The 71,093-nt window shown below is 47.7% G+C and overlaps 3 protein-coding genes across 3 annotated transcripts in view; 1 reads left to right on the top strand and 2 right to left on the bottom strand.

Moving 5' to 3' along the window:
- grnb (granulin b) overlaps window positions 1-4,995 on the bottom strand; it is a 10,774-nt gene extending 5,779 nt beyond the window's left edge. The window contains exons 1-9 of the mRNA XM_070991173.1: window positions 4,859-4,995; window positions 4,478-4,550; window positions 3,237-3,383; window positions 2,738-2,878; window positions 1,583-1,696; window positions 1,077-1,218; window positions 871-971; window positions 227-356; window positions 44-135 (exon numbers count right to left, since the gene is read on the bottom strand). Coding sequence (XP_070847274.1) covers window positions 44-135; window positions 227-356; window positions 871-971; window positions 1,077-1,218; window positions 1,583-1,696; window positions 2,738-2,878; window positions 3,237-3,383; window positions 4,478-4,480 — 870 coding nt within the window. The 5' untranslated portion in view covers window positions 4,481-4,550; window positions 4,859-4,995. The remainder of the gene's footprint in view (window positions 1-43; window positions 136-226; window positions 357-870; window positions 972-1,076; window positions 1,219-1,582; window positions 1,697-2,737; window positions 2,879-3,236; window positions 3,384-4,477; window positions 4,551-4,858) is intronic.
- A 747-nt stretch (window positions 4,996-5,742) lies between these two features.
- LOC139349568 (protein FAM171A2) lies at window positions 5,743-15,673 on the bottom strand. Its single transcript, XM_070990488.1, has 8 exons — window positions 15,436-15,673; window positions 12,156-12,383; window positions 11,705-11,797; window positions 11,062-11,220; window positions 10,378-10,557; window positions 10,166-10,279; window positions 9,776-9,902; window positions 5,743-9,556 (listed from the first exon to the last, which is right to left on the bottom strand). Exons 1-8 carry the CDS (start codon window positions 15,533-15,535, stop codon window positions 8,062-8,064), a joined length of 2,496 nt encoding a protein of 831 aa, XP_070846589.1. The 5' UTR covers window positions 15,536-15,673; the 3' UTR covers window positions 5,743-8,061.
- A 16,954-nt stretch (window positions 15,674-32,627) lies between these two features.
- On the top strand, window positions 32,628-70,157 carry LOC139349502 (corticotropin-releasing factor receptor 1-like). Its single transcript, XM_070990373.1, has 14 exons — window positions 32,628-32,814; window positions 35,909-35,996; window positions 37,508-37,567; window positions 37,915-38,040; window positions 52,505-52,590; window positions 56,788-56,894; window positions 60,278-60,398; window positions 61,261-61,414; window positions 62,778-62,838; window positions 63,950-64,022; window positions 66,645-66,730; window positions 67,127-67,262; window positions 67,504-67,545; window positions 69,898-70,157. The coding sequence occupies exons 1-14, from the start codon at window positions 32,746-32,748 to the stop codon at window positions 70,036-70,038; spliced, it is 1,350 nt and encodes a 449-aa protein (XP_070846474.1). The 5' UTR covers window positions 32,628-32,745; the 3' UTR covers window positions 70,039-70,157.
- Window positions 70,158-71,093: the final 936 nt, after the last annotated feature.

Here is a 71,093-nt window from a genome sequence, read left to right as displayed (position 1 = left end):
AAGCTTTAACAAGCCTTTTGAAAGGTCGGTTTATGGGACTCACATCGGGCATCGGGCAGCAGCCGTACGAGCCGTTGGTCATCTGGCAGCATGTGGTCTGGTCGGGACACGACGACTTCCTGTCTGGACACTCGACTGTCAGAGAGAAGGGACACATGAGCGAAACGTGTTTCTACAAACGGACTTTTCTTTGCGCTGATGCTTCGTACAAGCGTTTTCTGCTTACTGTCGTTGGGTACAGCAGAGATCTTCTTCAGCAGCGGCACACGCGTCTCACCGGACTTGCAGACGCCATGTTCCAGGTCACATATGGTGTTTCTGGGGCAGCAGTGGAGACGGTCGCTGCAGCACATGGCCTGACAGGATCACAGCATCAAACAGAGGACGTTAGACGCTGAGCGTGTGCTGCTGCGGGCTCACGCAACACCGGAGCGTTTGCTGCTTGTCAGCTGTAAACTCTTAAATCTCACACCATGAAACTTTATTTCAGTCCAATAAAGCCCTCAAACCACGACGTGTCACAGCTTCCTCTGCGCAGCTGTGAACAGAAAACAGCTGTGCAGCCAGTTAATGATGCAGAACATCTCACTGCAGCTGAGTCTCACTGGATCTGCTGAGATCTGATAAAACGCCATGTGCAGAAACAATGACGGCCTGGACTGTACTGTGACGCTCTTCATCTGTAAATGCTGTGAATCTAACAGTCAGATTACTACTTGTGTAACATTGCAGCTCTTCTTTAATCTTGTTTTGGAAGGAATATATAAAAGATGCTCTAAGACATCAAACATAACAGAAAGCCATGTTACAAACAGCCGAACATCACAAAACAACCAATGCTCAACATGTCTGCAGCAGCGTCACGGGTACCTCGGGGTAAGGGCAGCAGCCGTAGCCTCCACTGGTCAGCAGGCAGCACGTGAAACTATCTGGGCAGCTGCTTCTTCCATCAGGACACGTCACTGAACGGACTGCAGAAACGTGGAGAGAGGAACGCGCTCGTTGGTCATTAGGACAGGATCGTCAGCGTACAGGCGGATTTCAGACCTTTGGCCTGACGTGTCTGAGCTCCCCACCTGCATCGCTCTGTCTCCTTCTGGCAGGAAGTTTCTCCATCATGGGGAAGGACTCCAGAGAGGCTGACAAACATCTTGAATGAGGAATATCACACTTTGTTCCCTCGGGGCAGCAGTGGAGTTTATCCTCGCAGCACACCGCCTGCAGAGAGATGAAGACGATTCAGACGGCGAGGAACAGTCGAGGACAAAGATAATGAAAAGTACTGAAGCTCGATTGTCGAGGGGAGAGGGTTACAAACGTACCACAAGCAAACTTCATTCTCAAGTATTAAACTTCACTACAAATATTGACTGTTTTGCTGCTGAACGGCTGTCGAATTTGGACCAAAACCTGTTTTACATTCCCCACATGAAAGCGTCTCTCTTCACCAAGAACAGACATGATTTCATGGTTAACAGATATGAACCAGACTGAGCTGCTAATCTCACATTTCATCTTAAAGTGAAGTGCTCGGGGTTTGTGTTTTTAGATGTTTCGCTGTGTGTGAGCTCATGCACATCACCTTGGCTAACGGACAGCAGCCCCAGGAGCCGTCCACGAGCTGGCAGCAAGTGGTGTCATCCGGACACTCGGACTGCTGGTCCGGACACATGACCGCCTTCGCCGTCTCCTTGAGCTGCAACGTCACACATCACCAATGTCAACGACAGCAGCAGCGACGAGCCGATGCGTCAGAGGAAAGACTGATTGTGTTCACTCGTGGAAACAGTTCATATGGAATAAAGAGAAAAAACATGAATCTCATCTCTGTTTCAGATGGAAGCGGATTCAGTGATCCTGGACTTTAGATTAGTAATCTGCAGCTGAATCAGTAATGAAAATCACTGTTAGCGGTAGCCCTACAAAACAAACAACATGCTGATGATTTGCTGCTTTACGATGGGGCCAGATATGAAGTATGCGAAGTATGTGAAGTATGTGAAGTATGTGAAGTATGCGAAGTATGTGAAGTATGTGAAGTATATGAAGTATGCGAAGTATGTGAAGTATGTGAAGTATGTGAAGTATGTGAAGTATGTGAAGTATGCGTACTGAAGGTGGCTCTGAAGAAAAGCACATGACACATTAAAGTCACTGTGAAGAGCAACTGCAGACTGGACTGCAGCAGATTTCAAGGCCGTTAGCTTCACAGGACATGAGCCGCTGCTAGAAGGTCAAAAACATCATTCAGCTGATGTATTTCTGAAATAACACAAGAAGTTCTTCACCGTCTTTTATGTGTTAAAGGTGCCAAAAGTCATCCTGGACAAACAAAGCTGACTATCATTGCCAGGTCGTCAAGTACGAACTTCCTGGTTGGCCAAAGCATCAATAATCAGCTGGCTCTGATTGGTTGGATCTTCAAGGTCTAAAAGTACACTTTGATAATGGATCTCATTCTGTGTGATCCTTTTATTGACCACAGTAAAGACAGATTAGACTAAACAAAGAGCCAAAGCAGCAGCTCTGACAGTGTCAGATGTGCTCATTGACCTACATTCTTCAATTTCAACATCTAAAGGACGAAGTCATGGAAAGAATCAGCGGCTGTCAGACGTTTATGCTCCATTGATTCTGGTGCAAAGGTCGACAAACAGGCCAAACTTCCTGCAAAGGTCTCATGATCTGAAGGGATGCTGAACTAAAGATTAACATAAAACCTGAAACAACAACACACCTGAGGGACGAGCAGGGCCTGTTTGGAGGGAACTCGTCTCATCCAGGGCAGTGAAACGGTCTTATTGACACATTTGGCGTGGACGAGATCACAAAGCGTCCCCTCGTAGCAGCAGTGGAGGTGGTCTGAACAACACTCGGCCTGCAGATAAGATGTGACGAGGTGAGACAGTCGGACTGAAACACAACGCAAACACAGAGCAGCAGAGGAGGAGGTGCAGACAGAATCTAAAATCATCACGTTCTGAAACAGGAAGAGGCAAAAAACGGCCGTCCTGTCTGAAACAGACACTTTAAAGTCGACACGTTGGTTTCTGAGAGGCGTCAACTGAGCAGAAGAACCATTAAAAGCAGATGTTCATTCAGTTAAATCCTTTGATGACATGTAAAAGATCTCAACACTTCCTCCATCGTTGTTTGAAATCACTGAAGTGTCTAAAAGCTGCGGCGTGTTCGTGCTCGTCCCCGCTTCGCCAACACGTCACGGGCAGCGAACTCACGTGCGGCAGCGGGCAGCAACCGTATCCTCCCTCCGTGTTCCTGCAGCAGGTGTTCTTGTCCTCGCACATGCCTCCATCGGGACAGACCAGCGCCGCGCTCAGGCCCAGCAGAGCCACAACCAGGACCAGGACCCCCATCTGCAGAGTCTGAAGACAGGCAGAGCAGAGGACGGCGGTCAGCGCAGAGACCCTCGCCTACGCTCGACAGGAACTAATCTGCTTGGTTTCTGTGTTTCTTTCGGGCGTCGAGAGAAACTAAATCAGCGTGGAGAAGAATAACAAAGGTGACAAAGAGCTCAGCAAGCATTCCAGCTGATAAACCCGATTTCAACAGCAAACAACCCACATCCTGCAGAGTTCATGTCCTCTGTGAACGTACAGCACTCGGCTTTCAGTCACTTCATGTCCGAAACAACAGCTGCAAAAACAAACAATTGACTGTTAAATATTAAAAACTGTCAGATTCAGGGGCTGCAACTGACCATTACTGTCATTATCACTGATCAGCACAGCAAATCCTCAAATCTGAGAAGCTAGAACAGGAGCGATATTCACATTTTTACTCGATAATGAATGAAACAACTACTCGATTGTCAAAATAGTTATTGATTAGTTGATTAATCATCACAGGTCAGAGTCAGTGTGCTGCCAGATAACGAAGTCGACTGAGTAACATGAAAACCAAAAAAAAAAAAAAAAAAAGATGTCCACCAGTGTCAAAGGTGATGTCTTCAAGTGTCCTGCTTTGTCTCACCAACAGTCAAAAACCACCAAAGTTCAGTGTACATGATATTAAACAGGTAAAAACTGCAAACCAACAAACTGAAGAAATGTTTGAAGCAGCTGCAGAATCTGTTGGTGGATCAGTTGATTAATTACCAAATGACTCTAGCAACAAACAAACACACACACACACACACACACACACACACACACACACACACACACACACACACACACACACACACACCTGTATCAGCTCCTGGCTGGCAGTGTGAAATAGGTCACTTAACGTGTGTCAGGGTGTGACAGCCGGGCTGTTAACAAACTTGTTCCACTTTCACTCAGCGGATCATTGACAGAAGCATAAAGCTGACGTTCAGACAGTGTTTACAGCAGCAGGCTGGCTCTGCTGCAAGAGTCCTCTCTGAATGAGCTCCGTATGACACAAAGTCAACCCTGACATTCAGCTGGACTATGACAACGTGAGGGTATTTGAGTAGTAGTGAGTGTACTTTTACCATGATCAGCAGATGACTTGAATGATTCAGCTGTTCTGAACAAAGGAACAGCGCTGCATGCTCCTCTCACAACCTGAGGAACGACAGAAAAGCCATTAGTCACCATGATACTGTGGAAGAAAACACTGAGCTAACAAACATTTTCCGTGTAAAAGCAGAAGAAAACTTCACGGCACACTTCATTAACTTTTCCCCGACGGCTCCTGGAATCAGTGAGCTCGCTAACGACAAGCCAGAAGCTTTCTCAGACGAGCTAATCCATAGAAAAACAAGGCAAGTTAGCTTAGCAGGCTAGGTGGCTAACAATAAAGCTAGCCCGTTTGAATGACTTTTAGCGGAAGCGCTTTTTTTCTGTGCGGAAAACAGACGCGTTCTTCTCACCTGGCAGGTTTGATCCAATGAGCGCAGCCTGTCACTTCAATGTCGTGTTTAATAATGCTTCAAAACATCCAGAGCACACAGCACAACTGTCACAGGTTAGTTTTCCACTCAGTCCAATAATCACATGACACGCTCACACGTGACCCCGCAGTGTGCACTTAAAGGGACAGTACACCTCAGCTGCCTGTTACTGTCAGTCAGTGTTAACGCGGGAGAAACTTTACCTTTAAGGCTGAGTCCAGGCGTTTATTTCTTCATGACATTAATGTTAATGACCCAATAAGGAACAAAGATAAAGGCAGTGCTGGAATTTAACTAAAGTACTGCACTTAACTAAGTATAATTTAGAGGTATTCTTACTTCAGTACTTCCATTGTCTGAAACTTTACAACACTGCACTTCAGAGGCAAACATTATACTTTAAACAAAACTACATTTATTTGCTAACTTTAAAACAAAGACGTCTTTCGTAAAGCTCTTTGATCAGCTGTTGTATTCGTTTATCAAATGTTTCTTCAGTCTTTTTGTCATTCTTTCATTGAATACTGCTTATTTTTTTACATGTATTTATCATCCGAAACTGCACATTTTTTTCATGTAAATATGTGTTTATGTTCTTAGTTATATTGTATTTTTATTATATAATAATACACATTATATAACTACGTATCTTGTTGAGTTAAATTCATTGCTGTTATTCCTGTCTATATTTTTTGCTACTCTTTTGTTACTTTTTAAACAGTTCTTGTGTACATTCTGTGTTTGTCTGTATGTTTAATTGCTACTGCAACAAAATAATTTCCCAAATTGGGATCAATAAAGAAGCAGTCTAAAGTCTTCAGCTGTGTCGTGCTCCTCTTCAAAATCAGACGGCAGACGCTGACTGACCGTGGGAACAAATTTATTTCTATTTCCATGTACAGAAAGAATCAATTTACAGTTTACAAACAACTGACCAGGGTTGTGAAGCAAATGGTTTACAGCACAGGATGAAGGCCTACAGTTCAATCCTCCTCATCTTCACACGGAGCGTACTACCAAAAATCCAAAGAAGCGCTTCACCAGCTTCAGTGTGTCCTCAGTGGTGATTGAATGCTCTCTGTCCAAACACAAGTTCACAAAATCTACAGAGAAAACAGAATCTCTCAAGAAAAACGAAAACAAGCAAGGAAAGCCACAATTGCACAACTCATAATAGATCCACATCTGCTCCAGAAAAGGTACGTTTACAGCAGAGGACACGGCAGCTCAGCAGGAATCGTTTGTTATTCTTCAGACTTTGAATCACATCACATTTCAGTTTGTACTGTAGGCGACTCACACAGGCTCATGAACAGCAAGCAAACGGTGAGAAGGAGCAACAAGTCAGCACGAATCTGTACAGCCTCCGAGAGGTCCACCTCATAATCAGCCATCACTCCCCGAACCACAACATTAACCTCTCCAAGTCGTCAAACGGGTGAGCTCGTACGAGTCTGCAAGATGTCGTACTGAAGTTCACAGTTGTTGATGCGTCACAGGCAGTGGTGATGCTAGTTACAGCGGAGCGTGTTGGTCAGTATGTTATTGTTGTAAACATTTACGACCGGAAGTGAATTTTGTTAGAAGTGGACTAAGGGAAAAGTCAGTGTATCGTCATATAACCAAGTACTTTTGGCAACACAGCTCGATGCGTCAGTGCGTCACATTTTGTGCCAAATATCCTGGATCATGTCAAAAAAGGTTTCGTTAAAAACACCCTATTCTACATGTTACATGCACATCGTATACACATAAAATCTCATATAGTTCATAATACCATTTACAGGTTTGGTGAAAAAGAGGATAGATACAAGAAATTAAGATATTCAAGGACACAAAGCAAGAAAAGTAGTCAGTTTTGGCAGGCATGCTCCCCAGAGTGACGTGTTACCACAACGCAGTGTGCTTATCAGAGCCGGCCGACCTCGACAGCCGAGTTCAGGTGACGACTGACTGCATCTCCAAAGGGACCTGCATGCCTATCACTCGATCCTCTGTGAAAGAAGGCACTTACAGGAGAGAAGTGGTACAGGCCCTGTCTGCAAACAACCCGGCAGATCTCAGCAGAATATTAAACAGGTAAGTCTTCAAGTACACTGATGTTTTTGCTCAGCCGTTCTCCGTTGTTTGGACTTACCCAACTTTCTTGGCGATTAAGGGTTGTCTACGCAGGAGCTCAGAGAACTGTGGGGGCTTTGGGTGCCTTCGGTTTATTTCATACATTCACATTGTATGCATGCAACCTTTCTAAACCACGTGGTCTTTCAAATGTCTGGGACTCTATTTACACAACAAGAAGGTCTTTGTCGGCCACAAAACTCTCAACGACAGGAGAAAGGCAGAAATGCAAAATTTTGGCAGAATTGTTGATCAATGCGATAAATCAATGAGAGAAACGATGGCAGAAAGATTTAAAGGTGATGCTCAACATTTCAAATCATCACTATCTGAAGAACACATGGACACAGAACAGGAGGAAACGGAAATCAAGTACATCCCTGAAGGAGCAAAATGCAAGTTGGACTTTATCGATTGCATTATCCGTTCACAGGGGCTCAAGAGTCAATCTGTAGAACATCGGTTCAAGTTTGGGAAGCTGTTTCCTCGAAAAGAAAACTTATCCTAGTTACAGTTTCAGGGAGCAGTCAAGGAAACGCGGCGCACATCTTCTACCGTCAATACGAGCATTTGTGTAGTACAAGTACACAGAAGGAAATCTAAATCACCTAAACACCCATCAGTTCCACAAAAATGTCATCTGCTTCCACATACTGGGCAAGCATCAATCAATCAATTATCAAATTATTAGTAAGTGCTTTATTCTCATATTTTGCTCTATAAAATGGCTATTTCCACAATCAGTGTACGCGATGGCTCAGACGATGGTTCAGTGATGTGATGGGTGGCAGAATTCACAATAAGCTGGATAGTATTCAGTATACAACAGATCATCTCAGTGGAAACCAGCAACACTAACTGACAGTGAGACGACAAGAGTAATCAGAAAGTGCAAAAGCACTTCAGCAGGAGCACAAAGGTCAAAGGACAGCCTGAAAACGGACCAGTGAAGCATGGTTGTGCTTATTGTGATCTCTCTCGGTGAAAACATCATTCTTCCTTCGTTAATGTGGAAAGATTCCCCTTTGAAAAGATTGTTAAAAGGTTCAGTAAGTTCAAAAAGCTCACTTCCTGGGGTGGAAGACCATCAGAGGCCTGTCTTCAATCTTCTGCCAGGGGCTCTTCTTGTTCTCCTCTTTGTCTTCGGGATCATCCTCAGGGCTGGTCATGGAGTCGCGGCGGTTCTCGCTGTTGCTGCTGCGGCTGCTGTTCACTCGGCTGCGTCCTCTTCTGGGGATGGTGGATCCTCTGGAGGACGGACCTTCGTCAAGAAGAGGGGTGAGGGAGTTTTCCTCGGGTGAGACCGGGCGTCCCTCGCTGCTGCTGGGCTCGCTGTGGTCAGGGTAGGCCAGCTTGGAGTAACTCTTCCCACCACTGCCGACACCGTGGCCCTTCCGTCCTCCCGTCCCCCAGCGCTCATCTTTCCCCTTCCGGTTGACTGCTGACTTGCGTTCTTGGGCCTCCAGAGGTGGTTCAAGGTTGACGTCTCGGGCAGTGCTGCTGGGACCACCTAAGAATCCACAACCGCCGCCGCCGCTGAGGTCATTCCCAACATCTATGTAGGAGTGGCGTACATGAGCGTTAGCACGTCCATCCAGGGAGATGAACCACGCCCTTGGATGCTGTTTGACACCCAGCTCCAGCAGCTTCTTCTCAGTCAAAGCCTGTAGTTCCCCATTCATCTGAGCCATGGTGGAGTCATTGAAGAGCACCGGGATGGTCACAGGTCCACCAGAAGAGTCGGATGCCCAGCTTGGCTCCTCCGAGTCATCACCTTGGGATCCACCTTGCTGCTGTTGCTGCTGTTGGCCTTGTTTCAGGGAGTGGTGGTGATGATGCAGTTGGCCTCCTCCCATCTGGGCACCGTCTTTGTCTTGATCCTTCGGGTCTTTGCCATCTTTGCCAGAAAACTCAGAGGGCAGGCGCATGTAGTGGGCTGGGATGACAAGGGTCGGCACCATGCTCCGGTACATGTTCTCCTTCATCTGGTCAATGGAGCTGCAGAAGATAATCTGTCCTGGTTGCGTGTTGAGGGAAGTGGGCCTGGCGAGACTGTCTGCAGCTGCTGCTGAATATTCAGGAGGTTTATCAGACTGGCTTGGCACGTAGCCCTGGAAGCGAGGCGGGGATGGGGGATCAGAGGAGTATCCTCGATTGTCGTTAGCGTTGTGGTGTCGGTGATATTCAGACTCCTTGCCCTCCATGGGGCTGTAGCTCCGGTTGTAATCTTCATGCAGCAAAGGGTTGTCCAGGTTGTTGGTCTCTGTGGCACGTGTGACCTTCATGGGGAAGCTTTCACCTCGCTGCGGACCTGAAGCATTTTTGCCCTTTGCGTGTCGCAGCATGTGAGCTGGAACATGCTTGGTTAAGTCCTCCCTTGAACTCTGGTAATCTCGAGATGGCGACATTTCAGATTTGTCGTTAGAGGGGTCAGACTCAACGTGGCCTCCACAGATCAGATTTAGGCGTGAAGTGGATGTACCCTGGTCTCTCTTGGCACCGTTTAGATTGGACGAGTGGGGTTTCCCTTGCTGTCGACGGGGTTTTAAACACTTCCGCCTGAAAGGTAAACAGATGCTGAAGGTCAGAAATGAAACAAACAGCTGTGATCTGCCTGGGGACTACAAGGAGAGTCTAATCTAATGAGAACCTAAAATTAAACCCACATTCCCGTAGAGTCATTTGCAATTATCACCACCAAAATCACTGTCGCAATTCTGTCCTTTCTGCTCTGGACAGAAGCGTAAAGCTGAGACCTGCGTCTACGCCCCCCCACACCTGCAGTAGTAGAGCAGCACACAGAGCAGGATGAGGACCAGCAGGGCCAGCGAGCCCAGGATGGACAGCAGGAACAGGGTGTGGTAGGTGGTGATGTCCCGCAAGCCTGGATGAGACAGACCCAGTCCTACAAGACAGATCATGGTAGAAAGACGTCTGAGAATCACTGTGACACTTCGCTGCTCCACGTAGTTCAGAACATCTGACAGAAGCAGATGGTCCTGTGAGAAGAATACAGTCTTTGCTTGTACCAGCTGGCCTTCAGCACTGAAGACAGCATCACACTGTTTCTCCAAGAGGACATACGGGAATATCAGCTGGTACGGCAGCAACTCTGAAGATGAGCATCAGCATAAACAGCAGAGCAGAGGCTGAGATGAGTTACGGTACCTGAAGACGAAGGGAAGGCAGCCAACCAGTATCCCATCTGAGGAACCACCACGTTCCAGACAAACTGTGGGCCGTCCTTTTTGATGTAGCCCGTCCCGTTCCTCACCCACAGTCCTGGAGAAATGAATGACACTGTCAATACATGTGCTGCATACATGATACATTCACAAGGAAACCTAAAGACAAGAAAACCGCCACCATGCCTCCCTTACCCGTCTTAGGCTGATACAGCCAAGCAGGCACGCTCGTGGCCATCCTGTTGCGGGTGTCGGATGGCAGCGGCACAGAGATGTGGATTGGATCTGACACCTGGATCGCACTGCCGTCTTTGTCAAAGAGCTGAATGCTGACCACGGCCAAAGCTGTCAAGTCCGTCCACCCTGTTTCTGCACCTGAGGCAGAAAAAGTCATCAGCTGACATCAGCTTCAACACGTCTGTGACGTGTCCTGTTATATTCTTCAGATGTAAACCTAAAAACTAAACTAAGGTTAACATTAAAAACATACACAGAATGCCAATCATTACCAATATGTGGTGCTGTTGAATTGTGCTGCATTATACTGACAGGTGTTTCTATTATTTTGTCCACTAGGTTACATGAATTAAACAGCTCTCTTTCGAACTCAGTACAGTTCAACATCAATGCAAACTGCAGCCAGCACCTCTAAAACAGCTGACCTGTACACTGCACCTGAGCATCACCCCCTCCTGACGGCTGAATAAGCTGAAAATGGGCGTTAATGTGGGCCAGTTCAGCTCCTTCACACCAAACTGGGAAAGCATTTGTTTATGGAGCTGGCCTCAGCAGAAACAGAAACCAAAGCAGGAGAAACAGCCCCAACAAAGTCCACAAAGTGCTCAGCAGTGGATCGCTCTCAACAAGGCAAACACCCACCTGAGCTGTTGGTCTCCTGGCCCAGCAAGAACGGGAAACCTCCGACCTCGTACTGAGTCCTGGCCGTGGTCAGCGCGGCGGACAGCGCCGTGTAGTTGGAGTTGGACGGCAGCTGGAGGGACTTCCTCTGGAGCTGCACCAGCGGCTGATTACGAGCTCCTGCTCAGAGACAATCACACCTTCAGCCACCTCGTGTGTTTTCTCCTAAAGCCTCTGAGAAGCGTACACATGCTGGTATTTTAGCGTACTTCGGAGACGAGGAGGGGGCTGCGAGCTGTACCCTGCTGAGCTGTTGCTATGGTGACAGCAGCAGCAAATAACAGGTTCAGCTAAATGTTGAGCAGTGAAATCTACGGAGGCCTGGAGGGACTGGTGGGAGGAGACGGGCGTGAACGCATCTTCACTCTGCTGGAGACTGACTTAAACTGAGTGTCCCAGGTGAACAGCATGCAGCTGGTGTTACCTGAAAGGGGCTCTTTACATTTAGTTTGATGCTGTGATTTCTAATTTTGACCTGAATGATAAACTGTGGCTCAGGTCCTTGACTAAGATAATAATCCTTCATAAATTCACTGTATGACAGTGTGAGCACGCACGACTTATCGTCAAACATCACGTTCAGACGCAGCGTTGCTTCCTTTACCTGGTGACCCAGACAGCACCTGCAGCACGTCGTCGTACAGGATCAGCGTTCCCGGCCTCTGAACCAGGAGGTACAGGCTGACTGACGCATACACTAAAGACAGGAAGAGACACTGAAGTGAACACAGCAGCAACAACACAGCGGAGACCAGACGTTTAACACCACAGAAACCAGTTTAACACCAGTTTCGCCTCCACAGCAGCCAAAGTTTGAGTTTTCTCCACTTCAGTTTGAGTTCAATGGTTGATAAAAAACAGAAGATTAAACTTCAGAATCGACAGATTGTGACTTCAAAGTACAGCAGTTGGTCAAAAAGTGGACATCCAAATAATTTGGCTTTTATTGAACTGAACTTGTAATTTATCAGCATTCAAATCAGTTCAATCACTCGCTTCACACTCTGTAAGTCAACGTGTCGACGTTAACGGCGTCTTCGTCCTGGCTGACTTACAGGGGATGCGGCTGGAGTGCCAGGGCACAGAGTTGGTGACGTAGTCCGCTTTGGAGGCTGTGATGATGACCCATGTTCCTGTGTGGTACAGGAAGCTGACCCTCAGGACGCCGTCGCCGCCGGCCCGGTCGGACACCAGGACGGTCTGATTGCCGTGGACTTCCACCTGAGCGCCCGCCAACGGTGACAGGTCGCTGTTGTCGAACACCTGGACTTTGATTTGCACCTCTGTGAGAAGACAAAGAGAGAGATGAAACGATCGATCGATCGGAGGATTGATGGGACATTTATCGATGACTTATTTCATCAATTCATCGTTTAAAGTTGTTTTTAGGAAAAAGCAAAAATGCATCAACAAACACAGTGAAAAATTCAGACCCTCACTGTTTCTAAACCGAAGGATTCGTGAGTAAAATGATGGAAATAATCAGATAATCGCAAGAAAAGGTCAATAAACAACAAGTTCAATCAATCAATCAGTCGTCTATTGACAAGAAACTCAACACATTTCTGCTTCAGCTGCTCCAACGGGACGATCAGCTGTTCATCTTGTGTTTCTGTCCAGTCATGATTCGTTAAACGCAGCATTTGAAGGAAAATCAGGACTGAACTCTCATTTTTAGAAGTGCAGCTGCTCTGAGCTCTACGAAGAACAGGCCGGACGCTCTGACTGCACGCAGACGCAGAGCTTCCTGGTTCCCTCGCCCCGTGTAGTCCGATTATACCGCAGCATTAACGCAGTAATCACACCGAGCGCCTTGGCGGTCTTACAGTGAAGCGATCTGCTCAGAAATGACCTACAAAGTGAGGAGAGTTCTCAGCTGACGACGCCCAGGCGTCACTTTTCACATGAAGCAGAAGCCAATCAGGCGTCAGCTCACCTGTTTGAACGTGGAGTTCAAACACACGATGATTCTCAGGCAGCTTCTGAGGAGCATCTTCATCTCTGATGTATGGACGTTTATTCAACATGGACATCAGAGACAAGATGTCCTCAGCCTGTGGACACAAAGGTCTTAAATCCCGCTGTTTGCCTCCTCGTGGCGCAGCTCCACCCTCTGACGGCGCTGACGAACGACCACATCAAAAAGTACTATCACTCACTTCCTGTTGTTTTCAACATCTGCTCCTGTCACCTGACCCACGTCTGTCCCCCCCAGGACTTCTGCCGTGGACAAATCATTTCCAGCGGCGGTGGATGATGATGGATGATCAGTGATGATGATGGTCTTCGTCAGTCACTAATCCTCGCCGTGGCTGTTTTATCCTCACATGTTTTTCAGCCCCAGGACATTTTGTCTCTCGTCTTGCCTCTTGGACAGCATGGATGTGGGTCACACTGGGGATGTTTCCATGGTTACGCGCTGGCTGGCTTGTTGTTGTGTCCTCGCTCGGCTCGGCTTGGCTCAGCTCGGCTCCCTGTAGGACCACGAGCTGCCGTCCTCTGAACCTGTCCAGGCCTCTGGACTTCCCAGAGACAGCAGCAGTCTCACTAAAGGCTGCATTCAGATCATAATAAGCACGTGTGTGTGTGTGCGCGTGTGCGTGTGTGTGCGTGTGCGTGCGTGTGTGTAAATGCTGTCGGCCATTGCCACGCTTGGTTCGATAAAGGCTCCCTTGTGTGTGGAGAGGATCCTCTGCAGCCTGAATGGGCTCCACGGCGTCACATCGAGGGTCCGGTGGCGTTCGCTCCCTCCGAGGCTTCAGAGCGAGTTCAGCCGAGCGTGACCCCTCCCTCCACTTCACGAGCCAATCAGAGCACCTTGACCTCAGGCTGTTGGAGGCAGGACGCTGACTTCAGGACAGTTTCACCGTTTGGTGTTTTTCTTTCACTATAATCAGCAGTTAAAGCATCTTTTCTATCGCAGCATTTAATCTCTAAAAGCTCACTCTGACAGTCGTGTTCATCATCCATCGATCTGCTGATTGATTAACTGAATCATTATTGGTTTTTAAAAAACTAAAAGTGACTCCTCAAAATTCACTTTTCTGTCAGAAAAACAAGGAAACCAACAACCGTTTGAATGTTATTCATCCAGAAAATGACTTCAGTGACGAGCTGATTAGCAGAACAGCTGCAGATCGATAATCTGTCAACTGATCAATCAATTGATCAGCTATAAAACACAACATCCTGCACATCCTGCAGGTCAGGAGCAGCTGAGCTGGTCCGAAACACACCTGAGGTACCGATTGACTGCCAATCCGGCGAGTCGAGCAGCAGCTGGGGAGCAAAGTCAAATACAATTTCATGTAAACGGCAAACAAGAACCGAGAATCAGAGAGAGGTTTAAAAAGTCTGAGGGGGAAGAAGGATTAAGATCACTGCTGAAGGAAAAGGCACAAAGTCTGGACTCCTTAGATATACAAGAGTTAGAGTAAAAGTACTCATGCTGGAAACGCGACCCTGTCAGTGTTATACTTTCATGTTATTCTTATATTTTCATGTTATTGTGTTACTTTGATGCGTGAACGTGGATAACGTTTGTGTGTTCGCTGTTTGTGTGCTTCAAAGTGACAAAACGTTTGTGAGGTGAGATGAGTGAAAGCAGAAATACTACCGTGTAAAAATACTGCAGTACAAGTAAAAAGCCTGCAAGTCCAGCAGACAAACATGAAAAGCAGAGAGATCACTTGGAGGCAGGATGTAAATATCAGAGCAAACCTCAGTCTTAAAATCAGCTTTTATTGGCTGATTACATGTTTTTCTGAGTAAAACTGCAGCTGTCAGACAAACGCAGTACTCCCTGTGAAATGCAGTACAGTGCCACCACACAGCAGCACAGCGTGAAGTATCTGGAAAATGTACTGGAGTAGATGTACTCAGTTACAGTCCAGGACACCCTGAAGCCTGAAGCATCCATAATGCAAAGTAATTACATCATGTCCTCACAGCACAAACAGCCTCTGCATCATCACTCAACACCGCACGCGCTTTTCGGGCCTCCTGGACCCGGACCTCAGGACCTGGACCTGGTCTCACACGCACAGGAGGCCCTGCTCCAGCTAGGCCTGCCAGTCCAGCACCGAGCATGAGGGCCTGGTCCAGCGTGAACACACGGCAAACACACAGCGTGGCCTCCGTCACATTCACACATCTACACATCAAACCGACGTTTGTCAGCGGGCTCCGGCAGAAAAGCTGCCCGACACCCCCTCCTCTCCGCCGGCCTCAGATCAGAGCGCCGCGCCGCGCAGATCGACGCTTTGTCGACAAAAGCCATAAAAAGCAACCACTCCCATCTGCTCATTGTGCTGCATCCCCGTATGGCGAGCTTACCAAATGCTCCTTGATCTGGAAGAGATCTGGCCAGCGCCTCCCAAACCGCCCAGACCGACGCGCACAGGAGCAAACGAGCGATGGAGCTGGCTGCGGCCATCCTGCACGCTACATGTCTAGTCCCAGCTCGGCGGCCGTGAGTCCATTTCTGTGCCGGGCCTCGGTGCGCTTCACTCCGCGGACATGGCTCGGATGCCGGGCTTTGAATGGAGATGCTGCCGTCTGCGCGGCTTCGCCTTGTTTTTATTGTCTGAGGCGGAGAGGAAAGAGTCCAACGTTTCCCTCTGCTGGCCAGAGGAGGAAGTGCGTCTGCGGAGGACAGGACGCGTCTGCGGAGGACAGGACGCGTCTGCGGAGGACAGGACGCGTCTGCGGAGACACGGGGCGGGAGACACCACGCAGGACTGCACGATACTACACAGTACTGCACAATACTGCACGATACTGCACGATACTACACAGTACTGCACGATACTACAAGACACCACACAGTACTGCATGATACTACACAGTACTGCATGATACTACACAGTACTGCACAATACTGCACGATACTGCACGATACTGCACAGTACTGCATGATACTACACAGTACTGCACGATACTACACAGTACTGCACGATACTGCACAGTACTGCATGATACTACACAGTACTGCACAATACTGCACGATACTACACAGTACTGCACGATACTACACAGTACTGCACGATACTGCACGATACTACACAGTACTGCATGATACTACACAGTACTGCACAATACTACAAGACACCACACAGTACTGCATAATACTACACAGTACTCCATGATACTACACAGTGCTGCACGATAATTCACAGTACTGCACAATACTACACAATACTGCACGATACTACACAGTACTGCACAATACTACACAGTACTGCACAATACTACACAATACAGCATGATACTACCCAGTACTGCACAATACTACATGATACTACACAATGTCACCATGAAATGAAAATAAAAACGTTTGATCAGTGATGGAATATTCAAATGATTTGAGTGAAAGTATGACAGGTATATATTTTGTACCTGAATAAAAGTACTCTGATATGATACACTTCACATATTGATACGTCGCTTTTCATTGCTGATGTCAGAGACGAGCCGTGAGGGCGCGACGTTCATAGTTTTCCTCTGAATTTGGGTTTAAGATCCATTTGAAAGAAAAACTGCTGCAGCTCATATTTACAGGCTTGTCGCAGTATTTTTACACTCTTAATATTTCAGTTGGACTTGTGTGAGGTCAGAAAAAACAAAGCAAACTAAATGAATTTAGAGTTTGTGTGTGTGGAGCTTCAGTGGAAACCTTTGAGTGTGAAATCACATCTGACCGGAGGATAAACGTTTGTCTGAATTTGACTTATTTTCATTTTGATCTCAGTGGGACATATTGTACTTTTCACTCCGTCACGTTTACCTGACAGATACACGAATAAAGACAATAAAATGATCAGAGTATCAGGAACAATAATCCAAGATTGTAACATATTCGAGGAAGAAATACTGGGATTCTTTACTTCAGTCAAAGTAGAAATACCACAGTGCAGAAATACTTCATCACAGGTGACTCATCAGCTGCCTTTTCAATTCAGTTCAATTTTATTTGTATAGCACCAAATCACAACAGAAGTTGTCTCAGGACACTTTCCATATAGAGCTGGTACAGACCAAACTCTTTATCTACAAAGAAACCAACAATTCCAAATCTTTTGTGAACTTTGTTCCCTACTTTGAATTACTTCATGTACTGTCGGGCAGTTTGATATTAATCGTACTTTAGATGCTGATTTCATGTTTTGTGAGTAAAATCTTAATCAAACAATACCTGTCATATAAATGCAGTACTAAAAAGTACAATATTTTCCTGAAATGCAGTGAAGTAAAGTAAAAAACAGCATAAAAGGCAAATACCTCCAAATGGTATTTAAGTACAGTACTTGAGTAAATGTACTTTGTCACTTTCCACCACTTACTGTACTATCATATAATACTGCCTACATAAGAGGTAGTTTTACTTCAAATACTTCAAGTACACGTATCTGCTAATATGTCTGTATTTTGGCCTCACTGACGTGTATGCAGGTCTTGTATTTGTGGAGTACTTTTAAGTGTAGTATTACTACTTTTCCCGCTCATATATTTATGATGTGAGCTTTGTAAAACTGAATGTACAAGTGCTAACCTGTTTGTGTGTTTGTTTGTTTGTTTGTTTGTTTGTTTGTTTGTTGTGGGGGCAGAAAACGTCCCTGCTGTCTGGTGAAGTGACGCTGGCTGTGGGTCAAACCTCCCGCTGAGGTCTGCCTCTCACATCAGAGCCGAGGCTCGGACGAGGACCAGGTCCTGGACTGCAGACTCCAGACTGGCTTTCCCGTCCATCCAGGTTTCTCTCCGCCTCCTTTCACCGCAGCAGCTGCTGCTCCAATTTATCATTTTTATTATTTAATTAAAAACTCGTTCTGCACAAGTATTTCATTCCTGGCGAGGTGTGTGTAGATTTATAGTTAGAAGTCGTCCGTTTGCTCTCTGGTGTTTCATATTCATTACTGAAATCCTGCTGCTGCCTGTGACGCTCTCAGAGCTCTTCACATCGACTTCCTCCAAAGGCTGAAAACATCTGACTGCAGCTGAGAGATGAACAGAAACTCAGCAGAGACAGAAATCTGACGATGCACCTTGTAGCATTTAGCTGGATTTGAACTCTTCATCGTTTAAATAACAGAATAAATGATGTCGTTATTGGCAGATACATGTAAGCTATGCTAGCAGCAGAGCTGTGAGTCCACCACTTTGGTCCAGACTGACATGAAATCTCGTACAAACATTCGTTTTCCTGGAGGATAAACCCTGATGACGCTGGTGATGACCTCAGATCCTCTGAGTTTTAGTCAGATCATTTAGTTTGTCACCAAACGTCTGCAAAACGTTCCCATCAGCCTCAGCCCAACATCATGTTTAGTGCTAATTAACAAATGCTAACATGCTAACATGCTACACTAAGATGGTGAATGTGGTAAACTTTATGATGGAATCATCAAGAGAAAGTTAGCATGCGTGAAATAGCTGTTAGCATGCATGCTAACTTTAAATGTTTTTTAAAACGACAGCCACGCTAACAGCTCTGTGAGGTTACACACAGCTGTGCTTTGAGCTAAATGCTAACCTCTACATGCTAACATGCACACTGACAATGCTACTGTAACATGTTGATGTGTTGTTGGTATAATGTTTAACTTGTTCACCATCTTTGTTTCGCAGGTTAGCATGCTAACATTTGCTAATTAGCAGTAAAGACAATGTACAACTGAGGATTATGGGAATAGCATTAGCAGTTATTAAACCAAAGAACTGGACAGATTAACATTTTGACCTGATGAGGACGCTGGAAACATCAGAAAGTGACAAAATGACAAAATCCATCAACGTCATTATAATTCATGTTCTGGGTATAAAACAACCAGTCAGACGGTTATTGAGAGCTCTGGACGGACAGACAGTCTGTCCCGGTGGTGGACAGGTGAGCACTGAGATGCAATGAGGTGTCCCCTCACTCTGTCATCTCTGGGTTCATAGGAAACACCGTCATGAAGTGAAGCATCAGACTCGGCGTGACGGCTGAAAAGCAGATCAAGGTCAAAGGCTGAGACGCAGCCTCTCATTACCTTCAGGTCATTCTGACGAAAACTAATTTGTTCTATGGCATTCTGATCTCGTTAATGTCTTTTTAATGGCTTCATAAGGAAAATGGGTTTTGGAAATTATCCAGATGCTGCTTGAACATATTAAAGCAGGTTAAAGCTGCCGGTGGCGTATTTACACACATACAGGGATAAAGCAGAGGCTTTGAAACCTGACGCCGTCATTAAAGCGACGCCTGTGCTCGACATTCCTCAGCTCTCACATCAGGAGGCAGGCTCACATCAGCAGGGGAGGATGGAGATTTTGGAAACTCCCTCCTCAGACAATCAGCTGTTGTTCTCCTGCAGGAGCCTTCACACGACTGATGTTGCTTCACTTTTAAATAAATTCATGTGACGTTCCAGAAAACTCTGCATGTTGAGCAACGAGCAGCAAAACGTGGGACGCATTAAAGAACGGAGGAGAAGTCCTGTGAGGGAAGCCAAATGACAAGTTTATCCAAGGAGAGACCTACGGAGGCCAAAAAATGCCCAAAGAGATTTTACATGAGCTCTGCCTGCTGCGCTGGGTCATGTGACTTCAGGTGAACATTTAATCCACTGAGTTTAGAGCATCAAACTCTGTTTACTGTGAAACCATCCATGTGAGCTCATGTGGTCTGAATCTGCTCAAAGCTCTTTGAAGCAAATTCAGCAAAAACTCACAGATTTTTGGGGCTCAAGTGGACAGAATAGTTGAGAATAAGTTCAGTTACAACAGGTATAATAAAATAGTCCAGGATCAATAGCTGGTGTAATACAGTGACTGCGCATCCAAATGTCCTCTCTGCCCACTGCTAAGAATGTGCACTCGCAGCCATAAATGTAAACTATTTTATTGTAAACTGAAAAATTATTCGTTTTCTCAATTATCTGTGGCTGAACGGAGTTCACGGGGTCGAGGTTTGGACCTCAGTGCAGTCGAACATCATTACGTCGCATCATAACTAACTTCGTCTCAGACTGAGTGGATTTCATTCCAGTTATCTGCAGGTCAGGCGCTCCTTCAGACCGAATCAAACGTGTGAAGAATGAAGGCCAAGCGGAGGCCAAACGGCTGTCTGCGGCACACGAATCATGAGGCCGAGCGCACAGATCAGCTCTGGAAACATCGTGAGAGGACGAGCTGAAATGATCTGACGCCACGCCGAAGACGTGAAAGTTAAGCAGCCGTACGGCGAAAGACGCAAACAATATACGCCAGAGATGTCGTCATTCTGGAGCATGTTGGCAGAAAGGAAAAAAGAGATTTGTTGTTGTAATGTGAGTTATTCACTTTGGAAAAACAAGCAATGATTCAGAAAATGATGGAAAAATGACAGAATTAAAAGACACAGAGCAAAAAGATCAGATGTGATCTGCTGGATTCTTCGTCTGATTGATTATCAGTTTGACCTTTTTAGAAGCTCTTTGTCCGTTTCCTTCTGCTGTAAAAGTAGAAAGTACCTCAAGTTTGTATCTAAGTGCAGTACTTGAGTAAATGTACTCAGTTACATGCTGTAATGGCTGTGGGTGTGTCCGTCAGGCGCTGAGCAGCTGTGTGTGCTGAGGATGAGGAGCAGGCTGTGAAGGTCTTCAGCGTGTGGGCTGCTGGCAGGGTTCATGCATCCTCACCTCAGCAGTCAGACAGAAGGTTTCCACGAGCAGCTCTCTGCGCACATCAGGATGTGTTTGAACATCTGTCCGGCCACCGGCGAACGCCCTCAGCTCAGTGACGTTAGAGGCTGCATTTCACGTACAATACATCTCAACACATAAACAACAATAACTCACAATGTTCCAGCTTTTAGTGCAACATAAACAGCTTTTTCTCATCTGTAAACAATGAATTAAGAGTTTATGAGTTATGTTAAAATTTTATGGAAGCTGGCTCCGTTCATCGGGAGCAGTTTGGGATTCAGTGTCTTCACCGAGGACGCTCTGAGGACCCGCCCGTCCTCAAACTGACAGCAGGGTTGGATCAGTCTGCCTGGACAAAGCAGGCGGCTGCCACGTGGGACTCGTCCCTCAGGGCCCAAAGAGCCCAGTGTGAAGCGATCTGATTCACTCATCAATAAAAGACAAAGTGGGAACAGTCGCTTAACTTCATCCATCAAGATCAGTTTTCACCTCAAAACTGTCCCAAAGTTTGTTAGTTTCCGTGCATTTAAAAGTGCTTTTCTGCAGAATGATGTGGAGATCTGTTGGATTACTGGATGAAGATTATTGGATGGATCGCTGTGTGTGTTCACGGTGTCTGGTGCTGAATGTGTTCCTGATGTTTCCAGCAGCTGATTGATGCGTTGAGTCTTCAGTGTGCCGCAGAACTCATTTTAAAGCATCTGACCCACAGCCAACAGCTCAGAGTGGCTTTAATGTCTTTTTAATGGATTTTTCTGAGAAACACTTAACTGTCTCCTACTTTTCTGGACCATCTTCAGGTGGCAACTCAAAGTAATGAGATCATTGATGGAGATCGATTTCTGGGACGGGAAACTCTGCTGGGTGTCAAACATGTCCCTGACTGCCAGATGGTGGGGCAGACTGGGCAGACTGGGCAGACTGGGCAGGACGGAGCTGAAGCTCTCTTATCTCCTTTATTTTTGTCTCTTCCACAGCGATTGAAGATCTGAGGAGGTGAGATGTCGCTGAAGCCTCCAGGAGCTTCACGTTGTCAGCCTGCCTGCATGAACAGCGATCCACCAGCAGGGGGCAGAGGAGAGCTGGAGAGCTTCCTGCTGACAGGTGACCTTTGTCACAGTGCACTCGTCACGGTGACAGCGGGCTGTCATCGTCTGACAGAGCTCCACCTCTCCACCATCATCACCTCTGATCTTGATGTGAGCTGTGCTTATCAGTGTGGCCTCACTGCGCTCAGAGCTATGCAGGCAGACATGATCCACACCCCTGCTGTGTGTGTGTGTGTGTGCGTGCGTGTGCGTGTGTGTGTGTGCGTGCGTGTGTGTGTGTGCGTGCGTGTGTGTGTGTGTGCGCGCGTGTGCGTGTGCACGTGTGCGTGTGCGCGTGTGTGTGTGTGGGATATTCACCTGCTCACCTATCATCATCATCATCATCATTGTGGTTATTATGCTTCCTCTTCTCATTACTGTCATTATCATTACTTTACTTTGTCTCTGTGGATCACCGTGCAGCTGTCTGTCCTCTGTCCTCTGTCCTCTGTCCTCTGTCCTCTGTCCTCTGTCCTCCGTCTCCGTCTCCGTCTCTTGGAACCCGGCCGGCTGAGGCAGATGCTCGCTCTGGTTCAGACTCTGGTTCTGCTCGAGGTTTCTGCCCATTAAACGGGACTTTTTCCTTGACGCTGTCGCGAATTGTTGCACAGTCTAGACCTGCTCTGTGTGGAGAAATGATCTTTATTTTCTATTTTATTTTCTATTCGTTAGCTTCCTCTCACAGTGACCGCAGCACTATTCAGCTTTTCCTGCTTCTGCTCAGGCACTGACTGTACCCGGTGAATGTCGAGGAAAGACCAGGGTCTGTTTTCAGACAGAAAGGTCAGCAGCAGTCAGAATCGCTCCCTCGTCTTCACCACGGCGTCCTTACTGCCTGAACCTGAGTCTGGACCTGAACCCGGGTTCACTCCATGCACCCTCCACCCAGCCCGACCGCCTCCCTGCGACTTCAACACAGCTCACAGAATGTTGACAGTAAACATGATCCAGGAAGCGATTACGTTTGTCTGCACAACACATTATGATGCAAATTAGCAGTATTAGCATGTAAACATAATCTGTAGACGCTGTCTGAAAACTTCCTCTGAGCGCTTCTGTTCTGATCTGGCTTTGAATAAAACCGACTTGCTGTTAAATCACTGCTGATGGTGACGCCGCTGTGAGCCACGTGACGGCTTATGATGCTCTTTAGCTGGAAAACGATCCGTTACTGAGCAAACACTCGACACACAGAGCAGCTCAACGGGTAACTCACTTTGCTTTTCATGGTCTATATTTATCAGACGGCAAAAGGGACATTTTGGACCGAGTGACAGATAAATGTACCTACTGGCTAACTTAAGAATAAAAGCCATGTACCATATTTCCACAGATGGAGCAATTTTCAGTAATACACAGTAAAAATACTCCATTACAAATACAGGTCCTTCATTTGAAGTGTTATTTTACTTCAAGTACTGACAGTAAAAGCATTTTGATGTGATTTTGCAGGTTTAGTTGAGCTCATTTTAAACTGTCAGGCTGCAGCACTTGAGTACTTGAGTAAATACACTTACATCTCTTAGTTTGGTTAAACTCTCCTCATCGTATCATTGCTCTGGTCTCGTCTACCAGCTGTAGCAGAAGTACTAATTTCCTTTCCCTGTTTAAAATCAGGATTTATTAAGACTTTTAAGAATTCCTCTCGAGGACGCTCAGGGGACGAGCTGACGGGTAAAAAAAAAAGGTTTCATGCTAAAAATGAAGACGCATTCATCAAGCGACCTGCAGTCCTACTTCCTGTTAGCGAGGTAACCTTCAGAGCAGGTCTCAGGTGATCACATGACCTGATCACATGTGCGCTCAGAGAGGAACCGTTAATCAGACTAAATCGACCTCTGCCCATTGTTCATTCTTTAAAAAGCTTTATTCTCCAGAGGCCTGCTTTGATTTTCAAGTGCTGTTATTAGTGTGAACTTCCTGCATTATTAACACATGAAATGAATCAGGTGCAGCCTGCAAAGATAACAGGAGAGAGAGAAAATGCATAAACAAAATCAATGCCAGGTTTCTTCTTGTCCTCTGCACCGCTGCGAGTACAACAACAAGAGGTGCAATGGAGAAAGCAGGAGCGCAGCAGCTGCAGCGCTGAGGTGAGCTACCAAACCGTCCTGCGGTGATTTCTACGTTTGCTTCAGGCCAAAAACACATCGAGGTGTTTCACCTCTGTGGACGGATGATGAGTTTGCTTAAACAGCAAATTAAAGCAGAGGTCAGAAACAGCCAGAGCTCCCTCCACGTGTTTCAAAGTACAAAGATCACTTTGAGTACAAATAAAAGCCTGTACTGAAATAATAGCTGGGTCTGAAAATGGTCACAGGTGAAGCAGCATAAACAAATAAAGCAAGTCACTATCTGAAGGTTAAAATGTGTTCATGTAATGTGTCAAAGATTTCTCCCATACAACAGCCCTCACTGCTAATGCTAACAGCCCTCACTGCTAATGCTAACAGCCCTCACTGCTAATGCTAACTTGAGAGTCATGTCATGTCGGCTGTGTGGGAACGCATGCACACACACACACTCACAATAATGCCACCACTGCAAATGCTGAGAGACTTAAATTAAAGAGCTCAGAGCTGAAGCCGAGGATTATGGGACAAATTATATTCACTGGCATGAGGATGCATTTCTGCTGGGCCTCATTAATCTAACCTGTTGTAAACTATAAGGTTTTGAATTATATTTCACAAAAATAACAGTTTACCTCCAATTACCAAACACTGAGCTAATAGCATTAGCCTAGCTATCAAATGTCATCAATGACAGTATGAATTGAATTCCACTCACTTGAATGTCTGAAACACACACACTCCTGTGTGTGTGCATACATTTAAACAGAAGAACGAAACACATGAACAAAAGTTTGGAGTATGAATTATTGTTGAGCCCAAACTGAACATTTGGTAGTTACGTAGCTTGTGATGCTACCGTGACTTTCTGTTTACAATGAGCTATTTTTCATAAGACACCCGAAACCCAAAACCTGACCAGGGATTCACACATGACTGAAATCTTTACTGGTTATTTGCATTTATTAACTTTTAATGGTGCAACCCTGCTTAGTAAATCACCAGTTAGCTGCCAGTTAAAGCTCGTAGCCAAATACTGAGAACTGGTTTTATACCAGTCCGCTGACTTTAGGTAAATAAATGCCAGTATTTCAGAATTTACAGTATTCTTAAGTCTGCAAGTAGTACACACCAAGCTCTTTATCACACACACACACACACACACACACGCATGCACATGCACGCACACGCACACACACACGTAAGGTGAAACCATTTTGGCTCATGTGTCAGCAGGAATTTCACTTTCTGGAAAGACAAACACAATAAGGAGTTCTGGAACAAAAGCTGCTCTCATGTTCCTCTGTGCTCGTCCTCTGTCCGTCCGTCCGTCCGTCCGTCCGTCTCACAGTCCCTGGTCTCCATTTTTCCAGCCCGTTTTAATTAACAGCAGGGACATAAATTAACAACCTGCGTGGCGTCCACTTGTTGTAGCTCCACTGGAAACGAAATGCTGGCAAAAAGTCAGTTATTAGGGGTTTTTCTGCCTTTTAATTAGATTTTTTTTACATAAAGCACTTTAAACTGCTTATCATTATTATTATTATCATTATTATTATTATTATTATTATTATTATTGTTCTAACTGTAATCATGAAGGTGTGTACAGTGCGCACACACACACACACACACACACACACACACGCACACACACACCATCATTGCTTCCTGTCTGGGTTGTGTTCTCAGGACCGTCACTCGGTCGTGGTCCTGGTTGGGTCCTGCTGGCAGTCTTGGCCCGGGCTCAGGCTTCAGGTGCATTGCGGCACATTCTTCACCACTAACAGCTTCCTGAGCAGAAACTCTGTCCAAATGACATTTATGCATAACAACACCCTGAGTGTATATGCGTGATAATTAATACGTGTGCGCTGCAGAGCCTCTCACATCTCCTTGAGTCTCAGTGTGGTGCCCGCTGGGGGAGTTTTATTTTTAGCTCCTTGGTCTTTGATTAAAATATGACTCTCTTGTTGACCTTCACACCTGCTGCAGCTCTGCCAGGTCCATGGGAACACGACCACTTGATAAATAAAAGCCTGCCACCAGAACCGCTGACAAGACACAATCAATTCTCCACAAACTGGACCTGGTCTCTGCGGTGCTGCTGGAGGAAGGCATCCACCCTCCTCTGCAAACAGATCCCTGTGACACGTCCGTTTGTGAGGCACAGCGTGGCTCCATGACTGCCAATGGTCCAGACCGAAATATCTCAACTCTTATCTTATCTTATCTTATCTTATCTTATCTTATCTTATCTTATCTTACCAGAGGGTTTGCTCTGAGATTTTCATTCGTGGCCCCCAGAAGACAAACGCTAAGAGTTTCATGATCCCTTGACTTTTCTTCCAGCATCAGCAGCAGGTCAAAGGTCTCACTTCCTGTGAAACATGACATCCACTGATGGACATGTTTTGTGGACATTCATGGTTTCCAGAGGATGACATTCCCATCATCCTCAGCTGCACTTGTTGGTCAGTGCTCATTAGCAAATGTTAGCATGCTAACGTGGTGAACATGGTTAACACCATAGGCTACCTGCCAAACATCAGCATGTTAGCATGGTCACTGTGAGCATGTTGTCATGCTAGTGTTAGCATTTAGCTAAAAGCACAGAGTCTCACAGATCTGCTAGCATAGCTTCAGACTCTTGAATCTATACATCCAGATGTGTAAATTTATCCAGCCCTCTAGCATCTGTAGCTGCTTTCTGCTAACAGTTCCACATTTTATATATGAGGAAATGACGCATCCGGCCGCTGCACAGCTGCTCCTGCTGATGCTGAATGTGTCTGAAATCTCCTTTTTCTGCTCGTGTTACATCGTGATTTCAGACGCAGCTTTAGCCTCGTTTCTCAGAAAAAAGCAGGAAGAGACATGAAATGTGGACACGCTGACGATCAGACAGAAGATGGACGGCTGCACACAAGTATTGATCTGCACAGATAGAAGAGTAACTGACAGACGGATGAAAAAACGAAGCAGATGTGTCAGAAAAGGTTCAAGGAGACTCACCTGTGCATCATGTCCATTTGTTGGAGGCTTCATTACAGTAATGGATGAATTCAGGACAGGAGCACACTGTGGGGGTCCTTCATTTCCCTGAGGACCGAAGCCTTCCTCTTCCTGTGAGCATCGTTTTCCTTTGCTTTTATTGGAAAAAGTGTCTGTCAGCCTTTGTCGATGTTCATGTTTTATTGTTTGACAACATTGAATCAAAGTCTACCGTAAATATTTCATTTAACCTTTTCTTTATTCTTTATTTATTTCTCATTCGCTCTTTGTGTTTTCATTTTTAATTAATTGGTTTTCTGAAATTGAATTTATTTTTCTTGGTATCTGTGTTGGTGTTTTGAATCGAGCTGAATTCAGTCCTCCTGTGTGTGTTTGTGTCTCTCGAGTCTTTTTTGGACACTTCCTGTGTGTCACGCTGCTGCTGATCCTCATTTCACTGTTGCGTGGACGACACTGGACACTTACAGCACAATGGCAGCTCTTCCAGCACACAGATTGCAATTTCATTTGTGCTGTTATCACCTTACACAACCACCACCTCCACCCCCAAAAATGTCAGGAGTGTAAAATGATGATGTCACTAAAACGGCACAAAGCAAAGGTCTTTTTCCTAAATATGATTGTCAGGAAGTAATCCCCTAAAGAGCGGCGGAAATGAAAGGCTGTTTGTTTCGCTGCACAGTAATCCTGCGCTCTGTGGCCGCTGCTCTCCACACTGGCCTTACAGTACAGACATAAATGTCACGGCTGCTTTGCATGTGGATGAGAAATGCTAATGCAGGTAGTTATCGAGGTGAAAACAAGCAGTATGGCTTCTAAATGAGCCCACTTGTGTCCCGCGAAGGTTAGCGGTGCACGCGAGCACAAAGGCCTCTCTGTCAGGAGACCTTATTAGCATGCACGGAGTCGTGTCATGTTCTGGAGGTGCTACTACATCCTGCCTTGTCATAAAATCAATACACCATCTTCTGAAGGCTTCACCACTAACTCATATCGGCTTTGTCACAAACCCGGTTCAAGGACCGACTCTTGAAATTGTTTACCATGTGAAATATCTGTGGAGAGGAGGCGTAACGGTTGAGACGCGCTCATCATAAATATACAGTGTGTCGTCCTCCCTCAGGACACGGGCAGGACCGGCGTCCCTTGTTCTCTGCAGCACGCTGTCTTTGTTTCTTCCTCACACACCCGTCCCGCCTGCGCCCGCAGAGTGTGTGTCGACCGTGTCGTGTTTGTTGTTGTTGGGCGAGCTCTTGAAGTGCAGCTCTGAATGTGCCGGTAAGACACAGTGCACAGATGTGGCAAAAACTGCAAACAAGAATCAGCACGAGCGCGCGCGCACACACACGCACACACACACACACACACGCGCACACACACGCACACACACCCGCTGACTGCCTAAGTATGAAGCCGATGCGTTTTTCTAGGTCACCATCTCTCCGAGTGACTTGACAAGTTTTCCTATCTGGAGAAAGTGTTTGAAGTTTGCTTCAGTCATCGGATGAATGAGTTTGTGATTATGCGACTTTCCCTGCTGACAATTGATGTATTTAAAACTCCTTTAAAATTTCCACAAAACAATCTCAACTCCAAATCTCGCTCCCGCTCACGAGTTCTCGAGCTTTCGACCTTGTCGAGGTCTTCCTCGGCGGACTTGGCCGTCATGGAAATGAGGGCGTTCAAACTTTCCGTTAATCTGAGCACCTGAAAGCTCCTCCGGCTTAAACGTCCACCATGAAAGCTCATTCTTGAAAACAGAAGTTAGCAAAAGAGTCTTTTCGCACGGTCAGCCATTAGCTGATTATCAATCAGCCAGTGGTCATTTGAATAAACTCAAATATCCTCGATGGACATGTTCAATATAACCTACAGTGATAAGCTTATGGAGGCAGACGTTCACTTCAGGCTCACAGAGAGCTGCTTGCTTTGCTTTGATGTCAGTCCAGCCTCGATTGACCGTCGTGGGTCAGTATTTCCTCTCCAACAGCTCTGACGCCATCAGAAATATTGGCTGCTGTTTCTTTCGCAGCTGCAATCAAACTGAAAGGGTGGTCATGATGGAGCGAGCTCCGTCGCAGCCGCACGCGTGAGCAGATCATTTGAGGTCAAACGAAGAACGCTCATGTGAAAAATCAAAGTGTGGAAATGTGCTGCAAACGCCTCCATCTTTCTGCCTCAGCTGAAGAGTGTGAGCACTGAGCAGATTCAATGTGCTGATGAAGACTGCGATGCGGTCAGAAGCTGCAGAGATGGAGCATACTGTCAGGTCAGGCAGAGCACTGAGGGCACACTTGCATTAGCTGATTGGCGTCAGCTGTTTCATTCACGCTTCACAATCACTTGCTGTTCATCAACTGTGACCAGCTGACGAGGGCGTGCAGTCATAATCATGCAGATGGACAGCACAGGCGTTATGTTGTGTTGCTCTGCTGCAGCCATGACACCACCCGACCGCCTCCTTATGTTTCATATTCTCAGCCCGCCATCACCAGAAAACAGGCCCTAAAGGTCATCTGCCCAAGTAGACGTTATTACGACCCACATTTACCTTCACGGTTACACTGCGACCTCTAGTGGCTGTGATAGATACTACAGGAGTAAAGGAGGGAGTCAGGTGACGTCGTATAAAGAGCAAGAAAGTCCACATGTGGAGGAAGGCGGGGTGGACGGATGGCGAGGTGGGCGGCTTCACGTGAAACTGAAAGTCATCGTCGACTTGTTTTAACTTACGTAACGTACGCACGAGTAGTTTAAACCTGGACGTGAGCAGGGCGTTTTGTCGCCTAAACGTTTCGGGCGTCGTTGGCAGTCGAGCTGTTCGCTCATTAATGATTGAGCTTATGATTTCCGTTCACGTACGAGTCGTTTGAAAGGACGATTCGCTCTGACAGCGCCGCTGCTCTGATGCTGTGAGAGCTGGAGCTTTTCCTCCAACACAACCGTTTAGCTGTTTGCTGTAAACGGTTAACTCGTGACGAAAGTGCCTCTGACTGAATAGCAGTAAGTGGGTTGCAGCTGTTGAAGCTGACAGCAGTTTACAAGGTCAAGAGTGAGCTTTGTGTTTTCAAACGTGTTCAGTATTATTCTTCTTGTCCGTTAATCTGCTGATGATTCTCTGGATTCATTCATTCGTTTTTAAAGTGACATCTTCAAAAGGCTTCTTTTGTTCAAGCAGCAGCCCAAAAAACCAAAGACGTTCAGTTTATTATCACAGAAGACGAGAAAATCAGCAAATCCTCCCGTCAGAGGAGCGGGAACACAGAGTCTTTGGTTCTTCTGCTTTATAAGAGCGTCAGAAGATTAAATGACAGAGCTGAAGATGAATCTTCTGTCAGCTGATTGATCGATGTATTGATTTTGAACCAATCACCCGCTCTCATCTCTGGACGGATGCGGTCATGATGTGATCTGCTGCGTCTTCATCACACAGAAACATGCAGCGCCCGATCGTGAAACGCCTGCAGAGAGCACACGGAGTCGCCAACGCGGTCACATCTCTAGATTGAAAATAAATTATGTTTGAGATTAGACGAGGAGGAGCAGGACGAAGAGCCGGAGGGGGAGGAGGACTACAGCCTGCTTGATGGTGAACTCCTCCAGCTGCAGGGAAAGGGATTAGAAAGACCGTCTTACACAACCTCCCTGAACAGACCCGCGAGGCCTCTCAGAAAATCCACAACAAGGCCAAAACAAATCCACCGCAGCGTGCGTGGCACCTGTCAGCTTGATTACGATGTTTCCAGCACCGGGATGCGAGGCTCACAGACAGGTGTGTGCGCTGTCGGCAGGTATACCGTGTCCTACGAGGAGCAGGCTCATGCTGGAAACAGTGTCCTAACCACATAACCCAGTTTGCCACGGTCGCCTCGTTGCCACTCCTGACACTTCACGGGATGGCACACTCAGGGGAGGGCGCTGTCACCTTGGATTAAAGCATCTTTCCAATAATGCCTCTTTGCACGTCACTGGGTCTAAAGAAAGCTTTAGCGCAGTGTGCAAGAAGCATTTTGTGCACTCAAAGCCTCAGTGGTATGGATATTAGGAGCCCCCCCCCTCCCCCCGCATGTCAGCAAAATATACTGTGTGGTGATATGATGTGTAAAATATTAATTTGGGTTTAAACACGCAGAGGCAGGAGCTCCAGAGGGACGGAGCTCCTGCGAAATTAGAAGTAGGATGACAGCTAAAGATTATTCTCATTAACAATTCATCTGCTGATGAAGCCTATAAAATGTCAAATAATAACGAGAGAGATGCAGTTTCCCAGAGTCCAAGGAGACGCCGTCAGAGGACGTATTCAGTCTGAGCAGCAAACAAAACTCAGAGATATTCAGTTTGCAAAGATATAAACAGGAAATCTGAAAATAACCATATTTGACAAGCTGGAACTTAAAGCTGTGTCTCATCATCTTTTTGGCTCGTGACCCCTTAAAATGAAACAGTTTGACTTCAACCAGACAATATTTTCTCATTCAGAGCTTTGGAGGATAAAGCTGCCACGATCAATATTTTTCAGATTTATGTGAAGGCGTCCCTCGTAGCGATGAACCAGGAGAGAAATATGACCGAGCTCTGCGGTAGCATGTTAGCATGTTAGCCTGTTAGCAGGTTTCAGCTCATTGATTTGGATTGATGACATTCAGCTTTGATGCTTCGGCTGCTGTATTGTTCTAATAAACTCATTTATTACTGTGTTTGGGAGCAAATTCACTGAATTAACTTAAAAGATGAAGATTTTTTTGTCACTGCTGTGTTTACAGTGTGTTTCTGCTGCCCCCTACCGGCTGAAAGCATCAGTTATTGTGCGCTTAAAGGAGCCAATGTGAGCTAAAGTTAGAGAAAGGTTGATAATAATAAACAGCATTTTGTTTTGTTGTCTCGTCCCTTTAATCTTCTTATGACCCAACATGTTTAATCTGTGTCCCACTGAGGACCCAGACCCCCAGGTTGGACGCCACTAAATTGATTACAAAAACTGCTGATGATCAGTTTTCCGTGTTTGAGTTTGTGATGTGTTTTGTCGCCGCGGACTGACCACAGGGTGCTGTAGAGACCATCTGTCCATCTGACCCGCAGCCTGATAACCGACGGCTTGGCACTAATTCGGCTGGAAACGGGGGCACGTGTTTAACGGGTCCCTCTCCTGGAGTCTCACAGAGGGTCTCCAGCGCGCAGAGTCCCGCGGGGGCCCGTCCTTAAACTTTCTCTGAGGACTGACGTCTACATTGAGGAGGGATTACAGATTAGGATCTGGAGCAGCGGAGACGTTGCGTAATTAACTCCACGGAGAGGAATTGAGTTATTCCTCGGCTGCGTCGCGCACTCCCGACAAAGTGGCACAACGTGGGCGGCGCGTCGAGGAGACGGTCTGCACCAGCAGCGCGGCTCCGCGCAGGACTCACAGGCTGGACGCGAAGCGGCGGGACGTGCCGGCAGAGCTCCGGTAACCTGCGCACGAAACCAGCCGTGGAAGAGCAGATTTGGTCCGCGGCCAGTCCCGAAGGGTACGGCGGTGTCCGTCGGTGGTGCGCGTCTCTCCAAGGTGGATTCGGTTTCCAGTCCGGTAACACAAACTGACTTCATCTGAGTCCTCAGGAGAAACCGACCCGGGCGGAGAGGACAGCTCATCACCTGCAGACCAGCGGACACTCCGCGGATCGTAACCTCACAGCCTGCTGGTGACATTTCCAACAAGAACAGCAACGTTTTCTGGCCTCCGTCTACAAACTGAGCTGATGCCACTTTTCCTCGCGCGCTGAAGTGAGAGGCTCGTCTCAGAGGAGCTGGTCCATCAGAAGAAGACATCCAATGCCACATGGAGATGATGTGAAGAGGACAGGTCTGGAAATGCGTCGCCAGTGCTTGTTCCTGCTGGAGGTAAGTTGTGCGCCCGCCGCGCTCTGGCTTCTCTGCTCTGCACAGTTCATTCAAATAGCTTAATCAAAGCGAGCAGATCGGTCTTATTCTGTTTTATTCTGGCGGATTTCACTGAGAATAATCTTAATGCGCGGGGATTTAACAGTGTCATCCCATCCAGATGTCAGTTTTAGATATTGTCTCCATCTCACAGCCATTTAAAAAACCTCTCATCCGTTAAAACAAGAGAGCATTTCAGTGAAGGACGGCTCAGGACAGTCATCCTGACGGACACTTTCTGTCCACCGTCCCTCCCTGTGAGCACAGTGAGCGCTGCGGCTGCAGGAGGACACCCTGAGACACGGAGCGGGACTTTGGCTGGAGATGAGAACCGACACCCAGTGACGGCTGAGGCTGAGAAACCCGGATTTGGGACATTGGGGATTAAAAAGTGTTAATGCGGCGAGCTTTCACTTCCTGCTCTCGTGCTCGTTTGAATCACCAAAGAAAAGTGAAGAAAGTGAGACGAGGGCGCGCGAGTGTCAAAAGCTTCCGTGAGATGAGTCATCTGATGGGATCCGTGGCGCGGTGTCCTCGGCGCTGGGGGGGGACATGCTGGTGTTGTTACAGATGCCTGAGGTGAATTACTTCCTCCACCTCCTCCATTGTGTGCGCGAGCTGCTGCACTAAGAATAACCAAGAATCCTCTGAAGCTCCTCTCAAAGCCCTGCTTTCTATTCGCGGCCCCATTGTTGTGATTTAAGAGCGCGCGAGGCCCCGCGCTCACGTGTCACATGTCAGCCGAGCTCACACAGTAACTGAGTACATTTACTGAAGCCCAGCTCAGGTTTTACTCCTGTCAAACGTGTACTGCAGTACTAAAACACCAGGAGTACTCAGAGTGGTCATTTCAGAGTAATCCGACCGGATTGTGATTATTGATGCGCTGCTCTTTGTAAAGCAAACGTTTGAGGTAACATGAAGTTTAAATACGCAGGTAAAGTACCTCATGTCTGTGTGTGAGCTCAGTGCTGGAGCTTCTGTCCTTCAGGCTGTTCGATGCTCCGTTACTCGTTACTCCAGCAGCAATCAGCTGCACCAGATGTGTGATGTGATGAAAAATCTGCTCTCATCCAGTCGTTTCAGTCTGAGTCCTGAAAGTTCTGCTTCTCTTTAGAGAAGTGGAGAAAAATCAGTCTAGTATGAATATTTCAACCTGCTTTCAATGCAAATCAGCTCGTTTTAAGTTGTGCAGCAGCACGAGCGACTTTCAGCGAACAATGAGAGCAGAGCGTCCGTTTGCTTCATTTCAGAGACATTTTACAGGTGAAGCTCTGCTGCTGCTGCTTGATCCTTTTCTGAAACCGGTCGAGACCTTCCTGCAGCACACGAGGCGCAAATACCACAGATACTCAAACATGTTGTATAACGGAGGAAAAACACTCTGAAATAATGAGGAGCCTGAAAAGTCACCCCTGCACAGGTGATCATCAGCTGATCATCTTTGATCGCCAGGTCGTGCTCTGTCACACCCTGAGAGATGCAGAGCAGGATCAGTGAGGCTGAACGTAAAGCTGAAATATGAGGCTGCGGAGGAGCGTTCAGCAGCAGCAGCTCTGCAGAGACACATTTGACAAACAAGTTGATTTAAAGGGAAGAAGAATGTGTTGAAGGTTCCTGCTGCTCTGCAAATGAGGCGTTCAGGACTCACGGTAGAGAGAAACAGCAGCTCACACATCAGTGCGTCAGCGTCAGTAAACCTGTCCTTCAGAGGCCGTCAGGCGAGGCGTCGCTCACTGCACGCTGTCAGTACTTGTCGTGCGGGTGCTGAAGGCAGGGCTCCTCCTCTCGGCGTGTTTTCACTGCTCTATTACTATTTTTACTGACCGAAAGGATCAAGGGTCACATCACATCAGCAGCTTCACAGGCTGTTTTTATCCCGTCGTTTACATCGCGGCCGTCACTCACTGGGCGTTAATTACGTGGAGGGAGGTGGGCGTGCTCTGATACCTGCGCTGAGCGTGCACGGCGAGCCATCAGGAGCCCGCCACTGAAATCTGGGCCAGTCTGTCATTTTATATGATGGGACTACACACACTGCTGCTGTGACCGGCAGGTTTGAACGAGCTTTTCAAACACAGGAGCGACAAATTAAACAGGACTCACAGCAGATTTGACCGTTTCAGATGCATTATTGAAAGTGATGTTTTATTTAGGGAGGAAGCCAAACGTCGGCTTCATGGAAGCCCTATCTGTCCTTTTGTGTCCACAGTCTGCTCTCCAGGTCAGCTGACGACAGAAACGTAACCTAGTTTGGATCAATTAGAGAGGCCGCTTCAGTCCAAACAGAAAAAGACGTTCTGTGTCTTCTGAGGTCTTTTCTGCGTCTTGTAAAACAGAGCTGACAGATGCTGGAACGCTGCTGGTGTTTCACTGGTTTCCAGATGTCACCAGTACAAAATACACATTCATCCTCCTGCTTGGGACACTTTCCAGCACTCACTGGTGCAGAAGAGCTGAGATCAAAGTGCGTGGACGACGTGCTAATTGACACGCATTCATAAATATTGGTATTAATAAGGTGTCATTTGCTCTGACAGGCTGCTGAGCAAACGGAGCAGATGTGGTCTGACATTGTTATTGTGGTGGAAACAAGCAGAAACATGCTGGTTCTTCTGTCACATGAGAGCAGCACACACAGGCAGCCTTCCTCAGAGGCCTACTGTACTTCCATAATTATGTGCATTATTTACTGTTTTCCCCCCTGCGCTCATGTAAAGTAGGCTGCTGCAACCACGCACACGATGCACCGACGGAAACACGTCCATGTCAGCAGCGTCTGCGCCTTCATGTCTCGTTCAGTCCTCTGCTCTGTAAACATAAAGAGTGTTGACGGAGAAAAATGATAACACACTACAAAGTGCATCAAACGAGGAGAGGCTGTTAATTCATGCATCGTCTGCTCAGGGGCACCCGTAGTCTTCAGCTGGATTCTGCACATCTGCACACGAGGGGATTAAAGGAGAGGCAGCGACGCAGGCGGCCGGACGAGGTCGTGTTTGACGTCCTGTCACATGTTTGATCCGTTGATTGGGTCTGATCTCTGTGTTTGCAGGTGTGTGCCGTCATGAGCCTGCTGCCCTGCGGCTCGTTAGCCGATCTGACATGTGAAGCCCTGCTCATGCTGTCAGGGAACGTCTCATGTAAGTTGAGGACAAACATCACTACAAACACGTACAAGCTTTTAAAGGCACTTTAAGGCCGACACAATCCAACCTGAGCGTTTCTCCGTTGCTGCGCTGCTGAGCTTGAATTGATTTTCAGTCTCTTCTTGGCTGTGATCACTGAACGCCAAGCCCTCGTCCTCAGTCACAACTTTCTCTGTGGATATTGGCACCGTGTCTTTTCTAATTATTCCTTTCTGTGCAGAGTTCAGCAGTACAGTAATAGCTGGTTATTAAGCCCTTGAAGCTGCAGCACACACCCAGTCAGCACACACACAAGCATGCAGAAAGTCACAGGAATGATCCTCTTGTTATTTGCCTCGGGGGGTTCTCATAAAGATGTTCCAGGTAGCTCATAACAGACTAATAACAAAGCTCTCAGTGTGCTGTGTTATTATGCTGTCACTGCTCTCTGATGACTCGGCTGAACTCGTCTGTGCAGAGCGGGGCTGCAGCTAACGAGCGCTTTCATCCGAGTTATCGTGCTTTGACTAATGGGTCAATCATTGAGTCTTTGAAATGTCAAATCAAGAGACAAATCACGGCGTTGGAGTCCAGAAGTCAGCTGACGCCTTCAGTTTGACGTGATGTTAAAACCTTTTGCTGCTGTTTTCATATTCCAGCATCGTTTGCTTTCATTCATCACAGAGCTGACCAGTCATTTGGATTATTTTCTCAGTTAATATATTTGGTGTTTGAAACTATTAAAAAATGTCCCTGACGTGTCCTCAGGATCGAGCTGATGTCTTTAAATGTCTTCAGTTCAAAACTATTCAAAAATATTCAGTTTGCAGTGATTGAAAACAGAGAAAAGCAGCCTGATTCAACAATTTCAGTGAATGGATTATCTGAATAGTTTTCATAGAAGTTAAATGGATTTTCTTGATCAGCCAGTTAAACATATAAAGGCTGACACACCTCAGACGTCATTAAAGCAACGAAGCGAGATCACTGACGTTCAGTCACTGCTGCTAAAGCGACGTCTGTGTGAGGTTGGCCGAGTGTTTCTGTAAAGGTCAGACGAAGGAAGAACCTCTGGAGTAAAGAGAGAGGTCGTTTAAAGAAGCGACGAGTCGACGTTCTCCGTCGTCTGAGCAGACGAGCAGTTCTGCGCTCCTTCCACATCTGGCTGAGGCTCATTCATCTTCTCACCACAGACAGGTGTGAAAACATTGGTTAAAAGCATCTGAAGCATTAAAGCAAAGTGTCAACTTGGCCCTGCAGAGCATCCTTATTTCCGGATCTTTTGATGTAAATCTTCTTAAGTTATTACAGAAATAATAGCCCGGCCCCGGGGGCACGTCTGCATTCATATTTGCTGCTGCTGTGCTGTTATTGCTCGGGGAAAGGTCTGTCACCAGTGTTTACCATTGCCCTTTAATGCTCACCCTTTGTAGCTGTTAAGCTGAATATAATGAGATTTTCATAGCCTCTTTAAAGCGTGCAAACAGGGATTGAGGTTATTGATGACGGTCTCCTCTGGGTTGCAGTGCAGTCTCTGGCCTCCACCTGGAACCAAACCCTGAGCAACGCCACGGGTCAGTGGAGCGGTGAGTCGACACGTCGCCTCTCACAGAGCTGATTCCCTGCACAGTTACTACAAAGCAGTTTGTTGTGGAATACCCCACGAGGGAGACGAGTCTGATCTGGGCTCAGATATTAGGACTAACATCAAAGACGAGAACAATGCTGGAAATAGACTTGGCGACGTGCCACAGGAGACGCCGCTCGGCGCGGCGCGGCGCAGGAGCCATCATTAAAGCTTGTGTACACAAACAGCTCATTCAGCTCGCCAACATCATTGGAGCGTTGTCAGGATTTCAGCATGGCTATATGTAGTCCTGAGCCATGCCGGGAATGTATGTCTGTGTCTGACACGTCTGTCCTCTCGCTGCAGGCCCGGGACTCTACTGTGACACCTCCATCGATGGCATTGGCACCTGCTGGCCCAGGAGCAGCGCCGGCCAGATGGTGTCGCGACCCTGTCCGGAGATGTTCTACGGCGTCAGATACAACACCACCAGTAAGTCCACGCCGCTGCCAGCAAAGACACGAACAATAGATTCAAAACAAGATTTAATTTGATTCCCCCCGCCCAACTCGTCCTCCCCCAGGACAAATCCTGTTTACGTAATTGTGTATACAGAAATTAGCATGAGCATACAAATTAGCGAGACGCACACAAAAGCTGGGACGTGTACACGAAGTAGGACTGCAGATAAAACGGCGTGAAGAAGGAGGAGCTCGACAGAGAGGAGACGAGAGAAGAAGCTTCAGCCGCCCGTCAAACCAGCCGGAGCGCCGGAGACAAATGTCCGCCGCGGCGCTCCGTTATTAACTGTCAGTCAAACGCACACGTCCAAGCACGATCAGCTGTTTCTACACGCAGTGTCTCCGCAGGTCTTCTGGACACTTTTTTGTCTCGATCCGGTCTGAACATCTGCTCTCCGGCTCTCGTCGGTCCTGAAATATCTGTGTGATCTGTCGGTGGTGAAGCTGAGCGCAGACGCTCGTGCTCCTCAGAGGACGAACCCTGAAACATGACTCAGCGTCTCCTGCTGCTTCGCCACATCAGAGCTGTGTGTGCTTCCTGGTTCAGTTGGTTCTGGTGTCCAGAGGCGGTTTGGTCTTCTGTCCGTCAGCCTGAGCCGACTCATCGCCTTCACGGCTCTTCATTAATGAGTTTGTTTAGAAGTAAACAGGAACTCAAGAGGCATCCAGGCCTCAGTGCAAACAGCCTAACGAGGACGGACGACATGTTGTTTCTTTCACGCTTCAACGAGGCCACCCGAGTGTTGTGCTGCTGTTCTTAACTCACAGCTGCTTCTTCAGATGTGGAGTGGAGCTCGTCACAGACTCTGATCACCCAGCAGAGTCACGGCCTCCTTCCCTTCAGCTACAGATGGACAAACTGTCCACCAGAAAGATTCAGAGCCGTTGCCGCCGCCGCCGCCGCCAGAGTGAGCAGGAAATACAGTGAAATGTTAACAATGAAACAGCAAAATATCACAATGAAGTTAACAGTAACAGATTACTTCAAAGTCTGATGAATAAATTACTTGAAATGCAAAAATGCATTTGGTTACTCACTACAACGTTAATCTGAGTGCTCGTTAGCCACAGAGCTGCTGAAGACTCCGCTCATCACTCCTCCTCTTCATCCGCCAGCAGCTGAATATTTGTGTAATATTTCATGAAATATCTGAGCAAATATTTGAAGGTCATTGTTATGGAATTAGTCAGGAGGAGTTAGAATAACTTACATTTCCTTCACTCCCAGCTGTGCTTTGCATTTACTGATAATTAGCTCATGTTAGCATGCTAACATGCTAAGCTAAGACGTGAACAAGGTAAACAAACCTGCTAAACATCAGCGTGTCAGCGTCACTGCGAGCGTCCACAGTCATAACTTCAGCCATATTGCCACTAAACGTTTTTATGAGTCTTTATTACCCTCTTCATCGCCATAGCGACGGCTTGTGATGCGTGACTTTGTGTCCATGAAGCGTCTGAACAGAGCGACGTCACACGGCCTTAAAAGCACAAAGTTGACACACTAATAACAATATCCTCCACAGCATCAGCGAGGAAATAAAAGCAATTCATCCTGTGTGACTGACGAAGACCTCCAGCTCTTCCTCATCTCGTTATCAGGACGCAAAACAGCTGAAAACAACCCAAGAGCTGTCGAACAACGTGATTATCACCTGATACGATCAAATAATGACTTGACGAGGCGCTGATGCACAGCTTTGATGACTCAGCAGCAGGATTTTAAAAAAGTCCTTTAATTCATCGGATTCATGTCATTCATGCTTTCCTGTGATGAAGCACAACAACTGACAGGCAGCAAATCAGCTCAAACACAGATCCCAGGTCTGTGACGGCGCTCTGAAGGTACAACAGAGGAAACACAGTCGTAGGAGATGACAGCGAGCGCGTTCCTGGTCATTTCAACTCGAAACCCCCCCGAGACGGCGAGGAGCCACCGGAGAGGGGGGGGCGAGCTGTAATTCAGCCGGAGCTCAGCAGTAATTTGACACTGCGAGGTTCATTTCACCTTCAGGATTAACATAATCTCCATTCAAGCACAGCCTAAAAGCCTGAAAGAGAGCGGCCGTCAGCCGACACGAGCGCCAAAGGTCAGCGAGCGACGGGCCGAGGATGAGGATGATGGCGTGTTTACTGTGGGAGAATTTAGAGGGATTTCTCTGAACGCTAAAATCCTCCATGATATCATGACTGACTCTGGAGCTCGCACCAAGCCTGAAGGCGACGTTAGCGCCAATTTATCAAACGCTTGATGTTTTTCACCGACGACGTGATGAAGACTCGACGAAGCTCCGACGCCTGAGCTGCTGCTTCAGACGCGTTTCTGTGTTTCACAGGTAGAAAAACACGGCGACCTTCAGACTCTTCATCGGCTCAGAACTCGCTCTCCTCACGGCCGCACACTCGAGGTTTGGTTTGTGAGGATCGTGTCACCTGAACGCACCTGAAGAGAAGACGAGGTTTAAACACGACGAAGTGCATTTACTCCACACTGGAAGATTACTGCAGCCGTGTACTCTCAGAGCACTTCACCTTACTGCAGCCGTGTACTCTCAGAGCACTTCACCTTACTGCAGCCGTGTACTCTCAGAGCACTTCACCTTACTGCAGCCGTGTACTCTCAGAGCACTTCACCTTACTGCAGCCGTGTACTCTCAGAGCACTTCACCTTACTGCAGCCGTGTACTCTCAGAGCACTTCACCTTACTGCAGCCGTGTACTCTCAGAGCACTTCACCTTACTGCAGCCGTGTACTCTCAGAGTACTTCAGATTACTGCAGCCGTGTACTCTCAGAGCACTTCACCTTACTGCAGCCGTGTACTCTCAGAGCACTTCACCTTACTGCAGCAGTGTACTCTCAGAGCACTTCAGATTACTGCAGCCGTGTACTCTCAGAGTACTTCACCTTACTGCAGCCGTGTACTCTCAGAGCACTTCACCTTACTGCAGCCGTGTACTCTCAGAGCACTTCACCTTACTGCAGCCGTGTACTCTCAGAGTACTTCACCTTACTGCAGCCGTGTACTCTCAGAGCACTTCACCTTACTGCAGCCGTGTACTCTCAGAGCACTTCACCTTACTGCAGCAGTGTACTCTCAGAGTACTTCAGATTACTGCAGCCGTGTACTCTCAGAGCACTTCACCTTACTGCAGCCGTGTACTCTCAGAGCACTTCACCTTACTGCAGCCGTGTACTCTCAGAGTACTTCACCTTACTGCAGCCGTGTACTCTCAGAGTTCTTCACCTTACTGCAGCAGTGTACTCTCAGAGTACTTCAGATTACTGCAGTGTACTCTCAGAGCACTTCACCTTACTGCAGCCGTGTACTCTCAGAGTACTTCAGATTACTGCAGCCGTGTACTCTCAGAGCACTTCACCTTACTGCAGCCGTGTACTCTCAGAGTACTTCACCTTACTGCAGCCGTGTACTCTCAGAGTTCTTCACCTTACTGCAGCAGTGTACTCTCAGAGTACTTCAGATTACTGCAGTGTACTCTCAGAGTACTTCAGATTACTGCAGTGTACTCTCAGAGTACTTCACCTTACTGCAGCCATGTACTCTCAGAGTACTTCACCTTACTGCAGCCGTGTACTCTCAGAGTACTTCACCTTACTGCAGCCGTGTACTTTCAGAGCACTTCACCTTACTGCAGCCGTGTACTCTCAGAGTACTTGACCTTACTGCAGCCGTCTACTCTCAGAGTACTTCACCTTACTGCAGCCGTGTACTCTCAGAGTACTTCAGATTACTGCAGTGTCCTCTCAGAGTACTTCAGATTACTGCAGTGTCCTCTCAGAGCACTTCAGATTACTGCACTGTCCTCTCAGAGTACTTCAGATTACTGCAGCAGTGTGCTCTCAGAGTACTTCAGATTACTGCAGCAGTGTGCTCTCGGAGTACTTCTGATTACTGCAGTGTGCTCTCAGAGTACTTCAGATTACTGCAGTGTCCTCTCAGAGTACTTCAGATTACTGCAGTGTCCTCTCAGAGTACTTCAGATTACTGCAGTGTGCTCTCAGAGTACTTCAGATTACTGCAGTGTCCTCTCAGAGTACTTCAGATTACTGCAGTGTGCTCTCAGAGTACTTCAGATTACTGCAGTGTCCTCTCAGAGTACTTCAGATTACTGCAGCAGTGTGCTCTCAGAGTACTTCAGATTACTGCAGCAGTGTCCTCTCAGAGTACTTCAGATTACTGCAGTGTCCTCTCAGAGTACTTCAGATTACTGCAGCAGTGTGCTCTCAGAGTACTTCAGATTACTGCAGCAGTGTGCTCTCAGAGTACTTCAGATTACTGCAGTGTCCTCTCAGAGTACTTCAGATTACTGCAGTGTCCTCTCAGAGTACTTCTTCTCTCTGTCTGGCCGCAGCGGCTGGTTTTAACTGCTCGCACATGTTCGTCGTTATCGTCTGGATGTGAAACGCTCTCCGTGCTGTGGGAGCGTCCATGTTTGGTGGAGGCGTTGAAAAGTCCTGTCTTTAGATTTAAAGTACTCGATGAAGTACTGGCCTCCGGAGGCCGAGCAGCGACCGCAGAATGTGGGGATCAGCCTGTGTGTCGCGGCGTTGAAGCAGCTCGCCCAGTCGTCGGTGGCGTCCCGCCGCTCTGTGATTGGCTTCAGTGCAGCTGAAAATGACCAATCGGACGGCGTCTGAGCGCCTCGTCCGGACTCAGCCGCTCGACGGCACAAAGGCTCGTTTCATCGTCTGATTTCATCTTTCTGTTTGTGTCCTGCACAGACAGACAAACTGTCTTTTCTCAATGAGAGACACGAGTGCAGCTTCAAAACAAACCCGAAACGCGTCGTTCAAGGAACATCCAGCGTTCTTCAGCGTGAGCGAGCGACCGTCCCGTCGTCAGTCTGCCAGCAGCTGGTTCAAACACGAGATGAGGAAGATTTAAAGGAGCGAAGAAACATTTCGAACATTCAGCATCAAACGTGATTCTGACTCATTTCACTGAAACCAGAAACATTCAGCAACACTGAACACTTTCAGCGTTTCAGAAGCCTCGTTTCTGGGCCTTGAACAGAGCCTGAAAGACGCCGGCGTGCAGAGATTTATGGTCTGTTTTCCTTCAGCCTGAGAGAAGCCTGCAGACCGCGCTCAGGGCTTAACAACCCCCCACTGTGCTCAGGGGCAAATAAGCCCCCACTGTACACACAGTACACACAGTATATACAGTACACACAGTACACACAGTACACACAGTATATACAGTACACACAGTACACACAGTATATACAGTACACACAGTACACACAGTATATACAGTACACACAGTACACACAGTATATACAGTACAGTACATACAGTACAGTACACACAGTACACACAGTATATACAGTACACACAGTATATACAGTACACACAGTACACACAGTATATACAGTACAGTACACACAGTACACACAGTATATACAGTACAGTACACACAGTACACACAGTATATACAGTACAGTACACACAGTACAGTACACACAGTACACACAGTATATACAGTACACACAGTATATACAGTACAGTACACACAGTACACACAGTATATACAGTACACACAGTACAGTACACACAGTACACACAGTATATACAGTACACACAGTACACACAGTACACACAGTATATACAGTACACACAGTACACACAGTATATACAGTACACACAGTACAGTACACACAGTACAGTACACACAGTACACACAGTATATACAGTACACACAGTACACACAGTACACACAGTATATACAGTACACACAGTACAGTACACACAGTACAGTACACACAGTACACACAGTATATACAGTACACACAGTACACACAGTATATACAGTACATACAGTACAGTACACACAGTACAGTACACACAGTACACACAGTATATACAGTACACACAGTACACACAGTATATACAGTACAGTACACACAGTACAGTACACACAGTACACACAGTATATACAGTACACACAGTATATACAGTACAGTACACACAGTACACACAGTATATACAGTACACACAGTACAGTACACACAGTATATACAGTACACACAGTACACACAGTACACACAGTATATACAGTACACACAGTACACACAGTATATACAGTACACACAGTACAGTACACACAGTACACACAGTATATACAGTATGTACAGTCCACACAGTACACACAGTACACACAGTATATACAGTATGTACAGTCCACACAGTACACACAGTACACACAGTATATACAGTACACACAGTACATACAGTACACACAGTACACACAGTATGTACAGTACAGTACACACAGTACACACAGTATATACAGTACACACAGTACATACAGTACATATGGTATATACAGTACTCACAGTACATACAGCACACACAGTACATACAGTACATAAAGTACATACAGTATATACAGTACGTACAGTCCACACAGTACACACAGTATATACAGTACACATAGTACATACAGTACACACAGTATATACAATATGTACAGTCCACACAGTACACACAGTACACACAGTATATACAGTCCACACAGTCCACACAGTACACACAGTATATACAGTACACATAGTTTGATGTATTTTTATTGACGTATTACTGTTGGAAACAGTCACATTCAGCAGTTTTTATGTCGTATATTTAACATCATATTCAAAGTTTTTACTGTTTGTACTTTTATTATCATAACTTCTACCACAACCACTGCTAATACTACTACAACTATATACTACTAATACTTCCTGTGCTTTTCAGACCTCTTATCCACGAACAAGAACATTTTGAACATTCAAAGCATTTTTAAAATCTGATCAGACTGACAAGGTTTCTGTTCCTGTCGCAGTACAGGAAGCCAAGGGGTGGTAGTATCGGCAGTACTGGTAGTATTGGTAGTATTGGTAGTAGAGGTAGTATTGGTAGTATTGGTAGTAGAGGTAGTATTGGTAGTATTGGTAGTATTGGTAGTAGAGGTAGTATTGGTTGTAATGGTAGTATTGGTTGTAATGGTAGTATTGGTAGTATTGGTAGTATTGGTAGTATAGGTAGTATGGGTAGTATTGGTAGTAATGGTAGTATTGGTAGTAGAGGTAGTATTGGTTGTAATGGTAGTATTGGTAGTATTGGTAGTATTGGTAGTATAGGTAGTATGGGTAGTATGGGTAGTAGAGGTAGTATTGGTAGTATTGGTAGAAATGGTAGTATTGGTAGTCTTGGTAGTAATGGTAGTAATGGTAGTATTGGTAGTATTGGTAGTATAGGTAGTATTGGTTGTAATGGTAGTATTGGTAGTATTGGTAGTATGGGTAGTATTGGTAGTAATGGTAGTATTGGTAGTAGAGGTAGTAGAGGTAGTATAGGTAGTATTGGTGGTATTGGTAGTAATGGTAGTAATGGTAGTATTGGTAGTCTTGGTAGTAGAGGTAGTATTGGTAGTATTGGTAGTATTGGTAGTAGAGGTAGTATTGGTAGTATTGGTAGTATTGGTAGTAGAGGTAGTATTGGTAGTATTGGTAGTATTGGTAGTATTGGTAGTCTCGGTAGTATTGGTAGTATTGGTAGTAATGGTAGTCTTGGTAGTATTGGTAGTCTTGGTAGTATTGGTAGAGGTGGACGTGGGACAGGCATAAGTGTCTTTAGGTGGAGGCAGCGCTCAGTCTGGACTGGGCTCCTAAAAGCCTGAGTGATGGAGCTGCTGTCCTCGGGTCCAGAGGGACATCACTGCAGAGTTCAGGTCCAGAGGACGAGGCGGCGTCCTGCTCGTTCGAGCCGCCGGTGCAGAAAAAGACGAAGATCTGGACGTATTTCAGCTGCAGCTCGGCGTCGAAGCCGAAGACGCATCGAGGACGAGGTTTACAACGAGCAAAGACGTGTTCAGTCTGACTGTGAACCCAGAGAAGACACGTGTCCCTGTCTCTGATCACATGACGGCCTGAGCCCACAAAACCAAGCTGACGGCAAAAACACAAAACTTTATTTACAACAGAGCGTTCACAGCGGCGGCTTACCACAGGAGACCAAGTATTCAGCTTTACTGCAGTAAAAGTACCAATACCACACTGCTACATGTGAAAATACTCTGAACTGAAGGTGTTACTTCAGTAAAAGTATAATTAGGAAACTGTACTTAAAGCCTTCAGAGTAAAAGTACTCAGACGTGACATTTTCCCGCTCTGATGTCCTCTGTCCGAGTCTGTCCAAGCAGGTCAAACAGCACACGTATGTACAGAAGAAGTATAATGATCAAAGAAGTATTTGAAGTAAACAAGAAGCAAACTCTAAAGCAGTTAGTCGGCCTGTGAGGTCATCAGGTGGTCAAAGCCGGCGATGGCGGCCATCATTAACACCACGGTAACCTCTGAGGACGTCTCACTGTGAGCCAGCAGAGAGATTCTGCCTCGTCTCTTCACGAGAGAAGAAGACACAAACAGAGTCTGACGTGTGGACGAGTTCCGGTCTGAGGATCAGGGCGGAGGACCGATCCAGGAGCCTAATTGGGCGACGGGGCTGATGGAGCTGATCATGGCGGCTCCTCAATGCGTTTGATGATTTACGGCGTGTTGTCAAACATATGCAAGGAGGGGACGTCCGGGGGGCGTCGTCCAGACCGCTCAGCCGCTGGATGGTGACGGCCGCCCGCGGCGCCGCGTGCCCTCCCCCGGGCCCGTGACTCAGCCTGGCGTAGCTGTCTGTGCGGCTGCTCCGCCCGGAAAGGCCTCCACCATTTGCTGCCGAGCTTGACTTTCCCTTAATGGTCCCCAGAGGGGGGGCTGTGGATTTCATCTGTGTGTCTGCGCACGTGTGTGACTGAGCGCGTGCGTGGACGCCATTTCTCTGACTCGCTGTGAGTTGTCGGGTCTTGCACCAGTCAAAGAGGAGGGGGAGGAGGAGGAGGAGGAGGGGGAGGAGGGGGAGGAGGAGGAGGAGGAGGAGGAGGAGGAGGAGGAGGGGGAGGAGGAGGAGGGGGAGGAGGGTGTAGTGTTATTTAGAGATGTGCCGGCGGTCGGATGGTGGCATGACCCCTCACCCCGGCTCACCCTCCTGCTCACTCACATGGAAGGCAGCGCACCGACGCAGCGTTTGTTGAATATTAACGCCTGAATGTGCGTTCAGACGGGTCACATCAGACCTGATCAGATGAGCAGGTGAGGAAAAGAAGCGCACCTGTCCGTCTCGTTATCCCCGGACGCTCTGAGGGAATCTCTCCAAATTTAGCTCAAACGTTCACTTGGACTCAAAGATGAACTGACTTGATTTTGTGGTCAAAGGTCAGAGGTCAGAGGTCACTGTGACCTCATAAAACACGTTCCATGCTTCAGAGCATCTAGCTTCTTCTTCGCAGCGTCCTTATTTGAAGCGTCGTAGTCCAGCAGAAGCTGATTGGTTGAGCTGATATTGATCTTCAGGTGATCGTCGTCCTCTGGACACACAGTCTCTAAGTGAAGACAGCGTCTCTACCTGGAGTCAGACATGTCAGTACACTGATGTCCTCTGAGTGTGGACAGACGGGGTGTGAACTGGAAGCTGACTGGTTGGCAGAGGTTTCCAGTGCAGTCAGATGGAAAGTGGATTAGTGGTCTGTGTTCAGACCTGGTTCCAGGACAGACTGTGCAGTCCTCAAACCCTGGAGGTGTCTCATTCTGCAGAAGCAAACAGGAGCGAGCCAGAATCCCCAGAATCCCCCTCCCCCCCCGGAAAGCTGGCACGTCTCCCCCTCGCGCCTCCTCAGGAGCTGCTCCAGTTTCCAGCCTGGACGACTTTAACGAGTTCCTCCTCTAATGAAAGCGAGGTGGCGGCGGACGTTTCGGTGAGCAGCGGGGAGCGCAGGTACGCCTGCTCACCTGAAGGAAGGTGTCGGGAGACGTGGAGACAGCAGCCGCCGTCTGACTCTGGGATTTACGAGTCGCTAGTGAAGAGGTGTGTTTGTGGAAGAGACTTACGCCGTGATTCATTCCCCTTTTACAGCGAAGGAGGAAGCTCTCAGATCCTTCACTGAAGTACAAATACCTCACTGTACAAATACTCCGACAAAGTACTGCATTGAAAATGTCTTTTGGTCTGGATTCCTGTCCTTAAACTCCAGTTTGTTGGATTTAGTGACGTCTGGTGTTTGCAGCAGCTGAACGCAGCTGAACCGTCGCCACTGAAGGCGCTCTTTAGAGTCCGTTTGATTTGTCCTCTCTGGGCTTCTGTAGAAACATGGCGGACTGCGAGGTGCTATAAAGAGCTCGTTCTAAGGTCGTAAAAACACGATTCTTATTTTCAGGTGACCGATGAAAACACACTGATGAATGATTGTTCCATGTTGCCTGTAGAGCCTCATAAATCGTCCACGCTGGACCTTCAAAGCTTTATGTTTTTAGAAAGTGTGATAAAAAGTCGTCCAGTGGAGCGTGAAGCTGTCAATCATCAGCTCGCTCCGTCTTTTTCATGACTCTGGCGCTGAAACACGACTTCTCTCAGCGTTTATTTGGTGATATTTTTGTGAGTGGGTGACCGTCCTGCACATGGACGCTGATGTCTCTGTGTGGACGTGTCAGAAGACACTACAGGACAATACGCACGTTACCACAGAATCTTGTCCTCGTGCAGAGACGTTCAGCTGAAATCAGTGTCTCACATCAGTCCTACAGTGATCATTTCAGAGAGAGCTTCACACACGGCGGCCGACAGTAAACGCATCGTGTCGCAGCTCACATTCGCTCTGCAGGAGAGCATAAAAAAGTCATTTAGTGCAAATATTCAGTTATTTCGCCTCCTGCTGCTGCTGCTGCTTTCTAATTGGCTCCCGCTGCAGCCATTGATCGACCATGTTGAACTGCTGAGCAAGCGTGACTAAATTTGGGTCAGCGTAGAAATCCTTGCCGTGTTGCGTTCGGGGACCCTGTGAAGAGCGTTCGGTGTTGCTGGCTGTGTGCAGGCTGCAGCGGTTGCAGATGAAATGAAAGAGGATGTTTCGGCGCGGCCTTGGAGCGCTGCCTGTGTTCCATCCTCACGCACCTACAGCTCCTGTTTCCACAGCCAGGACTCAGCGGCTGGCACGGCTTCACCCCGTTCAGGAGCAACAATGGTGGTCGCTAAGCAAAGATTAGAAGTGCAGTGTACGACAGTGAAATCCTCCGTGAGCCTCTGACGCTCCACAAACGGCGCTGCGTGCCGTTAATAGAACTTCTGGCTCGTCTCCAGTTTGGCCGCCGTCGCTGGATGAAATCAGAGGCTATTTTAGGACGTTGAGCTTGTGACCCTTCAAACGCTGTTTTACGATGCTTTCAGAGGCTCGTTCCTGCGGCAGGAAGTGGCTGGGGGGGTGGGGGGGGGCCCGCTGCAGTGCAGTGAGGAGGCGCTCAGCGTGAACTCACCTCGTGCATGTGCAGCGTGATGTTCACAGCACAGCCTGAGGTTTTAATGAGGTGAGAGGACGGTGGGTTTTTCCAAGAAGCTCCAGGACCTGGCCCCCCTCCCACCGTAGACCCCCCCCCCCATCTCTTTCTGTCCACTTACTGCAGAATTCACTCCCTTTTTACAGCAGCTCATTACGGGACGGAGTCCACGTTCAGGGACTCGCTGTCTGTCCCAGAAAGACGCGATGACGCAGTGGTTAGCCTAGCTTAGCACGCTGCTGTGTGTAGATGCTTCACACGGCTTCATTAAACTCACTGGCAGCTCTTCTTCACTGGCAGCTCGTCTTCACTGGCAGCTCTTCTTCACTGGCAGCTCCTCTTCACTGGCAGCTCTTCTGCTTCCAGCACAGAACTGCCCCGAAACACGAACTCTGCTTTCTGCGTTTCACTTTGTGAGGACAAAACAAACGAGCTGAACGTGTGAACGTGTGAACGTGTGAACGTGTGAACGGCTGAGCTCTGGCTCTTCGTCCGTTCTTCTCACTTCTCCTCTCTCAGGTTTCAGCTCTTTGCATCCTGTAGCTGCTGCTTGTTAAATCCACCTTCATGTGCTTCAGCTGGAAAACTTCGTCCACCTCCTGTCAGAGAAGCTGAAGAACACAGAGGAACATCAGCAGGTCTTCAGGCGTCAGCTCCTCGTTCTGAAACATCAGCACATGTATTGTCTGTTTCTAAACAGACGTACATCAGTCTGTGGTCAGTGCCAGAGAGACGTCGTTTCGAGGTCCTTCTGCTTGATGTGAAGGCTCCAGCGTCTCCAAATGAAAGCTCTGAAGACCTCTGCTGATTGGCTAACGTTTGGCGTGTAAACCTCTTTGAAGAAAACACTCTTTGCTATTTAAATGTGTGCTTTTCTTCATGAGGTCACTTCAGGGCTCTGACTAATTCATGTTAATGGTTTGCGACCATGAACCCAGAGGAAAGCTGCCCCATCATGCAGCGTTATGTGAGAGAAGGGAATTATGGGAGAAACTGTTTGTTTTTAATGAGGAGATTCGGCCAAAATGCAGTTTGTCACAGCTCTGATCGTGGAGAAAAGAAGCAGCTTGAGGTCTGATACGACAAAAAGCTCTCTGCTCGCCGTCCTGTCTGGACTCTGGACGTGGACAGAAGCATGAGGCGCGTGCACATCGTGTGCACGCCGTGAGTCCTTCACAGAACTTCATCGCTGCTAACTTTTGACTCTGACACGATTCTCCACAGACAGATTTTAAGGCTCTGCAGGATATTGCGTTTGGGGTTTAGGGAATATCACATGCGAGGTAATCTTGATTGGGGACGACAGTCCTCTTACACCGTCAACATGCTATTTTTACTCAGCTCATTGCACATTATTGCCCTCCGGCAGTCCAATCCCATCTCATCTCTTACCCTCCTCAAAATCCCTCATTATTAAAACATGCGTTTGGGCTCATCAGCCTCCATCTGAGGCCACGAGGACGCTGGTGAGGACACAGGTGGTACATCATCATTTCTAAATGGACGTCTTGAAGTCGTGCTGTCAGGTTTGTCCTTAAAGACTGAAACCCTGTAGTGAGGCTGGACTGAGCTAAATGCTAACACAACATGCTAACATTAGTACTGTGAGCAGGTATAATGTTCACCATGGTCACTCTGTTGGTTTAGCCTGTTAGCATGCTAATGTCTGCTAATTAGCACTGAGTAAAAAGTCCAGCTGAGGCTGTTTGGTCATAAATCAAAGTCTTGGACGAAATGGGACAAATTGACCGTCTGATTCAAACCAGCGCATCAAACGTTATCTCGTTAGAGATTTAAGTGTTTTTCTGTTGCTTCGAGGGTTCAGCGTGGATGAGAAGTGGCCTGACGATGAGCGAGCCGCTCTGTGGAACCCGTCAAACGGACGCAAACAAACGCTGCGCTTCATTATTTCTGCTGGCTGACAGATTTCAAACCGTTTCCTGTCGCACAGAAAAACATTGCAGCTTGAAGAGTGTCAGCGGCAGACTTCTGTGCAACGACCCGAGTCGACCCGCCTGCGGCACCGGGTCAGAGCTGTCCATAAAGCTCAGAGGAGGACGTCTCGGGACGGGACCAGCTCAAACGGCGACACGTCGTGCGAGCTCTGGCTGACAGGAAACCTTTCTGACGGTGAGATAATCCTCCGAACCTGAACGCTGCGCACGGCGTCAGCTCTGAACCTGGAGCTTGGCTCTCGAACGCTTCATCCTGCCTCACCTGCTGCTCTGCGGACGGCCGCCGAGGAGAAACCATCAGTTAAAACGTCCCACATCTCTGCTCTCAACTTGAAATTGCCTCATTTGCAGTATTTCAGCTCCGCAGTGTCCTGTTGATGATTTCATTTCCTTCATCTTAAGAAATAATAAATGTGAAATGACAAATGTGAAATTTGTTGGAGATTATGTCCCCTCTGTCCCTTCTGTCCTGTGACGCTGCAGCCCTGCATGGAAAATGTCATTTCACTCATCACTTGTCACAGCCTTCACGGCGACCCCCGACTCTCTGGGTTGATAAGATCCAGCAGTGTGCAGAGATGAGAGACATGGACGTCGTCACGCTGGTGGACGGCGTCTCGTCTGAGTCTTTTAATTGCGTCTTGCTCTCGTTGATGTCGCTGCCCTGCTTTCCCCACGCGGTCGACCAGCAGACTCGAGGTGCATCGTGGGTCAGCACACGCTGGACGTTGATGCTGGACGCGGGCGGACGGCGGTAAACTGTCCTGACAGCAAACGTGTGAAAAGTCTCAGCTTGTACGACGTCCTCTAATCATATCTCTCCCGATTAGTCTCAAAAAAGGTAAAGGTCACAGAGCCACGGCGAGTCCAGCAGGAGTCCACATTCTGCACATTTAACGGACGCAAGGCCAAAGAGCAGGAGGCAGAAACACATCCTGAAAGAAAGAAAGAAAGAAAGAAAGAAAGAAAGAAAGAAAGAAAGAAAGAAAGAAAGAGGTGAAAAACACACTGCTAATAGCTCTGTCTTCTTCTCCTCCTCTTCCTCTTCTGCTCCTCTTCCTCTTCTCCTCCTCTTCCTCTTCTTCTCCTCTTCCTCTCTGCAGATAATGTTTACAGGAAATGTCTCGCCAACGGGACGTGGGCGCTGAAGGGGAACTATTCCATGTGTAAGGCCATCCTTCACGAGGAGGTAACACATCCGTGCGTGTGTGCGTGTGCGTGCGTGTGTGTACGTGCGTGCATCCTGATTACAAACAGCCTCTGAGCATGAAGCTCACATTAATCAGACACACAGCGAGGTTGGAGGTGGAGGATGGTGCAGCAGGTCGACTGGAGGCTTATTTAGAGTAAATATTGATTCGGGGTTTGTTGCTCAGAGCCTGCAGCCATAAAAAACGCTAAAAATACGACGAATGTACAACGAGACGTCCGACGGCGTCGCTCGGAGGACGCAGCTTCACGGTGGATGTTCAGAGTGAAACAGATCCGGCTGCTTTGACATGGAGGCTGCACATCCACCCGCAGCTCTTCCTCCTTCCAACCAAGTGCTCCATTTTTAAATTGCTCTGAAGAGACGCAGCCTTCTAAACGCCGCCGTCCTCCAGCGTTGTGAGTCGGTCGTGTTTGGCTGAAAGCAGCAGCGCCGGCGTGACGCTCCTGCTGTGCTCCACATTTTCATCCATTCACATGTTTTCTTTGTTCCGCCTCCACCTGGACGCTGCATTGTGATGTGCAGATGTGATGGTGGCGAGCGCTTATTTTAATTAGGATGGAGCGAAGGACAAAGCATTCAGACAGAACAGGCTGACCTGAATCAGGGAAACACTTATTGTATGTAAAATTTGAGATTACATGATGGAAACAGGCGAGGCGGTGCTTGTCTGACCCGACCATCTGCTGGAGCTGAATATTCAGGCCTGAGCGTCCACGAACACGGCGGCGCGGCGCGGCGCGGCGCGGCGTGGCACAGTTTCCTGTCTCACATCAGTCCACATCCCTGTGCTGCTTCTCGAGCTTATTTTCTGTATTTTCCTTCTGCTCAGCAAAGCAGCGTTCGTTCAGTGCTCTGAGTCTGTGTCCTCAGCGCGTGTCTTCATACTGAAGTGATGTGTGTTTGCGGTGATGAAGGAACATGAAGGACGTGTTTTTCATGTTTTCAGAGTTTTATCAACCTTCAGACGCACGCTCTTTGTTTGAGGCGTCGGTTCGTTGTCTCTTCATGAGATTTGTGGACAGTAAGAGGACGTAAAGCGTCTTTGTCTCACGTGTGGAGGCGTGTCGGCCTGGCGCTCAGCTCACCAGATGCACTTCATTTATACGTTATAGATCTGTGAGCGCCAGGACGCAGCGCGTCGACTGAGACCTTTCATTTAGTGTTTCCCAGAGACTCTGATGTCCAATCGATCCGCGCAGAAGACGGATAGAGACTGCCTGACCTTTTAAAAATGTGCCTTTGATTTTGTTCCTTTTGTAGCCATGAAATAAATCAGCAGGTGGCGGTGGTGGCGGTGGTGGCGGTGGTGGCGGCGGCGGCGTGATTGACGCGTGGGAAAAGGAGGCGGGCGGAAGGAGCTCCTCTTTAAAGTTCAGCCTGTATTGAAGCAGATACTCAGTGGTCCCACTGGGAAGAGACGCTATGTGGATCAAAGGCTTAATGGGAAGTTTGCTTGAGGGGAAAAATCCTCTTTTGGTTTCGAGGTTATTTTCTCAAAAACCCGATAAGAGTCTTTGTTGTTCCTCATAGATGGAGAGTGAGTCAGGTTTGCTTTGGGCTCCTGTGGGAGTCACTTCCTGCCAGCGGTGGGCAGGTCTTATATTATCCCCCAAACCCCCCCCCCCCCCCCAGGCTCACCTTAAACCTGCTGTTTCGTTGATTTACGTCCTGATGTGTCAGCCGGCGTGCGTGCAGGACTGATTCACGCTCTGTCAGCGCTCACGTGCTCATTGATGGAGCGATCGTTCAGCCTGTAATCGCTCGAATCCTTCCTGCTGTCCAACGCTCCCTTTTTAGCATCGCTCCGCTGTGAAAGACGAGGGACAAAACCTACAGTCCTTGTTTGGTGAAAAAATGTCTTTTACTGCAGCAGAGGGACGCGAGTCAGACCTCACGGATACGAGTCCCAGGACGGCGGCGCTCACGTGGTTCCTGTAACAGACTGCTGAAGCCTCAAATTAGCTCCGGCTGAACTTTACGACGTGTTTCTGGAGCAGAGCGTGGACTGCGGTCCAGCACGCGTCAAACTGCTTTGTTCCGTTTCTGCTGTTTCACACGGTCAGTTTAACACTCTACGTTCGTCACAGCAGACGTTCGTCAGCTTCAAGGCCTCCTCTAACTCAGTGTTCAGGCTGCGGGTGCACCACAAACCAGGGTCAGGACTCCTGTACGGTGGCCCGGAGAGCTCAACACACTGCAGCTGACAAACGAGCACAGAAATTAGTAAAAAAAATCCTCCTTAGAAGACTAAACAAATGGAAGTTTTTTACATTAAACTTTGTGGTTATGTGATTCAGATGAGAGCAGTAATTAGCAAAAGGCTAATGCTAACAGCAAGTATCCAAAATAATGTCTGGATCGTGACAATCAGAATCAGAAAATGAGCAATTCTCCAAAATCACTGATGATCATTCAGTAACTTAATGACCACAGCTGCAGATCACCTGTTCCAGGTGTGTTCGTCACTTTTTACTGTCCCCTGGAAACCTGCCTTGTTTTCTCTCTGTTCATTTTTTAGGAAACTCCTCATCGTGTACCTTTAAGTTGAGCCTTCCAGGCCACCGTCCTCTTGTCCTAATGAGAACCCAAACTCTGATTGGACAGTCTGACAGACCTGGGAGCAGCTGTAAGCTGTCCTCTGTCCTCTCTAACCTGTGAGGCTCCAAAGCTTCTAATGGCAAAAGCTGATATTGTGTAAATAAAAGATGGGAGAGGTCTGACGCGGAGCCACGAGCCGGAGACGACGCGAGCTTTCATTCAGCGCAGCGTCATAACCTCCTGCCTCCCTCTGTGAGCTCTGCGTCTTCACACAGACGAACGGGGACGACGGCGTCTCCCGTCTGTCCTGGAGACGAGTGTGAGTGATGCTTGAAGCGGGTTTGAAGTGATTACAGCGACGATCGAGGCTCTTTACGGTGGATACGACTTGATTATTGTGTTAAGAGACTGGAAGGAATCTGGAGCTGTCCCCACAGAGCAGCTGTCTAACGTGAATCAAAGCTCAGAGCAGGAAGCGGGAAGTAGACTGAGGAAGAGTTAAAGCCTGGAGCTGCTGCACCAAAATAAAGTGAATGGGAAACATGACGCGTTGGAGGGCGGGCGGTGCAGGGATTAAACATGCCCACATTTAATCTGGGCGTAGACACCAGCAGGTTACATAAATCCACTTACAGCGCAGATTACTGTTGGTAGTGTGGGGAAATCCGATCACAATGGATTTCAGACAGTGGACTTACAGATTCACAGGGAGATGCTCGGAAAAGCTGCAGCTGCAGCCGAGCTCCCAGAAGGCCTCGTGTGGACGGACGCTGCGTGCGTGAGGTCGTCCACGTCCATCAGCCTTTCAGCTGTGTCTCAGAACCAGGACCAGAGGGACGCCACGGTCCCCTGAGACCGGCAGGGTGACGGGTGACTCTGAGAGTCGTGGATGGATCAATGAACAGGTCGACCGGGTCCAGACCAAAGACCAGAACCCCGTCACGACTGCAGTGACACAGAGACGAAACACAACTACAACCACAAACAGACCCAAAATGACCAATGAGACAACAAGACGACAGAGACATGAGACACAACCACAGGGAAACAAAGAATGACCACAAAGACGAAAAATGACAACTAGGACAAAATACAAACATAAAGAGACGAAAAACAGCAACAGAGAGACAAAAAACAACCACAAAAAGACAAACAAAGACTAGGAGGAGACACAAAATGACCACAAAGAGACGAAAAATGACATCTAGGACAAAAAACAACCACAAAGAGACAAAAAACGACAACAAAGAAACAAAAATGACCACAAAGAGACAAAGAAACAACCACAGAAGAAGAAGAGACTCCAGAGCTGTGACTGGTTCAGTCTGGGCGTCTTGCTCTGCTGTGGGGGGTCTGGGGGGGTCTCTGTCTGTGTCAGTGGGCTCATTGTCTCATAATGCGTCCATGTCTGTGGACTGAATAGCTGCTGTTTCTTGATATCGTGTCACAATGTTTGAAGTTTGTTCTCGTTCATCAATCACGTGCAGCTCATTCCTGCTTCTTTAAAACTGCCCCCCCATCCTAAAGTTTCTAAACTCGTCCCCGTTAAGCCCCCCAGCAGGAGTCGGCTCTGCTATAAGCAAAATAAACAGCATCGGCCTCTGCTCTCATCCTGTGTTTGTGTCCCCGCTGCAGAAAAAAGGGAAGATGCACTACCAGATCGCCGTCATCATAAACTTCCTGGGTCACTGCATCTCCATGGTGGCTCTGCTCGTCGCCTTCTTCCTCTTCTTGTGTTTGAGGTAAGTGTTGGTCCCGCCGCCGCCGATAATCCTAAAGACATCCTCGATGTGACAGAAGCGTCCGCACTGCTAAGATCCCTCGTTCAAAGCGCCTCTGGTTCTTATTCGCAAACCGTTTGGTCATGGGATGAAGCGTTCCCTATCTCAGTCCCGCAGATGTAAAGGGGTTTAGGCGCCCGCAAAAACTAGGGCACATTTCCCACAAACGGGAATAATATACCCGACTCTGAGAGCGCAGAGAGCCGAGGCCTGCTGGGACGAGCGGCGGAGGTGCGATGAGTTTCCCCGACACTGAAGTCAACAGAGAGAAAGGTCTTCGCGCCCTCAACGGCCGGCGCCGCGATCGATCCCCGAGACACTCCAGAGGGTGAGAAAAGCGTGAAAGGACAGTTTTAGAGTTTATGAGCAGCCGGTGTTTGTGGGCTCTGACGGGGGGGGGGGGGCTGGAAATGACACGAGAGCGAAGGTTTGGCATTTATTACTCACCTTCTTCACTGTTTAATGAGAGCGAGGACGTTTAAGGTGAGGCCGCCGGCGGGATGGAGGAAAGGTTGACGCTCGCGTTCAGAGCTGTGGAAGTGAAAGGAGAGAAGATCAGAGAGGGAGAGAAAAGTTCACCTGAAAATCACTGAAACGGTGAAGCAGGAATCACACCGTTCATCTGTCGGCCGTTAGCTTTCAGTGTTTCTTCAGCTTTATCTTCACATGGTGCATGTCTGAGCTCTGTGCGGACGTTTCTTATTGAAATGCATCATGGGATGTGAAAGGAGGCGCTCTCAGTGGTCAGCTGGATGCTCGCCGGCAGTGTGCCAATTCCTGTTTTCATTGTGATGTCAGAAAGATGAACGAGCGTCAGTAATTATCATTATTATTATTTTTGTCCTCATGAGTTTTTGTCTGGAGACGTTTTCCAGACGTCAGTCAAACAATCTGACACCTAAAGAGCATAAAGATCATTTAACTTGTCCCCGCTGGAGGCTGGACAGAGTCCGTCTTTGCAGTCAGGCTGTGATTCAGCGAGCTCGAGGGACGACCTCGCAGTTTCTCAGCCGAAGACGCCTGCTCACCTTCACCCTTTGTTAGATCAGGAGAGGAGGACATTAATAAATTAGACCTCAGTCACCCTCTTATTAAAGTGCACACCAGGATCCAAACACTCTGACCCGTCTGTCCTGCAGCAGGACAGTCTGAGAGGACGGACGTCCGTCTGATTGCATGCATTAATGTTTTAAAGAGTCACGGAGGCATTTTTCACAGAAAAAAGCTTTTTTAACGCAGAGTTTATGAAAGACGAGACTTTATTGATCCCTGAGGGACAATTCTCATATTAGAGCAGCACAGAGACAGCAGAGACACTGAGAGACAGCAGAGACACTGAGAGACAGACTGAGACACTGAGAGACAGCAGAGACACTGAGAGACAGCAGAGACACTGAGAGACAGCAGAGACACAGAGAGACAGACTGAGACACTGAGAGACAGCAGAGACACTGAGACAGCAGAGACACAGAGAGACAGACTGAGACACTGAGAGACAGCAGAGACACTGAGAGACAGCAGAGACACAGAGAGACAGACTGAGACACTGAGAGACAGCAGAGACACTGAGAGACAGCAGAGACCACGACGGCCATCTGAAGGAAACGAGCGAAAGAAGAACTTGGATTTCATAGTATTCTCCTCAGTTTTGAATATAAGTACTTCATAGTACTGTATTATCTCCAGACAGTGTGTGTGTATTGCATAATATGCATTATTATACTGCAGTGCAGTATATTATACTGTAACTGCTTATGTTTTATTTCTTAATCTGTATGTTGTACTTCTCATTCGTACTTATACCACAGACTGTGTGTATTCATCATGGAGCTCTGCTGGACCTCAGTACACAGATAGTACTATGATTATGTCATTATGGTGTTTATCTCTCTGCAGCAGTTCAGGGCTCATCGTCCTCATTGTGTCTCTGTGAGATCTGAGTTTCTCCTCAGGGATCAATAAAGCCTCATAATAAATACAACATATATATAATAATACTACATGTGTGCGCTGTGAGTAACGTACTGTGTACACGTGATGCAGTAACATGCTGTAATACAGAATTATGAAATATAAATATAATCAAAGTAGCGCAGTAGCCTAAAAACACAGTGATGTAAGTAAAATGATATTACTTAAGATAAAATACTGTCAGGTGAGGTACTTGTACTGTGTTTTTTACTTTATTACATTTATCTGACAGCTCGTTATTCAACACAAAACATAAATTAACTCATAAATTCTGACGTGCTGTTTGAGATTTAGCCGCAGTGATGAACACATGAATGCTTCAGTCATTCATCCTTTAATATGATTCATAGTCAGAATTCTGCATAATGAAGTACTTTTACCTTTGGTACTTGCACTGGACGTAGTGGAGGTGGCTTCAGCTCACAGGACAGCAGAGACGCGTCCTTTTTTCATGTCTTTCTCTGCGTCTTTAACAAAGACGTGTCTCCAGGAGCGTTCATGTCTCTGCTTAATTAACGCACGTCCGGCCGTGCGACCCAGCGGCAGGACGCCGGGGGAAGTGAGGTCACGGAGTAATGAATGGGACTGAAAGCCTCCCTCAGAGCCGCCGGCGCAGCGCCGCCGCCTCTGTGATGCTGATGGAGCTCCAGAGCTCCACAGTGAGACACAGCGGGGACATTAGCCGCTTGCTTGTGGGACAGCCTGCGTTATAAATCAGAAATGTGCATGTTTTTGTACCCTGAGAGTGTTTTATTTACTTCTGTGTAATGTTGTAATTAGTCTTTGTTGTGCTCTTAATTAGCCTGTTTTTTAATTCAGTGTACTGGAAAATTCTGGCTCGCGCTCGTCTGCTCAGTCAGCACAAAGCCGGCGCGTGACACCTATTAAGGACGGAGGAGACGCAGCCTCCGCTCGCTGAGGACGCCGTCAGCTGGTGACAACAAACGGGCCGTCACTGCAGCGACCGCGGCGCTCTTTCCTGTGCTTCTATTCTGGAGCGCTCGCTCGCTCTGAGGCGCTTCAGCAGATTTTAATTGTGTCCTAAGGTCGATTTATTTACAGCATTAAAAAAGCATCAGGCTCTGGGGACACGACACAAACGTGGGCTGAAACGTTGCTTCATGTCAGATCGGGGCTGAACCTCGACTCGAGGCTGAAGCTCCTCATCGTTCATGTTCACCGTCTTCTGTCCTGAGCACAGAGCGGACGGACAGTTAAAGACTGAGGGTTAGTGTCTTTGTTTAAAGAGAGACGCAGCGAGCTTCGCTTCACGTTCACCTTTCTGCTCATTCATTCAGTCACTCATTCATTCACTCAGTGTGGGATCCTCTTGTTTTTGCAGCTGAGTCTTTTCTCCTCTGTTCGTCTCGCAGGAGCATCCGCTGCCTGAGAAACATCATCCACTGGAACCTGATCACCGCCTTCATCCTGAGGAACGCCACCTGGTTCATCGTCCAGCTGACCATGAGTCCTGAGGTGCACGAGAGCAACGTGGTACGAACCCGTCTGTGCGAACGGCTAACAGATCAGTGCATCACAGCCTCACACACACACACACACACACACACACACACACACACACACACACACACACACACCGTCCTGCTGCCTCAAACACTCACTGCAGCACCAAACGTAGATTCATCCGCCGCTGAAAATAGTCCCAACAGATGCTCTGTTGGGAGTGCAGAGGCCGGCGGTTTGAGGAAGTTGTTTCGCCTCTTTCAAACATGTTTCTGGCAGCTGAACGACCTTCCGCTGCGTATCCCTCCGCCAAGCCCCTCCCACCGAACCCACGAGTCCCAGCAGCAGCAGAAAGAGGCGTCGCCCTGCAGGAGCTCGGCCTCGTAGGGCCAGCTTGAGCCTGGACACGACCCACGTCCCCCCAAGACCCATCATCTCAAAGAGCCCCCCTGAAGCAGAGTGCCGCTGGGCTCAGAGGCAGCTGTGACACACGCGCGCGCGCGCGCACACACACACACACACACGATGCACAGCTGTAGGCAAACGATGCATCACGAGTGTCCAACGCTGCACGCATGCATGCATTTGTAGCAGCCAATAGGAGCGCCGCCCTGTCCCTGAAATGGCCTGTGATTGGCCAGTCTGCACTCCTGGGCTGGGTTTTCTAAAGCCTGACAGCAGAGCCAGGAGGAGCTGCAGAGGTCCAGTTTGTGTCTGACCTCTGGAGTTACAGGATCCTCAGCTCTGAAATGAAAACCGACCACAGCTCAGCAGAAGCTGTTCTCAGCCTGTCGTCGAACGTTACTTGAATTATTTGTGGTAACCTGTAAAAAAGCTTTGCAGTGAGATTAAATATTGTATTTCTGAGACACTGAAATGTTTGATTTTGTAGGTTTGGTGCCGTCTGGTCACCGCCTCCTTCAACTATTTCCACTCCACCAACTTCTTCTGGATGTTTGGCGAAGGCTGCTACCTCCACACCGCCATCGTGCTCACCTACTCCACCGACAAGCTGCGCAAGTGGATGTTCATCTGCATCGGCTGGTGTGCGTACACTTCCTGTCTCTCTGTGAACCACCTGCACTGTTCACCTGCATGGAAGCATCACACATTTGGGAAATACACGGATTCGTTGGCTGATACCTCTACCATGTCTGTGTGTTAGCTGCTTAGCTTAGCATAAAGACTGGAAGCAGGGGAAACAGTTAGCCTGACTAAAGCTGCCTAAAGGTGAAATAATCAGCATCAGCTCTGAAGCTCAATTATTAATATTTGGTGTCTTGTTTGTTTAATCTGGATACAATCAGATGAATGAAAGGGACAAAATGTTTATGGGGAGTTATGCACCACGCTAACAGTTTCCCTCTGCTTCCAGTCTTTATGCTAAGCTAAGCTAATCACCTCCTGGTTCTAGCTGAGTGATTGTCGCGCAGACATGAGAGCGGTTTCATTTCTTTTTTATTAAACTGTCAGTGAGAAAGCGAGAAGTTGCTCCCCGTGATGCTGAACTATGGGTTTCAGTCTTGTCAGTTTGGGTGAGTTTCATTCCAGCAGAACAAACTGAAGGTCAGATACACATTCAGCCCACAATGAGAGCGCTGGTCTTGATGGAGATAGCAGGATTTCTCGTGGCAGCTGGGAAACGTATTGGTGAGGAGTCCCGAACGCGCCGCTTCACGCTGTCAGACTGAACTATGTGCTGCTGAGATTAGGTGTATTGTGCCAGCTGGATTACATTTCCCTCAGGGCGGCGTGAAGCCTCCGTGTGAAGAGGAGATGGCAGCGCATTTCAGGAGGGCTGTGAAAAAATAAACAAGATCAAATTTTATTTGCTTCGCTTAGCTTCGAGTCAGGCCTGAAGGGCAGAGACGTGAAGGCAGAGCGGTCTGGACAAGAGACGAGAACAACGAGACAAATTACGTTTTCAGATAATCCGGCGCTGCCACGCTGGATTTCCTGAGGTTTAACATTACACTGATGGCAGCGTCTTGCTAATGAAGTGGAGCGTTTCCAGAGACGTGACACTTACACATGTGACGCGGCAGCTGGCAGGGCCTTCATGGCGCCGTTAGTGTCACCCAGATGTAAGTAACGGCTGTTTGACTGCCTTATTACGCCGCTATAAGTCAGTAAAGTGGCCGATCACTCTGCATTATCATCAGCCGGAGTCCGGCTTTTCATTCATTCACAAAGAAATATTGGGATGGTGACAGGTCCTGGCTTGCATCTGTGGGTCAGAGCACACCAGCAACAATCGCTTCTGACAGAGCTTGGCAGGCGCTGGTGCTGAAGACGGAGACGAGGATTTCATACGGCAGCGTGACGTCCCTGGAGTGCTGTTTTGTGATCTGAAATGCAGAGAAAGATGAAAGAGGAGTCTGTCACTGTCTTTTCTTTTTTTTCCCACAGGTATACCATTCCCTATAATTGTGGCGTGGGCCATCGGGAAGCTGTACTACGACAACGAGAAGTAAGGCCTCTGTTTACGTCAGACTCTTCTTAGATATTCTGTTTCTCAAAAGGACGGCGGCAAAGTCAAACTGTCTTACATTAAAGGGATGAACGTCTATTACTAACCTGCTGTAATCACATTTGCATCGTACACTGTTCTTAACTACACATTACCCCTGCGGCCATTTCCCCTTTGATTAGGAGCGCTTAGTGCGTGATGGATCGCAGTGTTCAGGGCTGTTTCAATTCGACCGGTGGACGTGGCTTCAGCATCCTGACAATAAAGTCTGCGTTTGTCTGTAATTTAAAGGAGGAAGCTGCTTATATTTTCTACAGTTTTGTTAAAAACTCAAAAAAGGTAATGGGTTAAATAAATACTGGAAATGCTAATTAAAAGTCCAGTCTGGAGGATTCAGAGGGACCAATTGGCGGAAATGGGATCCATATATCTACAGTAGCCCAGAAGGGACAAACAAACGTGGACTCTAGAGGGACACTTTCAGGCTGTTTTAGTGTCTTTTTAGGGGCCACTTATCAGAGCCGAAAGCAGCTGCTGGAATCAGGCTGATGAGAGCCGTGAGAGTCAACCGAACCAATGCAATGTCTGTTTGTTAACAAATATTAAACCACAGGTGAAAAGAGTCCTCGTGAAATGGACCATTTATTCGTGTTTGAGTAACATTTCATAAAACTTTTAAAAATCAAACTACATATTTTGGGTCTTTTCGTGGAATTTGTTAACAAAATGAAAGCTATAGAATACGGCAGCCTGATCGTCTTATTTACTTCCAAGTGATTCAATCTAATTTCAACTTTTATATCACTGTATTATCTTAAAGAGCAGCATCCTTGTTTCAAGACGCTGGCTTGCAGAGAATTACAGAAACATCATTTTTATTTGAAATGAATGTCCTCATTAGGCGCCCGGAAAATAAGTTTTTATGACTCAATTCTGAACAAAATTCCCCCGAACACTCTATAATTCATAATTTGGTAAATTACTGACCACAGAAAACGTGTTTGTCTTGAGCACAAATCAGGAAATAAATTCGGACGCAGAGTGAAGTCGGAGGGGAGCTCTTCACGAAGAGCCGTTCAGAGCAGGACTGATGCTGCTGTCCACCTTTCAGGTGCTGGTTCGGGAAGCGAGCCGGCGTCTACACGGACTACATCTACCAAGGTCCCATGATCCTCGTCCTGGTGGTAAGAGTCTTTCTGATCTGCCCTCCGGTAGCGGCGCTCGCCACAGAGCCTGTTTTACATAACTTCCTGATACAATTAGTCTCCATTATGTGTTTAGAGGCTTAAAACGCTGGAACCACATTCTCCATGTTAGCAGTGATGAATGCGAAGCTCCAACACTTTAGCCTCCAAGTACAACTTTTAAATCTCTGCAGCTTGGCACGTTGAGAGAAATATGGGAATCAGCTGGAATCTGTGCTGAAAAACAAGAATGAAATCCAAGAATATGTTCGGTCTTGTTTGTACCTATTAGGAATTATCTGGAACACTGGGTTATTTCCACAGCCCGAGGGGAAGCTTTTCACCCTTTATTTCATTATTTCATCAAGGAAAGACAGCATAACGTCCCGCGGTGGACGTGCCCAGCTGCAGGGCCGGCGCTCAGAGTAGCTGTGTTTCCTGCCTCTTCCTCAGCTGGCGGCCTGTGATGCTGCACTCAGCCCTTTGCGGGGCTCCTGTGAACCATCCAGCAGATTTGGGGGATTGTCTGGGGATTCGGCCCGGCTCCTCGTACAAGCTTTAGTCATCTCTCGTCCGGCTGGGCTTCAAAATGCCGTCCTCTGTCTCTCTCCACATGCATGCCCTCACGCTCCAGCCTCTGCCTCTGCTAACACCCCCCTCACTGAGGCGATTGGACCATTTTTCTGCTCGGTTTGGACTGTTTTGTCCCTGCTGGGTCTCCAGTGGTGGACTGACCTTCCCTCCCTTGTCAGAAACAGCACTCTCCCTTATCTCCTCTCCTTAGCTGTAAAAGTCATCCCTCCAAAAGGCACTTTATGTTTCTGTGCTGCTTCCCTCCCCTGAAGCACACATCTGCCTGCTTCGATATCTCTCTGCAGAAACTCTCCAGTCTTGCCTTCTATAGCAGCTCCTCTCATGCTTTTATCTCTTCGCTTAGCTCTTGATCCTGCAGGATCATCGTCAGGTCACCAGAATATTTGTGGCGCCTCCTGTCAGGCTGCTGTGGTTGTGAACTTTCCGTGCCTCGCCATTGTTGGCTCTTAACGTCAGCGATGAACTGATGTGCTGCTGTGACGAATAAATACAGGATGTTATTAAAAATGTTAGCGTAAGTGGCCGTCCATGTGGTCAGTGAGGACCAGTAATGGACGGTTCTTGAAAGACTGCCATGCATCTGCTCGGGCCAAGGTCAGGTCAGCCGGCCCTGGAAAGTATTCCTACAGCTATTTTTGCCCCCACGTTACATCATTCACACCTATTGCATGAGCTATTGATTTTGTCATTCGTCACAATGTGGAAACTTAACCTCGAGGAGCGCTTCAGATAACAGTTACGGGCTTCGTTATTACAGGACGAGGCTGACAAAGACCAACCGTCAATTGATCCTAATAAGCAGGTTTTATCTGTACAAAAGCTTTTAGAACCACGGAGCTCCGCTGTTGTCCTCTAACCGCTAACACGTTACAGAACACAGTAAACAAAGCAGTACCACCATGTACAAATACTCCATACAATCACTAGATACACAGTATACTGGGTACTGTTTGTGTGCTGCTCTTGCCTCTGATTTCAGTTGTTCTTGAATTTTCTTTTTTACTCTCTTCTTATTTTATACACTTGTTTATTTTGTGTTTTCATCAAGTTTCTCTTTTTGTATTTATTTCTGTCGCTGCGCTGCTGTAACACCTGAATTTCCTCTCTGGGGATCAATAAAAGGGTTTTCCTACCTAAAAGAGCTCAAAAACAGCAGGGGGTGATATTAGCCTGAACTTCCTGTGCTGGTTGCCTGGCAACTGGTCCAGACCAGGAAGTGTTTTGGCACATAAACCCGTAAAACTACAAACTGATGTTTTCACACTCGGGCTGATTGTGATGTTTTCAGGTGTCTGCAGGCAGATTCTGTGACCTTTGGCCTTTCCCCTTTGTTTCCAGTCTTTCTGCTAAGCTAAGTTAGCTTGCTGTCGGCCATAGCTTCTTTTTTACCGTCAGTCAAATGTCAAAATTCCCCAAAATGATTCCTGTTTCTCACTTCCTGTAGCCTGTGTTAGCCCGTGTTAGCCCATGTTAGCCTGTGTTAGCATCATCGCTGCTGCTAGCTGCCTCTTCTCTCTGAAATTCATGTCAGACTCACTTGGAGCACAGGAGCTGCACACATGTAGCATGTATGCTAACGTTACTTTTTAATGCTAATGCATAGAGGTGCTGGTTTGCCATTAGCCGTGCTTCTGTTTACTTCAGCTTTCCAAAACCAGGAAATGTCTAAGCCTGGCCAAGCACACGGCAAAATACACTGATTTAACAGTTTTACACTGCGTACTACTATGAAAGTACTACTATGAAAGTACTACTATGAAAGCTCTGAATACAGCCTGTTTGACTCTGTGTATCACGTTAGCTGGCTAGCTGTCCAACAGTGATCTGTGGTTGGATGAGTGCACATCCAAATCTTTCCAGTAATTGTACTGGTTTCCAGGAAGTTGCTCTGTTTCCGAGTACTGGAAATGTTCCTATATAAGCTGTCAGTGGGTTTTCTTGCCCTCTGCTTCCAGCTCATCCTTTCCTTCAGCCGTTAGCAGACACTCTAATATGAAGAGTTAAACGTGACGTTTGATTTTCCTGCAGATCAACTTCATCTTCCTCTTCAACATCGTGAGGATCCTGATGACCAAACTGCGAGCCTCGACCACGTCAGAGACCATCCAGTACAGGTACGTCCACCTGCTGCGTTCAGACGAGACAGATAAACGTCCCTCTGCTGGTTGTCTTTGTGCTGTTGTCCTCTGTGCTGGTTGTCCTCTGTGCCCTGTCTCTGCTGATTGTCTCTGTTTGTCTCTGTGCTGTTGTCTCTCTGCTGGTTGTCCTCTGTGCTGTTGCCTCTGTGCTGTTGTCTCTGTGCTGGTTGTCTTTGTGCTGGTTGTCCTCTGTGCTGGTTGTCCTCTCTGCTGTTGTCTCTGTGTCTGATCGCTGGTGTCCTCTGTGCTGTTGTCTCTGTGCTGGTTGTCTTTGTGCTGGTTGTCCTCTGTGCTGTTGTCTCTGTGCTGTTGTCTCTCTGCTGTTGTCTCTCTGCTGTTGTCTCTGCGTCTCATCGCTGGTGTCCTCTGCAGGAAAGCTGTGAAGGCGACGCTCGTGCTTCTTCCTCTGCTGGGAATCACCTACATGCTGTTCTTCGTCAACCCGGGGGAGGACGAGATCTCTCAGATCGTCTTCATATATTTCAACTCGTTTCTTGAGTCCTTCCAGGTAAGAGTTAGCGCGGGGACGTTGTTGTCCTGTCAGAGACACAGTAATGTAATGAGTGGACGCGGCGTGTCCCCGTCCAGCTGATTGAATGAATGTAACGTGTGATAAGCTGCTGCACAGGCCATGAGAACAGGATGTCCGCTGATGTTTTGAATGCCTGCCCTCCTTTCTGACCATGTTTTGTTCCTCTCTTCGTCTCCCCCCTCCTCCTCCTCCTCCTCCTCCTCCTCCTCTCTCACAGGGCTTCTTTGTGTCGGTGTTTTACTGCTTCTTAAACAGTGAGGTAAGCAGATCCACGTCCACTCATTGGTCAAACGTTGTGTTCCTGCTGCTTCACACAGTTATTTTCATGCCTGTCTTTGTCTTTGGGTGCTGCTGCTCTGCGTTTCTGCAGGAGCTGAGTGACGAAGCTCGAAGCTCTTATATTTAGGGCACAATTAAGACTTGTCATCCGCTGACATAAGTGACATCACTCTCTACGCTTTATGACACTGTCAGCCCTAATTTGCCTCCATGGAGAAATCAGGGGTGAAACCCGCTCTGAACAACGGGGAAATGTTAAAGTCGTGCAGGCAGAGAAGCTTCTTCACCGTTAATGGATGCTGTTATTATTAATGGTACTCGTAGTAGTCGTACTGTACTGTGGCAGCACTGGTGGGTTTTTTGAGAAATTTTCTCGTTGATGGTTTCTGTTTGTGCAGACAGTTAATGAGACAAAATACTCAGGTTAGAGGAAGGAAACACACACGTGCAGAAATGATCTTCTTCTTCCTTCTTCCTCCACTTTATCTGTGACTGTCCGCCTCACCGCTCACCAGCGTGTTCATGCAAACAGCTGTTTCGTAGTTCAGATCTTGACACCGTGCTAACAGCTCAAACAGGCAGCTGAGGTGAAGCAGGACGCGTCTCCGACAGATCTGACGTCCACAGAGGCTCAGAGACGCCGTGCTGGCACGGTGATGTTCAGCAGGTACCACGTTTCCCACGCTCTCCATCAGTGTGTTAGCATGCTAACGTTAGCTAACGAGCACAAAGAAATACAGCTGAGGTTGATGGGAAAGAGGAGCTAAATGAGAAGTTAATCAGTTCAAGCTGAGACAGACATGAATGTCTCGACCACATTTTATGGTCGTCCATTTAAAATGTGTCCAGATATTTCGCTCAAAGCCACGAATGTCAACCTCACGGTCGCACGAGAGCTTCGCCGCAGTCATTTTCGGGGGAAGCAGCAGAAAACACGCAACACACACGAATGCAAACAAAATGAGCGCGGACACTAAATCACATGGTACAATCCAGGAAGTGTGAGTGTGGTTTGGTCTGAGTGACGGCGCGGGCCAGCAGCTGTCACGCTGTGACTGATGGGTTTCTGCATCCTGATTGGTTGACAGAAATACATGACAGAGAACCAGACAGAAAACAGAAAACCTCTCACACGAAAACGATCAGCTGGCGCTCACGACCTCCTCAGTCAGACAGGAAGCTGCTGGAGGACACAGATCTTTTGTCCTTTAAAGGTTTTGTCTCGTTTAAACGAGGCGCCGTCACGCTTTGGATCGATACCCTTTTGGCACTGACTGCAAAGCTCCGCCTGACGGTGCTGAGCAGACCCTGATGAGGTGGAGAGAAGGCGTGAAGGCACCTGTCACATCACCTGACCATCGCTCCATCTCGTCCAATCAGGGGATCCTCGTTACCTGGCAGGTGATTCCTCGGGCAGCGTGTAATATGAGCCGCCCTCTGGTAACCGTCCCTCGCTGTGTCGGCCGGCTGGATGAATATCTGGTCCTGAGCCGCGTCGCCGCCCCGGCGGGGGGTCGAGCAGCATGTGCACCTCACAGAGGATATTGATTCAGCGTTGGGTTTCAGGCCGAGAGACGCAGGAAAGCAGGAGGACAGATATGAGACGGATGAACGGAGGACAGCCGAGGTCACATTCAGCACAGAGAAAACATTTAGCCCAATGAGACGAGCTGTCAGACGTCATCCGACGCTGCATGTGGGTCACATTTTCAGGCTGAGGCTGTACTGTGATTACTGGACGGATGGACACAAGTGGGACACAAGTGGGACACGTGGGACGATTGATTTTAGAAGAGGGAGCGAGAGAGGACGAACCTTTTTTAATCGCCATTAAAATGATTGATGGCACGTTGTTCAGACTGACTGGTCAGAGAAGATATGGAATAAATGAAGCAGACAGTTTAAAGAATGATCAAAATAAAATCCAAAATCTGTGTCTAAGATTTGAGATTTTAAGTTAAATTATGAGTCAGATTTAGGGTCGAGGTAGAAAGTCAAACATTGATGTGACAAAAGAATTCAGAGAATTTTAATCTCTTATTAGAAATAACCGTGATTTAATTCTGACAGCACATCACACAAAATATCTTCAGTCAGAATCTCAGTTTAAGGATTTTTATTTTCATTCTTTTCGTTTTATTTCTGTCTTTTCTGGGCAAGATCTGGCCTCCATGGAGTCAAATGTCAATCACTGTCATCATTAAAGTGAACTGAGGAGCTTTGTGCTGCATCCATGTGCATCACATGTTAAAATATGATTTATTATCAACCGCAGCACAGACGAGTCAGTGAACGCACCGGCCAGCTGAGTCTTCCTGTCTGTCGTCCACAGGTGCGCTCAGCTGTGAGGAAGCGCTTCCACCGCTGGCAGGAGCAGCACTCCATCCGAGCCAGGATGACCCAGGCCATGTCCATCCCCACGTCGCCTTCACGGGTCAGCTTCCACAGCATCAAGCAGTCCACGTCGCTATGAGACAGGAGACCGGCTTCGTCCCGGAAACGTCGTCCTCATCGTTTTCTGCCACATCACCGAAAACACAGAACGCTCTCTGAGCCGAGGCCAGCCGACAGAGCCGGAGGGCCACACCTCAGCGCGGATGGGACGGGACGGGACGGGACGGGACGGGACGGGATGGGATGGGATGGGACGGGGGGACGGAGACGAGAGGTTAGTGGATCAAAAGAAGTACGAGACCAAGCTGATCCTGGATCTGCGACCTGGATGTTCTGACGTCGGCCTGTCACAGAGCTCTCGGTTATTTCCTGCTTGCACACTTTTTTTTTACATCGGAGCGAAGGAGGAGCTGGTGCTGCTGGTCTGAGCTGAACTGGAACCAGTGGACCCTGGACCCCGACCCTGCCGAGGCAGCGACTGACTTAAACCCGCTCTGCTCCGTGTTTTATGTTGCCGTCACTCAGTCAGGCGTTGTGTTTGTTTCGTTTGTGTTGTGCTGTTTCTTCTGCCCTCCGTCAGCTCTCCATCAGCCCTCCGTCAGCCCTCCGTCAGCCCTCCGTCAGCTCTCCGTCAGCTCTCCGTCAGCCCTCCGTCAGCCCTCCGTCAGCTCTCCGTCAGCCCTCCGTCAGCTCTCTGCCTGCTCTTGTGCTGCTTTCATCGACTTTCCACAAAGTTTAACGCATTCCAGGATTTACCTGAAGAGTTTTGTTCCAGGACGTCGGCCGTGAAGACGTGTGCGCCGCGTAGCGAAGCGTTAGAAAACACTGATGATTAGCCTAGCTTAGCATGAAGGCTGGAAGCAGGGGCGACAGTACGAAACTCTCCCTGAAACCTCTGAGCTGCAGTGAGTCCGTCAGTCTGCGTCACTCACGCTTCTGGCCCTTATGCTAAGCTAGGCTAATCGTCTCCAGCTTCATGCACAGACGTTAGAGTAGTCTCAGTCTTCTCATCAGATTGTCCTCGTCAGCCTTATTTCCTGTCCACATCATAATCCATGTTTGATCTGAGCTGGATGTTTGCAGAATGATCTCAAACGTTTTATCGTCCTGTAAAGTTTTTTATGACGAACGTTT

This window comes from Chaetodon trifascialis, chromosome 21, assembly GCF_039877785.1.
Source record: "Chaetodon trifascialis isolate fChaTrf1 chromosome 21, fChaTrf1.hap1, whole genome shotgun sequence".
Lineage (NCBI taxonomy): Eukaryota > Metazoa > Chordata > Actinopteri > Chaetodontiformes > Chaetodontidae > Chaetodon > Chaetodon trifascialis.
Note: the sequence above shows the minus strand (reverse complement) of the source record. Positions and strands in the feature narration are given on the sequence as shown.

Bases quoted from the DNA above. Each gene is read 5' to 3' on its own strand.
- LOC139349568 (XM_070990488.1), bottom strand. From the start codon at position 15,535: ATGGCCGCAGCCAGCTCCATCGCTCGTTTGCTCCTGTGCGCGTCGGTC. The intron at 11,221-11,704 runs GTAAAGGAAGCA...GTCTCTGAGCAG, and splicing joins GGTGCTGTCTGGGTCACCAG to GAGCTCGTAATCAGCCGCTG. The intron at 9,903-10,165 runs GTACCGTAACTC...TCTGTCTTGTAG, and splicing joins TGCCTTCCCTTCGTCTTCAG to GACTGGGTCTGTCTCATCCA.
- LOC139349502 (XM_070990373.1), top strand. From the start codon at position 32,746: ATGCCACATGGAGATGATGTGAAGAGGACAGGTCTGGAAATGCGTCGC. The intron at 60,399-61,260 runs GTACGAACCCGT...TTGATTTTGTAG, and splicing joins AGGTGCACGAGAGCAACGTG to GTTTGGTGCCGTCTGGTCAC. The intron at 61,415-62,777 runs GTGCGTACACTT...TTTTTCCCACAG, and splicing joins GTTCATCTGCATCGGCTGGT to GTATACCATTCCCTATAATT.